The sequence below is a fragment of the Miscanthus floridulus genome, chromosome 12, assembly GCF_019320115.1.
Source record: "Miscanthus floridulus cultivar M001 chromosome 12, ASM1932011v1, whole genome shotgun sequence".
Taxonomy (NCBI): domain Eukaryota; kingdom Viridiplantae; phylum Streptophyta; class Magnoliopsida; order Poales; family Poaceae; genus Miscanthus; species Miscanthus floridulus.
The window spans coordinates 16650349-16722437 of NC_089591.1; the positions used below are offsets into that span (position 1 = coordinate 16650349).

At 44.0% G+C, this 72089-nt stretch overlaps 1 protein-coding gene across 1 annotated transcript; it reads right to left on the reverse strand.

Moving 5' to 3' along the window:
* Positions 1-17353: 17353 nt before the first annotated feature.
* LOC136496759 (glucose-6-phosphate 1-dehydrogenase 2, chloroplastic-like) lies at positions 17354-23307 on the reverse strand. Its single transcript, XM_066492522.1, has 10 exons — positions 22887-23307; positions 22029-22264; positions 21852-21946; positions 21628-21742; positions 20092-20297; positions 19768-19917; positions 19569-19689; positions 19060-19289; positions 18577-18777; positions 17354-17884 (listed from the first exon to the last, which is right to left on the reverse strand). Exons 1-10 carry the CDS (start codon positions 23062-23064, stop codon positions 17626-17628), a joined length of 1791 nt encoding a protein of 596 aa, XP_066348619.1. The 5' UTR covers positions 23065-23307; the 3' UTR covers positions 17354-17625.
* Between the last annotated feature and the right edge of the window lie 48782 nt (positions 23308-72089).

The following is a 72089-nucleotide window of genomic DNA, read 5'->3' on the forward strand; positions in this document are numbered from 1 at the left end:
TTGGTCGTCGGTCGCTACCATGGTGGGAAGACGGCATTGAGGATGTGTCGGCCAAAGCCCTAAGGTCTCAGCAAGTTGGGGCTTGGGCTTCAGTCCTCACCACTGTTGTAGTGTTTCGCCACGATGAGGGTGGTAGCCGTGGCTTGCCCCCCCCCCATGCATCACCATGGGTATGTCTGTGGGCATCGAGGGTATCATGCGTGTCATGGTGAAGGCCAAGATGTTCATGCACTAGGACCATGATGCGTGGCCTATCACCTTGCTACTGCCTAGTGGACTGACACGTCCATGTTGGGTCACTCTAAGGGCATGTGCTAGCTGGCGTCGAGCTCGTGTCATTGGGACAACAAGCTCTCTGCCTGCTGTGCCACCACACACTCGAGTAGCGTGCGAATCTCATGATGGGTCCAATGATCCTCGGGCATCGTGGGCCCCAAGAGCCTTGGAGCAAGGCCATAGCGGCAGCGATGTTCTGGCTCGCCCAGGGTCAAGTGTGGCAAGGCTTCATCATCCTTGATGATCATCTGGTTCATGTCAGTGGGCCATGGTGCGCGCATGTCCACCGTCTCCATGGCGCTCGATCTCTCACTCGAACTCTATGCATTCCTGCTCGAGCTAGGAGTCATGTTTCCTCAAGCTCTTGGTGTCGGGACTTCAGCTGCTCCACCCACAGGTGAGGTGGGGCCCCTACATCCCTCTAGACCTCATTGTCGAGGTTGTTCATTGGGGTAGCCTCTTCTTCAGGGATGTTTTCGACATGTCCCTCGGGGGTACCTACCATGAAACATTCACGAGAGGGGTGATGGCTCCCCCTGCTGGAGTTAGAGCTAGAGGGCGACTTTGACTCTCCTACGAGGAGGTTGTGGAAAGACTCCATGACATATTTGGTCATCCCCATGAACTCATCATTCATAGGGGATGGGGGAGTGTGTTGTGCCACAAGGTGGCCAATGATCTCTGCGATGTTGCATAGACTAGACGGGAGCATCATTAGGGCACTCTAGATGAGGTATTCTGAGGAGAGCGGCTCTCCTCCGACAAGCTACATCATGGCATTGGCGAACGAGAAGGTGAGGTGGCCTAGGTCCTCCTAGGATGGTCAGGGTCCTAGGAAGGTGCTGAGCTGGCACTCTAGCCTCCCGTAATCGAAGCTGAGGAGCTGGTCACTTCAAGGGGTGCAGGCCTCTTATGTGTGTAGCTATAGCTCCTCAAGCGCCTTGATGATCGCATCAAGGCCAGTAGAGTGGAGGTTGGATGGCGGTGGGAGCCTTGTCGACATAGAATTTTCGTCCCATGCCGAGGACACACGTAGCAAGCCAGAAGGGTCTACTCGATGGAGTTGTAGATCCACCTAGCTTTAGCGCAGGGATGATCAATCCTGCGCACTCCTCCCGAGACGTGCCAGTCAATTTGACCCTATAATTGATAAGGAGAGAAAGCTTATCAGTAATTAAGGGAGGAACATGTCGGTGTTGCCAAATAGTCCCAAATGTGCAGCTTTGAGAGCCGATATGAAAGGAGATCGACTAAATAGTCGATTCCAGCATATTCATGAGAATAAATCGGTTAAAGCTCATTGGGTTGTATAAGAAGAATCAGTTATCATTCAAGATAAATGTCGTTATTTGAGCAGATATTAATCAATGGCAATAAGATGTCAACAAGGATTGATTTATGCTGAGCCAATGATTACAAGCAACCAAACCCCTTTTTATATAAAGAAACAATTCAACACCATTTAACAGTTTAATAAAGATAAATCTAATGAACATGTTACATCTCATCTATCGCTATGACCAGTGGGGCATGAGGTAGAATCATGCAGGCCAGAGAAATAACAATAGACTTGATGACCCTAACTCATTACTAATATTAGTGGGGCATGAGGCAGAATCATACAGGTTGTAATATAATAATAAGATCATAGGGCTAACACATCTTTCAACCTATCTTTACTTCAATAGTCTCATGATGCGAACTGCTCATGAAAGCACTCGATATCGGCTAAAATAGTCGATTTAGGCAAAGCTCACAGTTAAACTCATGCCTTATCTGGAATAGATCTATCGAATAATGATCCCCACTCCACGGTGCTAACAGTGGGGTGTGAGGCAGAATCACACAGGCCGTGATTACGGGCCATGGAATGGTTTTCCCTATCCAATAAATCTACTCAAGACGCAACATGCTTTAACCGCACTGCTATACACGATCAAGATTGATGTAAAACAGCCAATAAAATGTAACTCATCATTTAATGCACAGATTAGATTGGTTTTAGATTAACAAATGATGGGCTAAATAGGATATAAGGCTGATCTAGATCAATCCCAATCGGGAAGAGTGACATTGCTATAATTTAGATGAATAATGAAAGCAATAAGCAATATCGGTAACTTAATGAATCTACCAAAGACTGCTATTCTAAGGTAGAGCCGATAACTTGACCTTAATCTAGTTCATGTAGTGGGGGTCGATTGGATCGATGCAGCCATACTTGAACTAGGCAAGAATCGATAACTAACTTATACCAGAGTCGTAGTGGAGGTCGACCGGATCGATAGCAGCCGTATGAATAGAGGTATAAGCCATGACAGTACTTACAACAAGTAGTGGAGGTTGATCCGAATCGATGCAGTCGTACTTGCTGAAGAACTCGCCAAGATCTACTCTACTCCTACTCCTAAGGGGTGGTCGGAGCCAAAAAAGTAAATGACTTGTATATTGGATTGATTGTTGTCTTTACAATAGCCAGGGTTTGATATTCATACCCGGGCCCTATGCATGACTCCTGTCTAAGCACGACTCATTACAATTTTTGAACCTAGAGAAAACATTCCTAATTTAAGATAACTTGGACTCTAATCTTTCCATTTTTGTAGAGTCCAACATGTCTCGTCCTAGCGCTGATCATAACCTTTGTCATTATCCGCTAGCGCTATCTAAAGAAAGCCGATTTTCGGTTTCGCGTTCGAATTAGCTAGTTCCAATCATGCAATCGATTCCTTGATGACATGATCTTGGGAGCTTTCGAGTCCCTATGACCCTTCTTCTAAATTTTGGTATAAACACATGCCCCCCAATTTTGGGATAAAAGAAATTTTATTCCAAAATTATCACATCTGTGTCCCCGAATAGGTCCATAGTCATGGGTAAAGAATCTTGATCTAGGGTCTACTATTTGTCGCCTTCTATGCCAGTTCATGAGCCCATGCGTGAAAACTTTTATGAGAGCATTATTGCTTCACGGGCACTTGGATTCGTCCTTCTAGGCCGGCTATAAAATGTCTATCTGACCCTGGCGAGAGTGAGTCAACAATTCAGCCATGTTTCTCTTCCATCTAACTCTTCAAGTGCTCCCGACTCCGCTAGGCCCTCCAAGGTTTATCTTATGAAGATCTCAAGTGGTTAGAAGAATTCTTGTGTATAGGGCGATTGTGTCACTTATTCTAGCACCTCGTTGAGCAAGAAGACCACCCATTGCGGTTAGAAGAATTCTTGTGATATCACCTGAGTCTTCTCTCCATGCTCACAAAGTTATTCTCATGTTTTGTGAGGGCTAGAATGTGTGGACACCTTCCCCTTGTTGCTCCTCCAAATGCCCACCAGGAAAGCCTCAGGCTTCTTTCCCATAGTTTCTCAATTTACCAAGAAATCTGTTGAGCATATGTTAGGCGGGTGACCTTTCCTCTTCTCTGGTATAATTTGATCGATGGGCCGATGTGACTCGGTTCACAATGAGTTTTGGCCATGTGGAGATCCATACTCCCTTCAATCCAAAGAAGTCTTGGTGGGTTAATCTCTAGTCAATGTATCCTTCCCATGATATTTTGTAATCTAGGGAAGCAATAAATTCGAGTCTGTTATCTCTTCATTATCCGTCCCCTGAATTTTCAGAGTGTTGATCTATTTCTGTTTCTGATTTCAATTTCACACCTCCATTGAAATCTATCTTCTCGCTTTCTTGGGCTATATATATGGGCTACAGCTGCGGATCAAAAAACCACCCGCGTCATCTCAATCCTTTTTTGTCTTTAGTATATTTCCTGCCTTTCCATAGGTTCGAGGTCATGGAGAACAACAAGAGGTCTGCTGAAGAAGCCCTCAATGGATCTGCATCATCACGCCAATGCCTTCATTGCCAAGAGGATGCATCTTGGGGTACTCTCATTGCTTTGAATCAGAGGGCTGGCTCCACCCAGCCTTCGGGGTCATCTTTGGCACCAATTCACCGCTAGCTTCCTTGTTACTTGAGGTGACAGATCGATAATGATGATCTACTGGCCTCCATCGATCGAACCGACTAGCATCTAGCCAACTAGCCTCTCCGTAGTGGAATTGGCTTTGGCCATGATTGAAGATCGATCCCCCCTCGAGGTTGGTCTGGTGAGAGAAAGGTTGGCCAAGGGCTGAAGCTAGAATCATGTGTGAATGTCTGCCATTATCTCTCAATTTTTCTTAATTTTGCCCTCAAGATTTCTGATCACTCTTTCCTTGAATATTTTAGATCTAACTGCTCAGTTGGAGAGTCTTTGATCAGCGGCAGGATCATGCTGGCGGGATTTGTCAATGCCAGGGGTGCCGTTCCGATGGTTCGCTTGCATGACATCTTGAATCATGTTAGGGAGGTCGCCCTTCATGGCGTTTGTCATGGCGCTGCCATGGCGTTGGCTATTGCACAAGCCTGTTTAGGCCTTAATCTTCGGCTTCTTCCCCATGGTTTTCTAGACGCAGCATACCCTAGGGAGCATGAGCGCTTGGTTGAGAATTTTATGAGCGCCGCCAACTCTGTAGCTTTTAATACTCTGGCCGATGATATAGTAGGCAAAGTATTTTCTGGCCCGTAGCTTCTAAATAGGTGACGTTTAGCAAACAACCTCCTCTCCTTGAGTGATTTCCCTTTGTTTCAATGCTTCATACCTATCACCTCATTCGTGTTTGCTTTACTTCTATAGGCGATACACATTGTATCGGCTTTTACTCTTTTGAGTTCATTTTTGCACTAGAGACGATACCTTTCCGATATCGGCTATTAAGGCTATTGACTGAATAGATTGCTTATTAAGTATTGATCCAAACGCTAGGATAATATTTCTTTAAATATTTCCCATTGATTGTTTGGCCAAATTCTTCCTCTCCTTGTAGTGTTTCCAAAATATAAGCATTACCAGGCGCACACCGTTTGATCTGATAAGGTCCTTCCCAGTTAGGTGACCATTTGCCGAATTTACTGTCCTTTGATCTAATAGGCAATTTCACTTTCCTAGACCAAGTCACCTTCAGAGAATCGCTTAATGTTGACCTTTTTATTATAAAATTTCAGAACCCTCAGTTTATTGGCTTCGATATTTCAAGAGCACGCAGCCGAAGGCAACTCAAGTCTTCCAAATTGTCTATCATAAGATTCTTGTAGACTTTAGCTAACAAATCATTCTGCAGTGTAATACGCCTCGATCTAGTCTAAACTTCCCAAGGAAGAACTACATTATGGCCATACACAAGTTCGTAAGGTGACGTTTTAATTGATCCATGGCAGGCCATCCTATATGCCCATAGTGCCTCATTTAGCATCGAATGCCACTTCATTGGCTGTTCCTCGATCTTTTTCTTGATTAGCTTAATCATAATCTGGTTGGACGCCTCTGCCTAGCCATTAGCCTAGGCATAGTAAGGGGACGAATTCAATAGCTTGATTTCCATACTGGTAGCAAAATCCCCAAACTCTTTTGATCTGAACATTGTCCCTTGATCGGTAGTTATGGTTTGAGGAATCCCAAAACGATACACAATGTGTTACCTGACAAAATCAATCATGTTCTTTCAGGTTACTATCTTCAAAGGAATTGCCTCAACCCATTTAGTGATGTAATCTGTTACTACCAATACAAACTTATGTCCTTTGATTAAAGGTGGAAAAATCTGGCCAATTAAATCAATTTCCCAACCTCGAAACAACCACTGGTTTGATTATTGGATTCATGGCCGATGCAGGCGATCTCTGGACATTACCAAAACATTGATAGTCCTGGGACCCCTTGTAATATTCAAAGCAATCTTTCAGTATCGTTGGCCAGAAATATCTAGTTCTGTGAATAATCCATTTTATCTTATAAGCCAATTGATGAGCTCCACATATCCCTTCATGCACCTCACCCATCAACACCTTAGCCTCTTCTTGGTTCAAGCATTTGAGCAACACCCCATCGTCTGTTTTATAATATAACTAATCATCTAACAAAACATACTTAGCCGATTTATACCTTAGCTTTCTAGTAACTTTCTAAGATGGATTTCTAAGGTAATCAGCTATTTCAACTCTCCAATCATTACTTGAGGTTTCACTACTCAAGACTTCTTGAAACATTCGATATCCTGATGCACTTTGAGCTAGACTGATTAGCCTCTTGGTTTTGTGCTCTTGGAATATGTTGGAAAAAGATACGAAGAAACTCCTTGAGCAACTTTTGGCACTCATCATAATATCATTTCAAAGTCCTCTTCTATGCACTCATATAGGTCGACCAACTAATTAATAATTAACTATGAATCTCCAAATACTTCAATTGCTTTGGCCTTTACTTCATAAAGAAGTTGAAGTCCCTTGAGAATAGCTTCATACTCTGCTTGATTGTTAGTGATCATTGGTTCAGTCGAAAAAGCAAACTCAAAACTTGCCCCCTAAGGCGAAATAATAACAATACCAATGCCACCACCCTGCTTGCATGATGACCCATCAAAGAACATCATCCAAGGCATTGGCTCTACATAACTAATGCTTGGCTTGTGATGCTGGGTGATAAAATCGGCCATTACTTGTCCTTTGACTGCTTTAGCTGATTCATACTTCAAGTTGAATTTTGATAACGCAAGAATCCACTTTCCCACTCTTCCATTCAGTATTGGCATTGATAACATGTGCTTAACCACATCAGCCTTGGAAACAACTGTACACTCGGTCGATAATAAGTAGTGTCGTAATTTAGTGCAAGAGAAATATAAACACAAGCATAATTTTTTGGTGGGAGAATATCTCGTTTCTAGATCCAGTAGTCTTCTACTCAGATAGAAAACAACTCTCACTTATCCTTCAAATTCTTGCATCAGTGCCAATCCAATTGTCTTGTCATCAGTCGATATGTACAACTTAAATGGCTTACCTTGCTGAGGAGGGACCAGCACAGGTGGACACTTCATATATTATTTTATCTCTTCAAATGCCTTTTGTTGTATGTCACCCCACTTGAATTCTTGATCATTTTTCAACTTCAACAAGGGAGAAAATAGCATGATCCTTTCTGAACAAATTTGAAATGAATCTTCTGATGAAATTAATCTTACCAAGCAGAGATTGCAATTCTGTTTTGGTAGTCGAGGGAACTACTTCATCAATTGCCTTCACGCTTTTTTGACCAACTTCGATTCCTCTCTCGTGCACCATGAATCCTAAAAATTATCCGGCTGATACTCCAAAAGCACACTTATTAGGATTCATCTTCAAACCATGCTTCCTCATGCATTCTAGAGTCTCACGCAAGTCAGCCAAGTGTTCTTTGTACCCTTTGGATTTTATCATCACATCATCGATGTAGATCTCAACAATTCTGCTGATCAACTTATGGAAAATGTAATTCATCGCCCTTTGATAAGTTGCACCGGTATTCTTCAGACCAAAGGTCATCACAACACACTCGAATAGACCGATTGCGTCGGGGCACCAGAAACCGGTCTTTGCTATGTCTTCCTCAGCCACTGAAAATTTGGTTGTATCCTGCATTATCGTCCATGAAGCTAATAACCTTGTGCCCTGCTGCTGCATCTACTAACATATCAGCTATTGGCATCGGATAACCATCCATAGGTGTGGCTTTTTTAGATCCCTGAAATCAATGCAAACCCTCAATTTTCCATTCTTCTTATATACAGGGACAACATTCAATATCCACTCTACATATCGGCACGGTCGGATAAATTTTGCTTCCAGTAACCTTTTAGTCTCATTTTTTATATCATCAAGCACGTTCGGGTTGAATCTCCTCGGAGCTTATTTAAACTGGTCGATATCTAGGTTTGATTGGCAACCGATAGTTCAACAATTGATCGGTCTAAACCAGGCATCTCATAGTATTCCCAGGCAAAGCAGTCTTTAAATTCCTTTAATAAATCAATTAATTCCCACTTATACTCCTGGATCCAACTTAGCACTTATGTACGTCGGCCTAGGTCTATCTCTAGGACTAATATCTACTTCTTCTAATTCATCGGCCGACGTGAAGCCATGTCCTAGTTTGCCATCTGTACCATCTATTAGATTATCCATTAATACAAATTTTCAAAGCCGACTACTTGGATCGGCTGTTGGCTTTCACCATTGACTATGAATTCTGATGGCAACAAAAAAGCCATTTAGATATTAGCCAATGGTTGCTTTCTATCGGCTATTGGCTTGGTACGCCATACTTGAGGTTTACCTAGATGCCCGAGCCTATTCCATCTCTTTATTCCTTGGGCGTTGCACCCTTCTCTTCTGGCTTCTTGTCAAACCTCCTGGACACCATTGGCCTTCCTGCCAAACATACTTTCTTTCGTTGCCTTCCTCTTTATGATCAGCCCAGTCCTGGTCAACAACTCTTTTTCCAAGCCAATCATGAACACTTTTATTTTTTAAGCATCGATCCATATTATTATGATGATATGCATCTTGAGCATGGATAGACCGGCGGCTAGTTTGAGACTGCCTATACTTCCGATATTGATTGCTACATTCTAGATAGTCATGTCTGGTAGGCAACTTCAAACCTCCATTCCAGCAATGTCTGAAGAAAGGACAATTCCAATGTAATTTGGCTTGTTTCCTTTCATACCTCTCTTCTTTAGTTGATGCTGGTATGCTTGATCCCTTAACCAACGCTGATAATCCTTTTCTTTCTACCACTGCCACTTATTCAATAGAATCCAAGATGTAACCTGCGGCTTTGTCAGTCTCTGCTTTTGATGTCTCTCCCTGCTCGTATTGGCTCTTTTGCTTGGCATGACGTCTCCTAATCTCTCTGTACTCGTCAACCAATATTTGCATCCTAGGATCGACTGTTCCAGCTTCTTTTGATTTGGTTGATGTTAGGACCTTAGTTTTTCCTTTGAATAGCCTAGCATCAACCATGTTTAGATCTCTTGGGAAAGGATTATCGTCAACTTTCATTTTCCAAGGCGTATCAAATTTGAGCCTCCCCTGCTGAATAGCCCTCTGTATATGCTGCCGAAAAATTCTACATTTGTTGGTGGAATGAGAAGTAGCATTATGGAACTTGTAGAATTTCTTATTCTTTAATTGATCAGGGGGCAACATGACATGACCATCGGGCAACTTGATCTGCCCTTTCTCAAGTAAGAAATTGAAGAGCTTATCTGATTTGGTGACATCAAAGTCATAGCTCTCCTCAACTCTAGCTTCCCCAAGGATTTGGCACCACCACTGTCTTCTTGCCCCTAATTCCACTCAGCCAGCAGCAACCTCTTCTTCTTCATCTTCATAGCCGTCATCAACTAGTATGGATCATAAGCTTCGGCTACTGTGGTACTCTTCTAGAACTGGGTATCTCTACACATACTCTAGAATTGGCTATTGAGCAGCTGCTACTTGTTGAGCCAATTGATCCAAGTTGTCAAATTCTTGTCCCAGCAGCTTTTCTTTCCACATCAGCAGCATTCCTTGAATAGCTAAAGCAGCTAGTTGATCATCGGCCAAGTTTAAGGAGAAGCACAAGTTCCTGGTTTCTCAGAACCTCTAAAGAAATTCAATGCCTGATTCATTAGTCTTATGTCTTATAGTTGTCAGATCGATAATCTTCTTTTCTCCAGTCTCAGTGTAAAAATATGTATGAAACTTCTTCTCTTGGTCAGCCCAATTGGCAATGGAATTGACTGGCAATGATGAAAACCAAGTGAAGGCTGGCCCTGATAAGGACAGAGAGAAGAAACTGAACTCAATGGGCATCCTCAACTGATGCTTTGCCCAATTGTGAAAGATACCGACTGATATATTCTATCGTGCTTGTACTATCTTGGCCAGTGAACTTAGCGAATTCTGAGAGCCTATAATTTGTTGGAAGAGTGACCAAATCATACCATTCTAGATATGGGCGTTTGTATGAAAAGATCACCCCTTTTGGCTTCAGACCGAACTGATTCTTCATCATTTTGGTCACCCTCAGCATTAATTCATCAGCTTGTGGATTTGGATTTCTTTGCACCTACTGACCCATCTGTGGATTGAAATCTTGTGTACCTTGGTATCCTAGGTTTGGCATCATGTGAAGGGTGTTATAATCCATGCCATAGTGATACCCTTGTGGAATCTCAATCTGATGGGCCCTTTGCTAGCTTGCTACTTGAAGTCTCTAATTGTAGACATAAGGATCTATATCCCTATAGATCCTTTGAATTGATGATGCCAAGCGATGGTATGTGGCCTAATGTGCTAAAATTGGTCACCTAGTTCTGACTTTGCCCCATCGGTTGTTGCACATGTTGTACTTATGGTCTAGGATTGTACTAGTATCTGATTCATAGTAGCTCCTTGAGCCTGTTTAGATGAACCCTAAACTATCTGGACATCACCATTACCAGCTAGTGTTGCTTCTTGATGGCTAGTACCGACTTGATTAGTCCCTTGGGTCAACAGATCTGGAATGTTGTAATAAGTCGGTCCTGCCTTGACCAACTGGAAATCCATGAATTGCCTCTCTCATGGCGTTGTGGAATATGTCCACGAAAGCTTCGTTATGGCTTGATATGGCATCACGAATAGATTTGTCTACAACTTCCTTAAAGAAACACCTGTCTTCATCTTCAATTGTATCTGTTTGCCTGTGTAATAGAACTCTTGGTAGCGGAAATTTCTAAACAATTGTGTTGTCACGTGTTTTGGTGTAGGACAACAAACACTTATTCTGAAACTCTTCTATAGCTTTGATGATGATATGCTTATCCCCATTAGGTAGATCTTCATAATGTAGCATAAGGATGTCGGTGTTGTTGTGAACCACCATGACGATTGTGGTGTCCCACCGGGCGTGCTAGAAACGTGTGTCGACATAGAATTTTCGTCCCGTGCCGAGGACACACGCAGCAAGCCGGAAGGGTCTGCTCGAATGGAGCTGTAGATCCGCCTAGCTTCAGCATAGGGATGGTCGATCTTACACACTCCTCCTGAGACGTGCCAGTTAATTTGACCGTGTAATTGACAAGGAGAGAAAGCTTATTAGTAATTAAGGGCGAAACTTGTCCGATGTTGCCACACTGTCCCGAATGTGCGGCTCTGAGAGCCGATATGAAAGGAGATCGACTAAATAGTCGATTCTAGCATATTCATGAGAATAAATCGGATTAAAGCTCATTGGGTTATATAAGAAGACTCGGTTATCATTCAAGATAAATGTCGTTATTTGAGCAGATATTAATCAATAGCAATAAGATGTCAACAATGATTAGTTTATGCTGAGCCAATGATTACAAGCAACTGAACTCCTTTTTATATAAAGAAACAATTCAACACCATTTAACCATTTAATAAAGATAAATCTAATGAACATATTAGATCTCATCTATCGGTATGACCTAGTGGGGCATGAGGCAAAATCATGTAGGCCGTAGAAATAACAATAGACTCGACTGACCCTAACTTCATTACTAATATCAGTGGGGCATGAGGCGGAATCATACAAGGTCGTAATACAATAATAAGATCATGGGGCTAACACATCTTTCAACCTATCTTTACTTCAATGGTCTCGTGATGCGAACTACTCATGAAAGCACTCGATATCAGCTAGAATAGCCGATTCAGGCATATCGCATAGTTAAAGTCATGCCTTATTCAGAATAGATCTACCGAATAACGATCCCCACTCCATGGTGCTAATAGTAGGGTGTGAGGCAGAATCACATAGGTCATGATAACGGGCCATGGAATGATTTTCGCTAGCCAATAAATCTACTCAAGATGCAATATGCTTTAACCGCACGCTATACACTGATCAAGATTGATGTAAAACATCCGATAAAACATAACTCATCGTTTAATGTATAGATTAGATCAGTTTTAGATTAACAAATGATGGGCTAAATAGGATATAAGGCTGATCTAGATCAATCCCAATCGAGCAGAGTAATATTGTTGTAATTTAGATGAATAATGAAAGCAATAAGCAATATCAGTAACTTAATGAATCTACCAAAGACTATCATTCTAAGGTAGAGCTGATAACTTGACCTTGATCTAGTTCATGCAGTGGGGGTCGATCGGATCGATGCAGCCATACTTGAACTAGGCAAGAATCGATAACTAACTTATACTAGAGTCGTAGTGGAGGTCGACCGGATCGATGCAGCTGTACGAACAGAGGATATAAGCCATGATGGTACTTACAACAAGTAGTGGAGGTCGACCGGATCGATGCAGTTGTACTTGATGAAGAACTCACCGAGATCTACTCTACCCCTACTCCTAAGGGGTGGCCGGAGCCGATAAAGTAAATGACTTGTATATTGGATTGATTGTTATCTTTACAATAGCCGAGGTTTGATATTTATACCCGAGCCCTGTGCATGACTCCTGTCTAAGTATGACTCATTACAATTTTTGAACCTAGAGAAACATTCCTAATTTAAGATAACTTGGACTCTAATCTTTCCCTTTTTGTAGAGTCCAACATGTCTCGTCCTGGTGCCAATCAAAACCTTTGTCAATATCTGCTAGCGCTATCTGAAGAAAGCCGATTCTAGTTTCATGTTCGAATCAGCTGGTTTCGATCATGCAATTGATTCCTTGATGACATGATCTTGGGAGCTTTCGAGTCCCTGTGACCCTTCTTCTAAATTTTGGTGTAAATAAGCCTGCGCCAACTCTCCCTCCACCATGACTGATGAAGTCTAGGTTCCCAAAATGCACGTGCGCACCCAGGACCCAGCTGACGCTGTGACTTACCATCCAAGACCTTGTGTGGACGTCGAGACACACAAAAGGCCCCTACCTAGCGTGCAACTATCGGTGTTTAGAGTTACCACCGATGAGTAAATTTCTAGTATTGCGTGTCTGGCTCGGATGGTGTGCTTAGAGGACACTAGGTTTATACTAGGTTCAGGTAGAAAGTCCCTACGTCTAGTTTGTCGCTGCTACTCGTATTACTAGCACTGAAAGTTTGTAGTAGGGGTTACAAACGGGCGAGAGAGGGAAAGGATCCTGAGTCTCTAGTGAAAGGAAGTGAGTGGGTGTTGAGAGCTCGATCACTGCTCAACTGTGTGTTTGTGTCGTGCTCTCGATGAGTCGATCAGTTTAGATCCCCTTCATGGGACGCCCTGCTTTCCCTTTTATAGGCCAAGGGAAGGCACGGGTTACAGCGGAGGAAAAGAGAAGAATGAGAGAGAAAGAAGAAAGCCTTTAGGATCGCCGAGTCCTTCTTCTCCATCATGTGGGTCTCGCTGATCCTGTAGATGTCAACAGGGATAGCTCCACATCATAGCCCTGTCCATCACTGGTGCCATGCGTAGGTGTCATCTGCCGATCATGGCATTCCATCCCGTCCCAGTGGATGTCACGATGAACTAACGCGCCTATCATCGTTCGTACGAGAGTTAGGTAGAACAGCACCGGCACGCCCGATGTTGTTCTTGATGTGAACCCTCAGGTATGGCCCATCATGGTCATGTGTTACATCGAGGCATGCTAGTCTCTTCCCTAGTGTTAGAGCTTTAACCCAGGCCCATATGCTTGGACCTAGAGTGGTTGGTGGCGGTATGGGTCCCTGTCGAGTGAGGTGGAGCCTGCACCCAAGGGGTCGGGCGAGGTGGAGCGCAAACCCAAGGGTTGGGCGAGGCAGAGCCCACTGCCTTAAGGTTAGGCGAAGCGAAGCCCGCGGCCTTGAGGTCGGGAGAGGCGGAGCCCGTGGCCTCGGGGTCGGGCAAGGCGGAGCTCAAACCCAAGGGTCGAGTGAGGTGGAGCCCGTAGCCTCGGGGTCGGGCGAGGCAGGAGCCCACGTCCTTGGGGTTGGGTGAGATGGAGCCCGCGGCCTTGGGGTCAGGCGAGGCGGAGCCCACAACCTTGGGGTCAGGCGAGGTAGAGCCTGCGGCTTTGAGGTCGGGCGAGACAGAGCCCATGACCTTGGGGTCGGGGCAAGGCAGAGCCCGTGACCTCGGTGTCAGGCAAGGCAGAGCCCGCAACCTTGAGGTCAGGTGAGATGGAGCCCATGACCTTACGGTCGGGCAAGGCGGAGCCCGCTGGCCTCGAGGTCGGGCAAGGCGGAGCCCTCACCCAGAGGTCAGCCATGGCGGAGCCCACACACCTAGGGTCGGTTCGAGCTGTAGTCATGCTCTTGACTGCTCAGATGAATTAATGTTAATGACCATTAGCTCCTCCTCTTCGGGTACCCTAGTATTGGTCCCTGACACGCATGCACGCAACAGCAGTAGCACCACCACTAGCAGGCGGCGCGGTGACCCATGACGGTGCTCTAGTAGCAGCAGGTGGCTGCGGCTGGCCACCAGCCACCAGCACGATTGCAACATGTGGTCCCCCAAGATCTACTTTTGAAACATTCAAATCAACACTTGCAACATACATCTAAAATAGATGAAGTACTTGAAACATGTGTGTATAGTTGTTGGTATATTTAACGTAGATAGATAAATCTGCAAGCACACAGATATCACTGTAGCTTTCACCCAAAGGTATTCCAAGTATTGTATCCACAGGGAAACATGTGAGACTAACTACAGTCTAACTTAACTAAGGGTAGCAACAAGGTTAGGATAAATAGGAGCATAGAGAGGATAACTAAAGTTCTCTAGTTCTGACTTAGGTAAGCTTATGTCTTCTACTATTCAACTAGGGATATTACTAGGGAAAGACACCAGCATAGGATGCTTTCCTTTGTAACCGCGTCCTACGTGCGCCTATAGACGGGAGGTGGACTACAAAGGATCAATGACACTATATAGTACAAGCTATATAGAACTTATGTCACTCACACAATCTACCACCTTTCGTAATGCAGGTGCATCCACGATTAACCTAAGTCTAAGCACCACGCTTACACTTACGATTAATACTCTACGCCCCTAGGAAGAGAATAAAGCACTCAAAAGAGAGTCGTGAACCTGAAAAATAATATAAACAAGATGCTTACTAGAATCAGAAGTTGATTACCAGAGAAATCTCAGACGCAAGCTCAGATAGAACTTGAATCCGCCAAGGTACAAGTCGTAGAGAGATCACCGACTGGCTGGCACCTCCTCCAAACTCTTACCTTACTCTCTATCTCACTATTATTTATAAGACTAGATCCTATGGAGGACTAATCTTCTCTTAATAGCTGGCTCTGATCCTCATGATATGAATTAGGGTTTCAGGATGGCTCTAGGGAGAGTGGTAGGGGCTAGTATATATAGGCCAGAGCGTCCAACGTGAGCCCTTGGATCAAACCGACTTAAAGGACGGCATAGATGCATCCTAGGAGGTGGTGGAGAAACCGACATAACAACAGGAGGCTAACATGGGGGGGGGGCACAGGTCGAGCGGCCTCTAGGTGGGGTCGACCGGCCCCACATGTCAGAGACATAGGCTTCGCTTCGGTGATTCGCCTTTTGGAGTCTCTAGAGTCTTCCCACGTAGATTACGCGGCGGAATTCCATAATTTTCTTTGACGAATAGGTTCTGCTTGACGGTTTTCTGGATAAACCCTGCTGAAAACACAGATTCACCAAAACTCGTGGAATTTATTAGTTTAAACCCCTATACCTATGTTTGGTGATGGAATTAAATATAAATATAGGTTATGTTGACGGTTTATAATTGATCTTAGTGATCGACAACAATAGTCATGGCAACACATACAACATCCAGATCTATTTTGCAATATTCAGATGAAACACTTGCAACATAATTTTAAAGCATCTGAAACACTTAAAACATACGTGTATAGCGATAGCAACATATACAACATCCAGATAAAATATTTGAAACATACATCTGAAACATCCTGAAACACTTGAAACATAGGCTTGCAATATGCGTATATGTCATTGCAACACATACAACATCACATATCTACTTTTGTAACATCCAAACAAAATAATTGAAACATAAATCTAAAACGCCTGAAACACTTTGAAATACGGCGGCCACGGCCTACCTAGTGAGAAACTGTGGCAGCCAGCAAGCTCAGTTCAGGGGGGGCCGTTGCTCCGCGCGCTCACGCCCGTCGGCGTTGCACGTCGCTCCTCTTGCGATTCACCCGCGTCTACTCCCGGCCTAGGCTAGCGCCTGTTGGCACGGCCCCACTGCTGCTACTCTAGTGCCGCTGCTCGCTTGGCCATAGTCATCCAACGTCGTCCGCTCATGGGGGATAGGGGCGTGGCGGGGCGAAATCAACCCGGCTAGCGCGAGATGCAGGTGCGGCGGCGGCGGCGGGAGTCGTTACTTCCTGCTATTGGTGGAGGAGGGATGTTGGCCGCCGGATCTAAACGAAGAAGAGAGAGGTAGCAGCAGTCGACGGAGATCATCCTGCCAGCGTGAGTTGCAGGTCATGCAGCGGCAGCGACAGAGTTATTGCTTGGGACATGTAAATGCCTTTTTGGCTGGGCACGTGTGTTGTGAGGTGTAGTGGGGATTTTTTTCCTTTTTGAGAGAGAGGTGGGGGGTCGGTCCCCTACGCAGGCTTGGGAGCCGCATCCGGACGGACGGACACCCGTGGTCGAGCATTATCATAACACAAAACATCAAACTGTAGTGGGAAATTTTAAAATTCACTTAGATGAGGACATTTAGAGGAAGCAGAGGCATCATAAATTCATAATGATATCGAAATTTTAGCTAAATAATGGTGTCCATACCCTTTTGCGAGAACCATGTACTGGGCTGCAGCCTAGGTTCACTTCCTTTATGCGTTAAATTTATTAGTAAAACGTAGGCTAAAAGGCTTGGACTTCGGACCTTACTTGGCGTGGGCCGCCTTAGCCAGTTATCGCCAAAAGCCCTGGCTGCAAGATGTGCCAGTTCCAACGTAACCAACTTATTTTTCCTGTCTTGGGCTTGGGCCTTTGATCCAAAACCTAGCTATTTGTGTTTTTGAAAGTGGGTAAAAGTTCATTGGTTTTCTAACATTAATGCAAATTCTTGTCAAAACGGTTTAGTTTAGTACAAATATCTACTAGTTCAAGCCAAATCTCACCGACTTGCCAACGTAAAACGTCTACACATGTGAAGTAGCCAACAAATGGCAATGGCACCAGCCATGCAGAAATATGTCAACCGTTTCTTGCACTCATTCAGGTAGAGAAAAATGGCGCCGGAATGACAGGCTTGACGGCCCAACTCCATCAATGATCACTTCATAAAATGAGATCAACTTGGCAGATCTTCAGTTCGTCCTTCTGAGGAACAGATATTTTTGACAGCTGTAATTTTGCCAACAGAGTTATTCAGTCTAATAACGGATACATGCCTTCCAACCTAGTTAATTGCCCGCCTTATTCTCTACTTTTTTTTTCTCTTGCATCTATCCCACTACCAGGGCGTGCAAACTTACAGAAATGGAAAAGCAAGAACATCACAAAGATATAGTCATCTTCGTTTCATGCCTTGTAGTGCTCCGCACTCAAGTCACCCCATCTTACGTTGTGCTTCGCAGCAAGATAGTGGGCGCCGACAGGTCCACGGCTTCCATAAGGGTAGAGCTCAGGAGCTATCCGCTTCTCTTCCAACTCCTTCAGGAGGGGTGTGAAGAGTGACCATGCAGCATCCAACTCATCCGAGCGGATGAAAAGTCTGCGCTCTCCTTCGATGGCATCAAGCAAGAGTCTCTCATAAGCATCCGGTATCTCCTTTGAGTACCTAAGACATGGCATACAACGTTTAATAAGCAACATTAGGGTACTATAACAAGAAAGTAAGCACTTCTCACAAGGAGTGACGAATACAATACAAGCATGGATTGATGTCTCAAGCAAATATATCATGTCTGCAGCAAGGTTTGTGAAACCACAAGAAAGCCTGCAAACCAGAGGGAAGCCCTACTAGTTTTCTTTTCAGAAAGGGGTCCAATTTCAACCCCTAATATGCTGAAACTTGTACATGTTACACAAATAGGTACTAGATCGTTTCTAATAGAATTGCCAAGCATAATTGAAAATTTTTAAAAAGACACAAAAATTAAAACCACCAAATAGAGGGAGAGGGAGACAACCAACATAGCATGCACATAACTCATAGCTATTATTCATAAACCACAAAAGCATACTAAAAATGGAAAGCATCACCCAAATACATTCCAAAAAAACAGCAAGGAGCAACCATGGAATAGACTGAAAAAAAGGAGAGAACTGGACTGAAAAAGGCAGTGAGAGAACTAGACTGGAAACTGGAGTGAATGAGGTACTGAAATAAATCAGAGGAAAATAACTGACACTAGAGTAACAATTGTGTCATATTCGTTATTGTGCAGATGTGAATAGAGAATTACTTTGGGTATACTATAAAATAGTAATCCAGGTTTACAAATGTAATTACTGCTAAATTAAGCTTACCTTGCTGCATAATGGAGATTCAAGTTACTCCTATCCAGTCGCATACCGAGACCAGGAATCTTGTTGTTAATCTTTAGGTAAATAGCTTCATCCGGTTGCACACGTATGACAAGCTCATTAGTGGCCCTATCAAGATCTGTGCCAAAACTCCCCTTGTAGAGATTTCCAGGAACATGTCGGAACTGTACCCTAATCTCAGCTCTGCAATTTGTTCATTTTCCATGTAAGAATATTTGGCATGCACAGTATCACAACATAAGAGCCCCCCCCCCCCCCCCTTCATTTGACATGAAAAAAGAAGAGATTTATGAAGCAATTTTGTGTTGGAGCTAGAAATATTATATTAGGAAATATGATCCATCTTGCTTAATGTTTTCATCTCAGAATTAAGGCAGACGTGTTTATATGCATGTATACACCTGCTTTACCAAGTAAAAAAGAAGATTCTGGCATCATATGTTAAGGTAAATACATGAAACATACCGTTTTGTGTGCAAAGCTTTACCAGCTTTCATAAGAAAGGGAACTCCATCCCATCTGGCATTATTTATGAAAACTGCCGCAGCAGCAAACGTTGGAGTCACACTATCCTTGGGCACTGTCTTATCATCAGTATACCCAGGGTATGTAGTACCACCTTTTGTGTGGCTTTTATACTGTCCTATGACCACATCTTCCAGCTGCAATGGCTTCATGGAACGAAGAACTTTAACCTGGCAGAAAATAAGAACACAGCCCTTGAATGATGACATAAGCATATAAATGCATGGTTAACACATGAGAATAACATAGACAATAAGATCAGTATATTCTGCTTGAATTATAGTCAAAAGTCATTTTGAATGAAAGAAATAAAGAGTCCCTGCCTGCCTAGCTAGTTCTCTCTATTTGCATGCCCATAACAGCTATTTTAAGTTCAGAACTGCATTTCTTAAGTACAATAACTATGTGATGTTCCATGCCTACGGTTGTTGTGGGAGCATGGCGCAAACCTTCTCATTTCTTATATCCTCTGCTTCCAAACTAATAGGAGTTTCCATTGCAAATAAGGCTAGTATCTGAAGGAGATGATTCTGCATTATGTCTCGAATAATGCCGTAGCCATCAAAGTATCTGCAAATTAAAACAATAAAATAAGATACAATCATATGCAACTACCACAGTTCAATTAAATAACCATCAACATCATACCCTCCACGTCCTTCAGTACCAAAGTCTTCTGAGAATATAAGTTGCACATTTCTTATATATTGTCTTGACCAGAGTGGCTCAAAAACGAGATTCGAGAAGCGAAGGACAGACAAATTCTCCACCAGTTCTTTTCCCAAGTAATGGTCAATCCTGTATAAAAAGGAACATAAAATTCATAAGCTTTTCACAAGCAATTAACAGTTTTCAAATTCCCTGTTTTCTTTTCCTTTGGCATGTTTCTTTGATATTTGCAGAGAATTGGGATGGTAACAAAATGCCATGTCTATACCAGAAAATATGTTACAAATCCATGAGATGCTTCACCTGAAAATTTGGTCCTCTACAAGGTACTGCTTCAGACCTCTTGTTAACGCAGCAGAGGATTCTGAGTCTCGGCCGAAGGGCTTCTCAACAATTACTCTTGTCCAACCATTCACCGAAGATGCTGATTTGCTTGCACATTTTACAACATCCAAGAATATATTAGGAGGTATTGACAAGTAGAAAAGGCGGTTAGAAACTCTGGAACCCTGCAGCAACAGAACAAGGATTTAGTCAGAATGTCAGATCACAATTATATATATATCCTTTTTAATGGGAACAGATTTTGAAACATAAAAAAAATTATGCGCAGAATAAAGGAACAACAGAAACCGTCTCTTTCACAAGATAGGGCGGCTCTCAGGTGGCTGCAGTTTCAGGTGGGGGAGGTGAGTTGGCATCCCGATGGTCAGCTTGGTAGATAGGTCACTAGAATAGGGCTATAGCCACTAGGTCTTATGATTTCTGCTGGAATCATGACGATGGTGATGGTTTCATGCAGGCATTGTTGCTCCTGGTTTACTCTGGTGACAGCGCCTTCTTCAGCAGATGTACGCTTATCTAACCCTATTGCCATGGGGTTGGATGTTCATCATCCCCTTATGTGGGTACGTGTTGATCCATCTTCTGGGCCTCTTGCTGTGTTGGATCCATAGTTGGAGGCATCAGATTTGCTCTCCTCCTACTCCAGCAAAATTGGTGACCGATGTTCCTTCAGAGATCTATATGCACTCCTGAGGTGGTTCAAGGCATTGGCTCTTGTAGTCACCCAAGTATTGGAGCTTCTTTGCTGTATTGGGCAGGAGATTTCATTTCTGGCTTTCTGTAATCTTCTCTGACGAGCATCACCAAGCCAGTCTATCATGTGGCCAAATTGTCCAGAGAAGACGATGTGGTAATGGAGGTCCTGGTGTATTATTCAATGTAATTTTTGTCTCTATTAGGGACCTTCTTGTATTTATAGGATGTAAGCTTCCTTACAATTAATATAATCCAAACATTTTTCCAAATAAAGAATTTTTTTTTTGCAGTTACCTTTTTAAGAGACAGGGTTTTTTCAATTATGCTCTGTAAATTCTATGTGCCATAAGTTTACCGGTACAGGCGTCCCCTCAAGGAATGCACACTTTTTTATGGATAAGGATGGATTTTGAAACATAAAAATTTGTATATTGTATTAGCTTCTTTAACAGAAAGGATTTTTCTATCATTCTCTGTAAATTCGATGTGCCATAAGTTTACTGGTACAGACATTCCCTCAAAGAATGTACATGCACATTAAAGAGGCTACAAATTAAGTAAGATGGAAACAAACAAGAAACCACATTTTTTGGCAACACCATTTTGAGAGAATGAGACGCCATCAGAAAATGAAATGTAAATGAACAAGGAGTCAAGGATGATCAACAAATAAGGATTAAAGGATACTTAATTCAATGCAAAATGCATGCAAACGATTAGAAGCAGGGCAATCTTAAGCTTAACAAATAAAACCAATGGTGGATTTGCAATTTGACTTGAAGAGAAAAATGCACAAACCTCATGTTGCTTTAGCTTCTTGTCTAGATCTAGGAAATGCTCTTCTGAATCATATTGGCCTGAATGATAGAAGCATCTTTTGAGGAACTCTTCCATTTTCTCACTGCAGTTTTCCCTGGAAAGAGACAACAAGGTACGAGGACCACTGAGCAAAGTGCATTCACATTTAAAGAAAACTTCATTTTCTAAAGAATAGTCATAAGGTTGCAAATCTTCTCCAGTACCTTTTATCAATTCTGCAAGTCAGCGTTTTGCTAACCATGTTCCTCAGTTCAGCATCTGTCATCTTGCTCCGTGCATAGCCAAAGATGGTGAAATGCTAGAGGACAAAATACTGTAATTTAGATTTAACAAAAATAGGTGCAAATGTTATCATAAGATGGAGATATATATACACATGCCTTGGGAAGGCAATCTTCATAGTAGAGAGCAAAAAGGGCAGGAAATATCTTCTTCTTGGCAAGGTCACCAGATGCTCCAACTACTGTGATGCTAACAGTAGAATCATCATTCTTGCATAGAGCGCTCAAGTCTTCAAAATCATCCAGAGTGATTTCTGAAGGAGAGCCATTTTCCACCTTTGGTGAGGTAGGAGGTGTGACAACATGCTTCACATCAGCGTCCATGGGAGCTTTCGCTGATGATTAGAGACAATGGTCAGATGAAAAAGCATGTATGATAATGCATGATCATATGAAACATTCACTATGCAACAGACATTTTAGATGGCAATCAAAGTGCCCTGAACCATGAAACAGGGTACAATTTGTTACTATTACTATGAGCTTTAGAATTGTTTATCGTCTTTGTTTGTGGCTCTTGTTGGGTTTCATCTGTAGCCCAACCCAAATATATGGCCTCGTCGTTGCTGTTAAAATAAACTAAATTTCTACTCTGGGTTGTGGTAACTGTAAACAGAGAAAGCATGCATGCTATCAGAGTGATGCAGTGGAGCTTGACAGTGCATAGATTGAAAAGGAATTAGCACCAATTCAATCATAAAAGGGCATTCCCATACTTGTGAATCTAAAATTTGAAAAGACAAATGTAAACACGAGACAACTTCCGTACACGAAAACAGAACATTGGCATATCATCCGTGTCAGTTGGCTTTATCAGCTGGTTACTCTCTACAAGCAAGCAGTTCGTACAGAACTTATTTGGTCTGAGCTATAATATGACATCCATTCCTGAGTCCTGACCCAACAGAATTCGAGGGGCAGAACGAACTAAGCGAGCGTACAAAAGAGGAGACCCACCTCCCTGCGGGGCGACGGCATGGATGCGCCAACACGCGGCGGCGGCAGCGGCGGACCTCCCGAAGCCGCCGCATCTGGCGAAGGAGACCGCGGCCGCCGTGGCCAACGGCTGCGCCGCGGCGCGTCGGGCGGAGGCGGCGCCGGCAGCCGCGGGGCACCTCATGCAGGAGAGCGCCATGGGATCGGACTGCCTCAGTGGGTCTCGCGCGCGGCTTCCGCCTTGGAGGAGACGAGTAGGGAGGGGATGGACAGCTGGATACGGCGCGGGTCGGGGTTTTATCGGGGGTATCGAAGAGGGGACGAGCGGGCTGAGGAAGAGAGGCGGCCGGGGCTCTTGAGATCACCGAGGGGCAGCCAGCCGCGGGCAGGGACGGGCTGCGCGAAATAAAAATGCGAGGATGCCTTCTGCCGCTCCGTTGGCTGCTGCTCGGCCGCTCGGGTCAAAAACGCAAGAGCTGTGCCTGTGCGCCCTTTTCGCCTCTTGGCGGCTACCGTGGGAGCACCAGGGTGGCGTGGTGGGCCCCCGGCCGGGAGTGCTGTTTGGTTTTTTTTTTTCCGTCTCTCATCTAGGGCCCCGCTTAGTTTCACCCAAAAGCCAAAAATTTTTGCATAGTAACTATCACATCGAATCTTGCGGCACATGCATGAAGTACTAAATGTAGACGAAAAAAAAACTAATTACACAGTTAGTCGAGAAATCGTGAGACGAATCTTTTAAGCCTAAATAGTTCATAATTGGACAATTTTTGCCAAATACAAACGAAAGTGCTACAGTAGCCAAAAGCCAAAAATTTTCGGAACTAAACACACCCTAGGTACAACTGCACTATCTGTTCATGAACATATATACACACTAACACCACACCACACCACACACACTCACACACACGTACACAAACAGATCCTACAACTACCCCTAGATTCCAAGTTCACGTCCTTGAGGAGATCACCGAAACCGTCCAAGACTCTATAGGCGACGGATGCGCCGCAATCCCACTATAGTTCCACGTGAGAGAGGCACTGTTGAAAATAGGAAAAAACCCTGGTGAAAAATCGTGGCTCGAGCTCCACGACCGGCCGCTGCACCACCGGCAGCGTTGCCACTCGAGCTACGGCTCGTTCCGCTGTTTGGGTTTCTGGTAGCGTACTCGTGAGCTTTGTTCAACAAGGAAAGCCACGGCTCATTGACGTAGCTGCTACCTCCGTTTCAAGATATTCAACACTTCAAACTTTCGTTTTCAAAAAAAAATACACTTCAATCTTTATAAAAGTTTATGTTCTCATCACAAAATTTTGACACAAATAATGTTTCCAGAGTACATTTTGATGAAAAATCTATCGATTCTACTATTTAACCTTTTGTAGTATAATTTAATGTCTTAGAATCAAGTCGAATTGTGGATCCAACGCCACCTGGCACCAACCATGCCTTGCTCAACATGTCAAATGGAAAAAAAAATATATAAGAGCAGAATAAGAGCTTAGTGATAGCAATTAGATCAAATATACCGTGGCAACATATCCAACTCTATGCAACTTAAAGAATTTGTCTCCTTGATTTGAATTCAAGACAAACACCTATAGCGGGGACCATGGAGCCCATCAAATGGCTCCTTCAATTGGATAGTCATTACACTTGGTGGAATATTAGGAAAGAGAGTGAAAGAGCATAGAGTTCAAACAAGGTGCATGTTGCTTTTGTAGTTATCCTTATTCAAGTAGGGATGGAAATAGATAGTTGAACATCCAAATCCAAATCCAAATCCGCTAAAACTTATAATATGGATATCTCTATTCAAATTCATTTCTAGTATGTATACTAAATGGATGCATCCAAATCTATTTTTCATTATTTTTCTATATCCAATTATAGAACCATATTCGAGAAACTAGATGGATATCCAATGCCATCCATATGTGTGAAGAATATAATACTAGGTGAAACTCCGTAAAAGTTATTTCTATGACTAATGACTAATCATATCGATTGTGGAATATTCCTTCACATGGAGGATGCTTTGGAGCCTAGCAAGTCAACCCATTGTAGCTCACAAAGCCAAACTCCTCTGAACCGTGGATTCCAATTGGAATCAATGGTGGAGATTGCTCCTCAGAAGATAGGAGAGAATAGAAAACCCTACCCTCCTTTTGTGTCAGTAGTTGCTACACTTGGAGAGAGTGAGAGAGTGCCAAACATAACACAACATGAGAGAAGAGAAGAAGAAAAAGGAGAAGGAAATCTATGCAAATTTAGTGGCTCTGGACTAGTCATCTTCGTGCTTGTGATCAGAGGATCAAATAAATATGATTGCATTGGCTCCAAACTTGGTGAGCTCATTCTACACTTAGATTTCTTCGATTTTGTTTATTAGTTGGTTTGAAGATTGGTTGAGTAGAGCACATGATTTGAGAGGTATTTTTTCAGTTCGAGTTACTGCAGTTTTAGGACAATGCAATTTTGGTAGATGATTGATTTGGGTGGTGCAATGGTGCCCGATTGAGCTAAAACTTTGCAAGTGTTAGGACTCGTGGATCTATATGCCTACCAAACTTTGTTTATATTGGAGTTGTAGTTTATTGATGAGGACATAAGTGGCTCAAATATGACCATGTTAACCACTTCAAAACTAAAGGTGAAACCATTCTATATGAGGTTTATATTTATTAGATTCTATGAATTGATGCAGCACCTCGAAGTTTGTACATTTTTCTTTTTTAGAATTACTTACATGGATCAAGAGAAGGTTAGATTGCATATGGAAAGCATGGAAGGTTAATGAAGTTGATTGGCGACCAATTCCAAGTATTCCTAATGTCCTCCGCCAAACCACCACATCACTTTTGGCTCAAGGAAAGAAAGAGTCAAGTCCAACACGTTCTGGAAGTTCAGTTTGGACAATCGAATTGTCCCAACTTGCAACAGTCGCCACGGCTTCATACGAATGCATTTGGGACGCAATTGTTGTTTTACTCAGAAGACTTTTTCTAGCCACAAGTGTTGCGACACCTATTTTTTGGAAAACGGGCCAGCACCAACTTGTGACAGCCACCACGACTTCATACAGAGTCCGATTGGGATGTTCAAGTACTTGGTGGAAAGATAATGAATTCTACTTTCCAATGGATTCAACCTCACCCTTATATCATCTCAGAGTTAGGCTGAAATGGTCGTTTTACACTAAAGACCTTTTCTGTCTATAGATGTTGCGACACCTATCTTTGGCCAATGGGCTGTGTACCATGTTGGCTCCATTAGGGGCGCGTCCTATGGTTGGAGAATGACCCCAGCACCCCTTTGGTCATCCTCCCATCTACTTATGTGATTCTAGAGCCACCACGAACAGATTGGGTTTTGTTTTGATGTAAGTTTAGCTCCTACTACTTGTAGACATATGTGTTGGCAAGACCATCCGTTCTACTAGATTCGGATATCCCACCTTATTGTGATTCAGATATGAACCTTCGTAATATCTTATTTGGCAATTGAGTGCTTGTCTACTTGTTCTTTGATTGCTTGCAGGAACAACCCTAGTGGTTTGGTTGGTCGTGTATCTACAAGATCATGACAACCGTAGGAGTTGGTGTATCGATTGCTAAGGTGCAGGGTCCTTGGACAGTTATAATTGGGTCATGAACATCTCTCTAGTCAAATCAAAGTTATCCATCTCCACCAAAAGATCGGGACACCCTTACCCTTATGAAGTGGTATTCAGAGCAAGGTTTGATCGATGAGAGATTTCAGTTTGATATTATTTTCCTATAGTCCAGAAAAAGCCAAAAAAATAGTAGATCAATTTTCCATAATCCCAAATACCATTTGAGCCTTTTACTAGTACCGCTTAGATCAGGCTTGTTGAGTTCGGTTTACATTGGTTGAGTAGAGTTGCTGGCCTTAGTGTTACTCTTTTAGAGTTTTGAGTTCTTGTCACGTTTTGGTCACTATCAATCATATACATCTCCGCTGCCATCTCCACCACCATATACATATCCACATCTCCATTGCAATCATTACTATCATATACATCTTCGTTGCACCATATCCATCCACGCTATTTTTTTACACCAACAAATTCTGATTTGGGCACATAAAGAAAATCTGAGTTGCTAGTTGTATTCTTGTTACCCCTAAAAAAGATAAATACATTGCAAGTTGCTTTTCTAAAATCTAATTTGTCAAGATTTAGATTTGTTCTAGTTGTGCAAAGTGAAAGAAAAGAAGAGGAAGAAAAATCAGAAAGAAAAGAAAAGAAAAACAAAGAGAAAGAGAAAAGAAAGAAAAGAAGAGAGGAGGAAAAGGAAGGGGAGTGTTTTCTTGCTGTTCATGTGCCTTGTTTCCTGCTGTACCATGACTTAGTTTATGTCTAGACCTGTGTCTCTAGTACGGTCTAGCCTAGGACCAGCATGGTACCACCATAGAACAATTTCTTAACTTGTTTTTGTGACTAATGTGGTGCTAGTACTTTCTTATACATTATTTTCAGTCCTCCTAGCTACAGCTCCACATGTCTAACTATAGCTTGACAGGTGTTGTTGCTGCGGCACCGATACACTTTTTTCTAGGGTTTTTGACTTGTTGGTTGCTGTCGCTTCCTGTTTGGCTTGGTGAGAACTTGTAAGAGCTTGTTTGAACAAGTTCAGAATGAGATAATTACAACAACCACATCCTAGTCATTGATAGGAGCATAAATATTATTGCGTATGTTTCTTGTTTTCTTCTAATCATGGCAGGAATCCACATGGAAACAGGAGATGATCAGGTTGCACATTCTCATCACTTTGCTAAAGGTATGGCAAGAGATAATAAACATGCTACTCATGTGGTATGTGATGTTTTGCTTGATAGAATAAAATCTGCACTACCTAATTTTGAAGGAAAGTATGATCCTCATGCATATATTGAATGGGAGCTAAACGTAGACAATCAATTTAAAAAGTATGATCTATCCAAAAAACAAAAGATTAGAGTTGCTTCAAATGTTCTTATCAAGTATGCTTTAACTGAATGGAAACACCTATGTAGATTTGGTAAAGCTCCTCAATCATGAAAGATGTGAAAAGACATTTTAGATATGTGTTTGTTCCTGAGTATTATTCTAAAATTTTGTTTCAAGAATTGCAATCCATAATACAAGAAAACAAAACCGTAGTAAAATACTTGGATTCACTAAAATTAGGTTTGCTACATTCTGGATTAGAAGAAAAAGATAAACTTTTGGAACATAGACTTCTACAAGGTCTTAATGTGGAAATTTAGAATATTCTTGTTGATAAACATTATAACTCTTTTGATGAGTTGTTTGATCTTTCTTGTGATTCTGAAATAAAGGTGAACAAGGATCTAACAAATACTATAAAAGCACGTGTCCTTCCTATTACTAACAATTTGCAGCAAGTAGAAGACAATATACAAATGGCGAGCGGACAATTTGAGATACTAGTTGAAACATTTAAAGAGAAAGTATATCTTGCTGCACCTACACCATTTGAGAAGAGCATCAAAGGTAAGTCAGATAGTTGTAACATACATCAAGGTGAGCATGCTTTAGTTGAACTGCATTTGTCCACTAATCTTGCTATCATAGAGCAATCAATTGTGGAACTAGTTACTGATTTTCCTTTATCATGCTTTGATAAGCTTAATATTTCTTGTGACAAAGAAGAGTTGTGGGATAATGCATCACTTATATCCATACCACAACTCGTGAACAAAGCAAAAAAATCTGAATCAATGAGTGCTGAATTCAAGCATGATGTTCATATTGTAAATGAAAATGAAAAAGCACAATTGTTGTCATCATTACATACAATGGGATACATTGAATTGGATGATGTTTGTGAACTTAGTTGTTTAGAGAATAATATGTTTGCTGAATTTGAATTGCCATGTTCTTGTAATGTTAGTTTTCATGCTATTGGCAAATATAATTGTAAAGAGGAGTATATGGTACGCCGAATTTAGATTTGTTCAAATGTGAAATCTCCTTTCATTATGCAAAAATATGATCATCTAGAGTTATCCAATAGCTATAATCATGCCATTTTGAGTTCCCCTAGTTTTATTATAAAGAAATAGGATAAGTCACAAGAAGGGGAGCAAGGTAGGCTATTACCTACAACATGTCCACCAAGAATGGTCAAACCGAGGACGGTTTGCTATCAAGAAGGGGAGAATGGTGAGGACATAAGCGGCTCAAATATGACCATGTTAACCACTTCAAAACTAAAGGTGAAACCATTCTATATGAGGTTTATATTTATTAGATTTTGTGAATTGATGCCGCACCTCGAAGTTTGTACATTTTCTTTTTCAGAATTACTTACATGGATCAAGGGAAGGTTAGATTGCATATGGAAAGTGTCGGTGCAGAAAGTGACCAACTAGTGAATATTTGTAGTTTTGCCGTACGTTGTGATCGGAGGTGGCCTAGCACTCAATGACACAGGATTTATACTAGTTCAGGCAACGTGCCCTACATCCAGTTTGGGTCGGTCAGTGACTTTATTCCTGAGCCCAGGTGCTCAAAGTTTGCAGTGGGGTTACAAACGAGAAGGAGGAAGAAGGAGTGTACAGGAGGTCCGGTCGGCTCCGGTCGGAAGGGCCAAGAGCGACAGGAGCTACGCTATGAGCTAAGTGTTCAAGCGTGTACTTGGAGTCCAAACCCGGTGGTTCTGTGGTCGTGAGCTAGTGAACTTGATCGGTGTGGTTGTCTTCAAGAAGGGCTCTCTCTTTTGTTTGAGGGGTGCGTCCCCCTTTTATAGATAAAGGGGATGACTTTACAAGTGAGAGGGTGAGGGTACGTATGTTGCCGAACCTTGTTGCCCACACCTACTGAGCCTTAGTTGCCCACACCGACGGGTACAAGATAATGGTAGGCGCCTACAACACTATTGATATCACTGTAGAATGTCAAGAGAGGTCGTGTTGCCTTTTTCAGGGATGGTGGACGTCGGTACCTGCAAATACTATTTAATGCCTAGAGGCATGTGAGGAGTCTCGCTATGTTCACCCGGTACGGTAAATCCTGGCGCCCATACCGCTATCGATGCCTAGAGACACGTGGGGGCCTTACCGTATGGGAGTTTTGGCGTCCCCTACAATACTATAGAAGGAGATGTCGGTGCCTACAATACTGTTTATGTCAGGGTGGCTGCAGAGTACTATTCTGTGCAGGGTATGGTCCCTGGTATAGTGGTTTTGACTTGTGAGCCTTGCCTTGCTTTTCTCCGCATGTCTTCTGGTTCCTACCGAGCAGGCGTCCCTGGTCGGATGGCTCCAGTTGGCTCTGAGTGCGCCGGTCGGAGAAGAGCGGTGAGTAGGGTTCCTATAATCCCCAATCGAAGATGCGGGGTTGGAGTCGGAAGTAGTATTTTGGGCCAGGCCTTCCGATCGAAGAGGCCGTCCGATGGCGGCTGGAGTCAAAGCGAATGCTCCGGTCGAAGAGGTGGGCCAAAGCAGCCGACGAGAGGGCACTATTCCTCTTCAGGGCAGACCTTCCGGTTGGTGACTAGGCCGCCCTTCCGACCTGTCGCTTTAGACTCTTGGGTCGAGCCTTATCGTGGAAGCCAATCCCTAAGGGACCCTAGGTTCTTGAACCCAACAGGAGCCCCCGAGCCCCCGGGTGATTCGGGTAGAATCGTCTAGGGGATTTGTATCTTGGCGGTGGGTGTGCGCGAGTGCACCCGTGGGTGTAGCCCCCGAGCCCCCGGGCGGTTCGGGTAGAACCATCTGGGGGGTTTCCTGTGTTGTTAGTGGGGGAGTTTTTTGTTTTGAGATGAAGTTTTGTTGACCAAGGCATCGTTGTGCAGCCAAGGTGGTTTTTTAGTTGTTTTGAGAGATTGGGTGAGATGGAGCTTGTGGATCCTGGTGTTGGTGCGCACCATGGATCGAGCGAGGGAGTCAGTCAAGGGTGTTGGATGAGACAGAGCTTCACTGATCCTGGCGTCGATGCGCGCCGTGGGAATAGGTGAGGCAGTTAGTTTTGGATAAGACAGAGCTTCACTAATCTTACCATCGATGCGCATCGTGGGATCAAGCGAGGGTGTCAGTCTTGGATGAGACAGAGCTCACTGATGCTAGCGTCGATGTGCGCCATGGGATCAAGCAAGTTGGAGTCATGTTTTGGATGAGATAGAGCTCACTGATCTTGGCGTCGATGTGCGCCATGGGATCGAGCGAGGGAGTTTAGTCTTGGACGAGATAGAGCTCACTGATCCTGGCATCGATGCGCGCCGTGGGATCGAGTGGGGGAGTCAGTCTTGGATGAGATAGAGCTCACTGATGCTGGCGTCGATGCGCATCATGGGATTGAGCGAGTCGGAGTCGCGTTTTGGATGAGATAGAGCTCACTGATCCTAGCATCGATGCGTGCCGTGGGATCGAGCGAGGGAGTCAGTCTTGGATGAGACAGAGCTCACTAATGCTAGCATTGATGCGCGTCAGTGGGATCGAGCGAGTCGGAGTCGTGTTTTGGACGAGACAGAGCTTACTGATGCTGGGGTCGATGCGCGTCATGGGATCAAGCGAGGGAGTTCAGTCTTGGACGAGACAGAGCTCACTGAATGCTGGTGTCGATGCACACCGTGGGATCAAGCTGAGTCGGAGTCATGTTTTGGATGAGACAGAGCTCACTGATGCTGGCGTCGATGCACGCCGTGGGATCGAGCGAGTTGGAGTCAGTGTTTTGGACTGAGACAGAGCTCACTGATCCTGGCATCGATGCGCACCAGTGGGATCGAGCAAAGGGAGTCAGTCTTGGATGAGATAGAGCTCACTGATGCTGGTGTCAATGCGCATCGTGGGATCAAGCGAGTCAGGAGTCATGGGGTAAGTGAAAGGATCAAGATGCCCAAGAGGGGGGGGTGAATTGGGCTAATTCTAAATTTTCTTGCAATAATCAAATCCTACGGATAGCCCAATTAACCCCTTGTGCCTAGCAAAGTGTTTCTATTAGATCAACGCACAAATGACTTGCACCCTATGTTCCAAACTTACTCTAGCATAGCAATTCTAAGAATGTAAAACAAGTATTGAATTGCTCAAAGTAAATACTCAAAGTAAGTGCTCAAAGTAAATAGGGAGAGAAAAAGAACGCGGTGATGTTTTGCCGAGGTATCGGAGAGTCGCCACTCCCCACTAGTCCTCGTTGGAGCACCCGCGCAAGGGTGTAGCTCCCCCTTGATCCGCGCAAGGATCAAGTGCTCTCTACGGGTTGATTCTTCGACACTCTGTCGCGGCGAATCACCCAAAGCCGCTCACAACTTGAGTTGGGTCACCCACAAGCTCCGCCGGGTGAACACCAAACTCCCAATCACCACCAAGCCGTCTAGGTGATGGCGATCACCAAGAGTAACAAGCACAAACTCTCACTTGACCACGCGAAGCCTAATGAGAAGATGGATGCACACTTGTCTACTCTTGATTCACTAATGAGGTTTCACTCTTGGATTCTCAAATCACAAACACCTCACTGGGACCTTGCTCTTCTTGGCACTCACAAACATGTTTCTCAGCTGTTGGAATGAGCAAAAGTAGCTCCCCTCATGAGTGGAGCTTCTATTTATAGGGCAGCCTAAAAAACGAACCGTTATGAGCTTCTGCGGGGTGACCGGACTGCTCCGATCGTTTTGACCAGGACGCTCCGGTCAGTTCAACCCGCGAACAGTTTTCAAGTGATGACCGGACGCTGTCAGGGTCCGGTCAGTACCGACCGGATGCGTCCGGTCGCTCTTGGATGCTTACTGTAAACGACCGGACGCTGGATACTCAGGGTCCGGTAACCACTGACCGGACGCGTCCGGTCGCACTTTCTCAAGTCTGGACCCTTACTGGAGTCGACCGGACGCTGGCCCTTAGCGTCCGGTCACACGATCTTCCAGCGTCCGGTCACACCAGACTTGTTCTTCATAGTCAAATGAACTGACCGGACCCTGTGGCCAGCGTCCGGTCGCACCGGAGCTCGCGTCCGGTCAGTATTTGACCCTCCATTCACTTCCAACTTTCGATCATATGTGAATGAAGTTTGCTCCAAAGGTTTTTAGGCATTCATAGGAGCTACCTAGAGCTAGTTTTAACAAGTGTGCACCACACCTAACTCACTAGACTCAACTAGGTCAAGCTACCCGTTCATACCCCCCTTCATAGTACGGCCAAAGGAAAAACAAAGTCCTAAACTACTCTAAGTGTCTCTCCAACTTCAATCGACACTTAGAACTAGTCATCCTTAACCTTATCGTCCATCCTTTGAAAACCGAAATGATTTCCATCATAGGGGCATGACAACCTCGATTGCCCAATCGATCTCCATTACCATGACCTAACTTAATTGCCTCTGCAAAACACACGTTAGTCATAGTAATCTTGTATTGACATTAATCACCGAAATCCAACTAGGGGCCTAGATGCTTTCAATCTCCCCCTTTTTGGTGATTGATGACAATACTACCTCGAGTATGTTATGGAGTGTGGTTTTTGAAGGGCTTGGTTCATATAAGCTTTTGTCGTTAAGAACAAAAGAGTTAGTCAAGCTTATATGACCCAAACCAACACAATGTACTCAAAGAATATGAATTAAGCATGAGTACGAGTAACAAAGCTCATTTGCTTCGAAGTAAAAGCGCGGAAGCAAAAACAAATGAGCATCACAAGTGATATGACATATAGATAATACAAAGTAGAAATCACACATGTCAACTATCACAATCACGCAGATAGCACTATCACATATATATAATAGTATGCATGAAAGTAAACACACGAATGCATAAGTAATAGTGTATCACACAAATAAAACTCCAAATGTATATAATAAACTAATACTAGATAACTAGCTCCCCCTAAAACTCGCTCCCCCTGAGTCTACATACTCAAGCCCTCTCCCCCTTTGGCGTCAAACACCAAAACCTAAGGGTTGGTCGGCGGGGCTGCAGCGGACGAGTCGGGCGCTGAAGTACGTGGAGCAAGATGGAACTAGGCGCCATCATCACCTGACCCTGAGCTCTGAACTGACTGACCCTCTAAAGCAGGAAGTGTCGCTGAAGCGGTCTGGGTCTGAGCCAGGGCTGGTGCTGCCTGTGAAGCTGCTAGAATGTCTATCGTAGGATCTGACGAGGCGACAGACTGAGGGGAGCCTCTGAGTAGTCACTGTGACTAGAGCTGCTGTAGATGGACTAGCGGTATGCATATGAGGTGGAGTAGGCATGCCGGTCAACTCGTTGAAGGATGCTCCAAGACTCCTAGAGACTGACGTCTCAGGCACGAATAGCGAGGAAGACTGCTCTGGTGTGAAGTCCATCTAAAATGGAGTGAACTACGGGGCTACCACGGGTGAGGCTAACCACTGGGACACCTATATAGGAGGTGAAGCAAACTGAGCTGGAGGCTGTCCCTGACTTTGGAGCCCACTGGGCTGTACTGCTAGAGTCGTCGAAGTGGTAGGAGGCTATGCAAGCTGGGGCGAAGGCTGTGGCAGTGGGATCCCAATGGCTGTCACTACATGCTATATGAATCCCATGAGCTGCTGCTGCATAAGTAACTACTAGGTGCTGAAGGAGCTGCTGCTACCGCTGGAACTCGTCCTGACTGAGCCTGAAACTGTGCGAAGTTGGTAGCTGTCTCCTGTGCCTGTCGTGTCTGATCCTGCTGCATCCGCTCAAGAATAGCAATGAGAGCGGGGTCTGTCTGCGGAGCAGGTGGAGCAGAACTAGAGCTACCGGCCTCTGTATCGTGTCTGCATGGAGGCATCTGAGGTATAGGCTGGTAGTCGTCGTCAGAGCTATCACTATACTCGCTCACCTCCTGCTGTGCCTCTAGCTCCTCCTCCTCAGTGGCTGCAATCCCTCTGATGATCTCATCCTGCTGAGCTGCGGACTCTAGCACGTTAGGACGACGGCTAGGCTGTCTGGGTGCCTAAGGAGTGGTGTGCCTGATCCTCTATGATAGGTTGTAAGCTGGGAACTCTATGGTGGCACCTGTATACTCATCCATCATGCCAGGGGCTTATCAAGCACTACTCTGCGGATGAGGAACGTGATCCAGTGAGCATAGGGAAGCTGCCTGCGACCCTTGAATCCCTTAGCTATTGTGTCCTCCATCTCTGAAAGCAGGAGATCCTAGATATCAAATACTATCTGCTGCATGATGGCATTGAGAAGCCATAGCTAGTAAGCGAGTCAGGCCCTCCCTGTATCCTAACCTGGGAAGCAGTGTCCTCCTGATGATGGCCTCTAGTACCCTCGCTGTAGGAGTCAAGTCACTGGGGTTCCTGCTCGACCCCTCTCCAAATAGGGCTCCTTGAAGCAATGTCGCACTAAATCTGTAGGGGGCACCAACCCTCCATGAGGATGCCTGGGAGGCTCCTGCTGACCATAACAGACCTCATGCATCTTGACAGGCTGCTCCTGTAGCCTCAGTATCTCTCTGGCTCTGCCACTCGTCACTCTGTAGTCTTTGCCTTTGAAGGCAAAGTGAATGAATCTGTGATGTGGATCGATGTAGAGCGAAGCATAAAACTGACGGACCCAAGATGGTACATATATCCCCGTCCGTCCAATCAGATCTGACAGTCCTGGCAAATATGACAAGTATGGCCGAATGCTCTCTCTAGCTACTACCACAATAGACTCTATCTGATAGACTCTCCGAGATCTGAACACTACCCCACTGTTGAGATAAGCATTGTAGAAATCCTCCTGGAGTGACATGTAGAACCCCTCAGTTGCTCTCTCATCCCTCCTCGGAGGAAACCAAACCTCAAACTCTACAAATCACAGCTGCTGAACCTGTCTGGCGGTGGCGACCCTCAAGTCGAGGTGAACCACTAGAGGCGGACCCTGAGGTCTAGGCGGAGGACGTGAACCTCTGCGCTATGTAACGGGCTCGGTGGAACTATAGCACTTGGTATGACTCGAGCGGCGTAGCTGAGGTGCCGGCTCGGTCTCCTGACCCTCCTGAGTCTCCTGGGCTAGGCTAAGGCTCTGCTGGTGGGGGCTGCTGCTGAGCTGACGGACCCTCCTCAATGGCAACCCATTGTCCTACAAACATGGTAGTCCCAGCTGGACTCCCATGACTAACGCTCAACATCCTCAATCGCAAGCTCTCAGTGCTGGTGAAACCGGCTGATCTACAATGACAACTCCGCTGCGGGTACCACCTCTCTCAGGCACGCTATGCAGGCCTCTGCAACAGCTATAGCTCTCGTTGTCTCTACATCGGGGTACTTCCGCTTCTTGGATGTCACCTGCTTGGTTGACTTGCCCTTAGATCCGGCTGGCTGGCGAGGCAGGGGCCTCCGATCATCATCACCTGGGCCACCACCAACGTTCTTGGTGCGAGCCATCTGAGCTGACAAGATGGTGAACTGCCGCTGATGAAGATCAACTATCAACTGAGCTTTCGACGCTTGGCCTCAATCCTTACTCGCGAGCTTGGCTCCGAGTTGACTGCCAACTGCCACAAGAACCACAACGGAACCGACTCGCTGCACGATAGAATAGATGGATATACAAATAAATACCATATGTCTAATAGATGCGAAAACCTAATAGAGAAAGCAATGTAGATGCGAAGTTGAATCGAATGGCTTTCTACCTGACGATCCACGAACTGAGAAAAGATAAGTTGTCGCGCGGGGAACTCGGAACCGGCTAGGGTTAGGTCAAACTAGCATGAATGCAATGGGGAATCAATGACTACAATTTGATCTAGGTCACAACAGATCAAGATTGAAAAATTTGGATCTTACCAACGATGAAGGAGGTAGGACTAGGGCACGACTGATTCTTGATGACCCTGGAAGACTAGAGGCACGGTGGTGCGCGGGGAGTCACGGCGGCGCGGTGAGCTCTGGTGGTGCGCGGCTAGGCGAGGGGGCCGGGCAAGCACGGGGCAAGGGAGGTGCAGGGCCGTGCTGGCGTGGGGGCACACGGGGAGGCTCAGGCGTAGTGGGACGGCGCTGCGAAGGTAGGAGCACGGCGGTGCGCTTGGCTGCGGCGGCGAGATGGCGGCGGCGCAGGCTAGGGCTCGAAGGCAAGGTCACGATGGGATCCGAAAAAAAAAATATGCGATGGTACGGTTAAGTAGTCCCCCAAACGCTGATAGAAAAGGAAACGGAAAAGAGTCCTGAAAACGCGCGAGATCCACTGACCGGACGCTCCGGTGATAGCGACCGGACGCTACCACCCAGCGTCCGGTCGATTCTAGAGAGGTCCAAATCCTCTGGAATCGGGACCGGACGCGTCCGGTGGTCCATGACCGGACGCAGGCAGGGTCCGGTCAGTACAACTTGTGTACCCTTTGATCGACCGGATGCTGAACCCTTCCTGACCAGACACACAGACGCAGCGTCCGGTCACTCCTTCATCAGCAGTTCACCTCCTGTGAACTGACCGGACGCTGGACGGCAGCGTCTAGTGCACCTTTTCCTAGCAAATCTTCAAACATCCTTCGTGCTGCCTGTTCCCAATCAAGTCCCAACTTGAATAAGATCCAAATAAACACCCATTGGGACTGATGTGAGTGACCTCTCTCAAACCCTCATATTTTTCAAAATATTTTGCCTTAGGCTATAATTCTTTTTAAGAAAATAGGCAACAAGAGGGCAAATGGAACAAAACGACAAAACAACATTCATGCATATGCAATACTTGTAAGTAAGTCTAGTTGCTTGTCAAGTTTGATCCAAGGTTAAGCTTCTTCACACGCTTTTCGGCGGTTATCTTAACCATGTTAGACAAGCCCTATGTGCATTGCCACAAATTAAACATGTTGTATATTACAATGAATGCAAGGGACAACACAAGCTCAAATTTTAGTGAAGTTACTAAAATCAAGTACATTGAGCTCATTCCGCAATCTACAAAATGTAGCCTCATCTAGTGGTTTTGTGAAGATATCCGCTAATTGATCTTCGGATCTTACACCTTCTAGTGAAATATCATTTTTAGCCACATGATCTCTTAGAAAGTGATGGCGGATATCTATATGCTTGGTGCGAGAGTGTTGAACTGGATTATTTGCAAGTTTTACCTGCACTTTCATTGTCGCACAAAAGAGGTACTTTCTCTAGAACTACTCCATAGTCTAGCAAAGTTTGTTTCATGTATAGTATTTGTGCACAACAAGCACCCGCGGCAATGTATTCCGCTTCGGCGGTGGACAAAGCCACACTATTTTGTTTCTTGGAGGACCAAGACACAAGTGATCTACCAAGCAAATGGCACCCTCCGGATGTGCTTTTTCTATCAACTTTGCATCCGGCGTAATCCGAATCGGAATAGCCAATTAATTCAAATAAAGCTCCTTTGGGATACCAAAGACCAATGCTTGGTGTGTGCTTAAGATACCTAAGGATTCTTTTTACGGCAATTAAATGTGTTTCCTTAGGACTAGCTTGAAATCTAGCACACATACACACACTAAACATGATGTCGGGCCTAGATGCGGTTAAATATAACAAGCTACCAATCATAGAACGGTAGAGAGTTTGATCAACTGGGTTACCTCCCTCATCTAGGTCGAGATGTCCATTTGTAGGCATTGGTGTCTTGATTGGCTTACATTCATCCATCTTGAATCTCTTGAGAAGATCTTTTGTGTATTTCTCTTGAGAGATGAAGATGCCTTCTTTCATTTGCTTGACTTGAAAACCAAGAAAGAATGTAAGCTCACCAATCATTGACATCTCAAACTCCTTCGACATCAATTCACCAAATTCTTTGCATGAGTCTTCATTTGATGATCCAAAGATGATATCATCAACATATACTTGACAAATGAAGATATGCCCATCAAGCTTCTTGGTGAATAGTGTGGTGTCGACCTTCCCAATGGTGAAGCCCTTCTCAATGAGGAAGTCCCGAAGGCGCTCATACCAAGCTCTTGGGGCTTGCTTAAGCCCATATAGTGCCTTGGACAACCTATAAACATGATTAGGATATCTAGGGTCTTCAAACCCGGGAGGTTGATCAACATAGACTAGTTCATTTATAAAGCCATTTAAAAATGCACTTTTCACATCCATTTGATATAGTTTCATTTCATGATGTGATGCATATGCAAGAAGGATACGGGTGGCTTCTAATCTTGCAACCGGTGCAAAGGTCTCTCCAAAATCCAAACCTTCAACTTGAGAGAACCCCTTTGCAACTAGTCTTGCCTTGTTCCTCACAACAACACCTTGATCATCTTGCTTGTTGCGGAACACCCACTTCAGTTCCTATGACTCTTGCACCTTTTGGTCGCTCTTCAAGAGTCCAAACTTCATTGCGAGTGAAGTTGTTCAACTCTTCATGCATGGCATTGATCCAATCCGGATCTTTAAGAGCTTCTTCTACCTTGGTAGGCTCATAGCAAGAGACAAAAGAGTGATGAGCAATAAATGAAGTAAGTTTTTGAGATCGAGTCATCACACCCTTTGTTGGACTCCCTATGATGAGATCTTGTGGATGATCTTGTAGGAGAGGTGTATTTCTTCTATTGACCACTTGAGGAGGAGGTTGTGGAGCATCAACATCTTGTGCTTGTACCACCATTTGCTCATGGGAGATATGAGTATCTTCATTTTCTACTCTCACATCTTTTTCACCATCTTGTGGTACATTTGATGAAGAAGATTGGTCAATGACTTGTACATCATCTTCATCATCTTTTGGCTTGATGTCTCCCACCGGAATATTCTTCATAGCCTCCCTCAATGGTTCATCACCTACATCATCAAGATTCTCATGTGCTCCTTGGGAGCCGTTAGATTCATCAAATTCCACATCATATGTTTCTTCAACCAAGCCGGTGGCATGATTAAATACTCTATATGCTTTGGACTTCAATGAGTAACCAACAAGAAAACCTATATCACAACGTCTTTGAAACTTCCCTAGGTGTTGCCGCTTCTTGTAGATATAGCACTTGCAACCAAACACCCTAAAGAAGGAGATGTCTGGCTTCTTCCCATTGAGCAACTCATATGGTGTCTTGACAAGGAACTTTTGAAGAAATAGGCGGTTGGATGCATAACATGCGGTGTTGATTGCTTCCGCCCATAGAGCTTCAGGGGTGTTGTACTCATCAAGCATTGTCCTAGCAAGAGTGATCAAAGTCCGGTTCTTCCTCTCAACTACACCATTTTGTTGAGGAGTATAGGTTGCGGAGACTTCATGTTTGATTCCAACTTCATCACAATAAGCTTCTATGTTTGTGTTGTCAAACTCTTTGCCATTGTCACTTCTTATCTTCTTGAGCTTCACTTCAAATTCATTTTGAGCTCTCTTGGCAAACTTCTTGAAACAAGATGCAACTTCGGATTTGTCATGAAGGAAGAACACCCATGTATACCTTGAATAGTCATCCACAATCACAAGACAATAGAGATTTCCTCCTAAACTCTTGTATGTTGTTGGTCCAAATAGATCCATGTGTAGGAGTTCTAGCACTCTTGTGGTTGACATGAAAGCTTTGGTTGGATGAGTGTTTGCAACTTGCTTGCCGGCTTGACATGCACTACAAAGCTTGTCCTTCTCAAACTTCACATCCTTCAACCCTCTCACCAAATCATTCTTCATAAGCTTCTTGAGTGAGCTCATCCCAACATGAGCAAGTCTTCTATGCCATAGCCACCCAAGTGTTGTTTTGGTGAATAGGCAAGTCTTCAAGTTTGCATCTTCGGAGGTGAAGTCAACTAGATATAAGTTGTTGTATCTAAATCCATTGAATATCACTTGTTTGTCATCTACTTTGGATACAACAACTTCCTTCTCGGTGAATAAGCATTGGAAGCCAAGATCACACAATTGCCCAATGGATAGCAAGTTGAAACTCAATGAGGCAACATAGAGCACATTGGAGATGGAATGATCATTTGATATTGCCACTTTGCCCAATCCTTTAACCTTGCCCTTTGAATTATCTCCAAAAGTTATTTTCTCTTGTCCATCTACCTCTTCATCTAGTGAGGTGAACATACGAGGATCACCGGTCATATGTTGAGTGCAACCACTATCAATAACCCAATGACTTCCACCGGTCTTGTAGTTCACCTACACACAAGAGATTCAAGCTTTAGGGATCCAAACTTGTTGAGGGCCCTTCACCTTCTCAACAAGTGACTTAGCCACCCAAATCTTCTTAGGCCTACTCTTGTTGGGGGGTCCTAAGAACATGACTTTCATCTTTCCACTAGAATCTTTTCTAAGCATGTAGTGAGCATTGAAAGCAAAGGGTCTAGCATGCTTGGGCAAGGGTTGTGGTGGTGGAGTTTGACACTCATGAGCAAAGTGGCCTTCTTGTCCACACTCAAAACACCTCTTTGGCTTTAGCTTTGGCTTTGATTGTTGGTGTTGAGCTTGAGCCTTCTTCTTCTCTACACTTGCCATATATCCAATGCCACTTCTATCCATCTTCATGACGGTATTCATGAGTAGCTCACTTTGGAGATGCTTGCCTCTAGCAAACTTGCTCAATCCCACCTTGAGATGCTCTTTCTCCATCTTGAGCTTCTTGTTCTCTTCCTTGAGAATATCATTGTTCTTCTCTTCCTTGAGTTTCTTGTTTTCTTCTTTGAGCTTCTCATTCTCAAGGATCAACTCTTTGTCATGATCAAGAGTTTCTAGCACAATGGTGTTGTGACTTTTCATCTCTTCAAGATCTTTCATGAGCTTCTCATGGTCACTCTTGAGCTTGACATACTCATCATAGTCATTGCACTCAACCACTTGCTTGCCTTTGCTACTAGATCCATGCTCAATGCTCTCATCAATTAAATCATCACATGAGGTAGCTATATCAATCTTAACAACATGGTTAGTAGCATCATGTGGCTCATTTGGTAAGAATTCTTGTGCAATAACAAGGGTATCATAATTGATCTTTAGAGTTGTATATTCATCTTTTAGCTTGTTGTGACTAGTGATAAGCTCATTGTGCACCCACTCAAGTTTATCATGTTTATCTTTAAGCTCTTTCTTAGAAGATTTGAGCTCCTTGAGTTTGGATGATATAGAATCATTTGTTTCTTTGAGCTCATCATTAGCCTTTTCTAATGTATCACACTTAGCTAAGAGTGAATCATTTTTAGCATCAAGTTTTTCATTTGTAGCTCTACTCTTTCTAATGATCTTTGTGTATTTTCTTAATATTTTGACAAGATCATCATATGTGGGTGAATCATCATCGCTATCACTATCATCATCACTAGCTTGCTCATCATCACTACTATCATCACTCTTAGTTACCTTGCGTTCACCCTTGGCCATAAGGCATAGGTGTGTAGAGGATGATGGCGATGGTGGCGATGAGGATGCAAGATTAATAGCAATGGCGGCCACCTTCTCATTGTCACTCTCATCATCGGATGATCCACTTGATGAATCAATGTCCGTGAGCCAATCACCAACAATATAGGCCTTGCCACTCTTCTTCTTCTTGTAGAAGTCTCTCTTTTTACCATCTCTCTTCTTGTATGGCTTGTTCTTTTTCTTTTCATCTTCATCACTTGAATCATCTTTCTTGCCCTTGTTCTTGAACTTGTCTTTCTTGGGCTTTGTGCATTGATGAGCTAGGTGACCAAGTTCGCCGCAATTGTAGCAATCCATCTCGGAGATTGGCTTTCTTCTTGAGCTAGTGAAGAACTTCTTCTTCTTGCCGTCAAACTTGATGCCACTCTTGTTTAGCTTCTTTAGCATCTTGGCGGTCTTCTTCACCATGAGAGCAAGACTTTCTTCATCATCTTCATCACTTGAGCTCTCATACTCAAGTCTTGCCTTGCCCTTATCTTGGCTAGCTTTGAATGCTAAGTCCTTCTCTTTCTTCTTTGTAGAGGATGAGCCATCTTATGGCGTGATGTGCATGTACATCTCATGAGCATTGATCTTTCCCAAGATTTGTGTCGGTGTAGCGGCGGAAAAGATCACCTTGATGTAGCACGGTCACAATGTGCCCATATTTGTCAATGGGGAGGACACTCAAGATCTTTCTCACAACGTCGGATGGTGACATTTGAGTAAGTCCAAGCCCATTGACCTCCTCTACAAGAACATTTAAATGAGAATACATTTCATTAGCACTTTCTTTAGGAAGCATCTCAAAATAATTTAGCTTTTTAATCACAAGATGATAGCGTTCCTCACGCTCACTCTTGGTTCCCTCATGGAGCGCATAAACGTCCGACCATAGTGCATGGGCGTCTTTATGGTTCCTTACATGATTAAACACATCTTTGCAAAGGCCTCTAAAGATGGTGTTGTGAGCCTTTGCATTCCATTTTTCATAGTTTACTTCATCGCCTTGAAGTTGTGTGGCATTCTTAGGTGTAGGGAACCCTTGAGAGGCGGCTCTAAGAATTCCAACATCTAGAGCTTCTAGGTAAGCCTCCATGCGAATTTTCCAATATGGAAAATCATCCCCCTCGAAGATAGGAGGAGGTCCATCCCCGTGAGACATCTTGCTCTAAGCGGTTAGGCTTAAAACGTGAGCACGAGGCTCTGATACCAATTGAAAGGATCAAGATGCCCAAGAGGGGGGGGTGAATTGGGCTAATTCTAAATTTTCTTGCAATAATCAAATCCTACGGATAGCCCAATTAACCCCTTGTGCCTAGAAAAGTGTTTCTATCAGATCAACGCACAAATGACTTGCACCCTATGTTCCAAACTTACTCTAGCATAGCAATTCTAAGAATGTAAAACAAGTATTGAATTGCTCAAAGTAAATACTCAAAGTAAGTGCTCAAAGTAAATAGGGAGAGAAAAAGAACGCGGCGATGTTTTGCCTGAGGTATCGGAGAGTCGCCACTCCCCACTAGTCCTCGTTGGAGCACCCACGCAAGGGTGTAGCTCCCCCTTGATCCGCACAAGGATCAAGTGCACTCTACGGGTTGATTCTTCGACACTCCATCGTGGCGAATCACCCAAAGCCACTCACAACTTGAGTTGGGTCACCCACAAGCTCCGCCGGGTGAACACCAAACTCCCAATCACCACCAAGCCGTCTAGGTGATGGCGATCACCAAGAGTAACAAGCACGAACTCTCACTTGACCATGCGAAGCCTAATGAGAAGATGGATGCACACTTGTCTACTCTTGATTCACTAATGAGGTTTCACTCTTGGATTCTCAAATCACAAACACCTCACTAGGACCTTGCTCTTCTTGGCACTCACAAACGTGTTTCTCAGCTAGTTGGAATGAGCAAAAGTAGCTCCCCTCACGAGTGGAGCTTCTATTTATAGGGCAGCCTAAAAAATGAACCGTTATGAGCTCCTGCGGGGTGACCGGACGCTCCGATCGTTTTGACCAGACGCTCTGGTTAGTTCAACCCGCGAACAGTTTTCAAGTGATGACCAGACACTGTCAGGGTCCGGTCAGTACCGACCGGACGCGTCCGGTCGCTCTTGGATGCTTACTGTAAACGACCGGACGCTGGATACTCAGGGTCCGATAACCACTGACCAGACATGTCCGGTTGCACTTTCTCAAGTCTGGACCCTTACTGGAGTCGACCGGACGCTGGCCCTCAGCGTCCGGTCACATGACCTTCCAGCGTCCGGTCACACTAGACTTGTTCTTCATAGTCAAATGAACTGACCGGACCCTGCGGCCAGCGTCCGGTCGCACCGGAGCTAGCATCTGGTCAGTATTTGACCCTCCATTCACTTCCAACTTTCGATCATATGTGAATGAAGTTTGCTCTAAAGGTTTTTAGGCATTCATAGGAGCTACCTAGAGCTAGTTTTAACAAGTGTGCACCACACCTAACTCACTAGACTCAACTAGGTCAAGCTACCCTGTTCATACCCCCCTTCATAGTACGGCCAAAGGAAAAACAAAGTCCTAAACTACTCTAAGTGTCTCTCCAACTTCAATCGACACTTAGAACTAGTCATCCTTAACCTTGTCATCCATCCTTTGAAAACCGAAATGATTTCCATCATAGGGGCATGACAACCTCGATTGCCCAATTGATCTCCATTACCATGACCTAACTTAATTGCCTCTGCAAAACACACGTTAGTCATAGTAATCTTGTATTGACATTAATCACTGATATCCAACTAGGGGCCTAGATGCTTTCAGCGAGATCAGGGTCATAGACCTAGATATTTGGAGCATAGTCGGAAGCATAGCTAGATGATGTGAGTTCAGAGTCGCGGTCCCTGGTTTTTTGTAGCACTGGTCGGAAGCATAGCCAAATGATGTGAGTTTAGAGTCGACGCAAGTTTGGAGTCACGATCCCTGGTTTTTTGGAGCATAGCCGGAAGCATAGTTAGTTGGTTAGTTTACAGATCGGACGAGGCGGTGCTCGTGGATCCTGGCATCGGTGCATGCCAGTGGGACTAGGGCGAGTCAGAGTTGTGGATCCTAGCGAGTTTAGGGTCGTAGTCCTTGGTGTTTGTCTTGAGCCCTCGAGCCCTGTTGGGCCTTAGTAGGGGTCGATGTGAGTTGTGTGCGTTACCCCATCCTCGGTTCCTCACAACCAGAGGGGCTGAGTTTTGTCACTTGTCCCGATCGCTCGGGCTCGAGTGACAGTGCTTGGTGAGTTTGCTAACGGGTGTGATCGAGTGGAATCCAGGTCCGTCATTCGTGATGGGGTCGGCATAGCCCTCTTGTGACATTCACTACTCCTTTACCTGCAACCTGGTAGATGCCTGGGTCATTCCGGAGACCGACCTGGGTGGCCTAATGGCCTCCCCTTGATGGAGATTCTATGGGTTTGGCGAGAGGTTCAGGATCGAATAAGAAGGTTGAGATGACCCGGTCTGCCTGACTGGGCGAGGGCCACACAGGGCTCATCTATGTTTTTCTCCCCTGGCTCTATTGGTTGCTCATATCGAATGAGGCAACCGCCGCTTCATGATGCAACATAGAACATTGTGATGCATTTCGCTGCACGTGCAATGCTTAGTTCTTGAGCCCCCAGGCGGTTCAGGGCCCGAATCATCCAGGAGGTTTGAGCATATGGAATGAATGTGCATATGGATGTATGAAATGATTATAAGGAAATAGAGGGGGTTGGTAGTGCTCACCTTGATGGCTTTGAGTGATGGGGTTCGGAGAGCTTCAGTCAAAAATGTCCGACCGGGACCTGTGCTCATCAATCGTGGGTGAGTCCTTGCGTGAACAGTTTTTGTATTAATGAACACATGCTCACCTTGATGACCTGAGTGACGAGGTTCGGAGAGCTTCAGTCAGAAATGTCCGACTAGGACCCACGCTCGTCATTCATGGGTGAGCCCCTTGATGGCTTTGAGTGACTGGGGTTCAGGGAGCTTCAGTCAGAAATGTCCTACCGGGACCTATGCGCTTGTTAATCGTGGGTGAGTCCTTGCTTGAACAGTTTTTGTATTAATGAACACATGCTTACCTTGATGACCTAAGTGATGGGGTTTAGAGAGCTTCAGTCAGAAATGTCCGACCAGGACCCACGCTCGTCGTTCGTGGGTGAGCCCCTATGTGAACAGTTTTTGTATTAATGAACACATCAGTCCTGTTCTCTATGACAGGATCACTATCCGTTCCTTGTTTTTATCCTGGCATAGCTATTGTTTTTGTCCTTTCTTTTTCAGACCTACCCGTTAGTTCTGTAGGCTACAGCTTTTTTAAGAGCCTAGGCATGGCCCGCGGGGCTCGGCTACTTGTAGCCATAGGTCATGGCGGGGTGCGTTCGGTTAGGAGTGAGAACAAAGTTATGTAGGTCAGCTAAAGGAAAGGAAAAGTGCTTCCATTCGGGGAAAATTTTGTTTACCACGTGACAATAAAAATAGAGGTAATATTCGGTATTATGCCCTTATGTAGCCCCCAAGCGACCTGGGCTAAAACTGTTTGGGCCGGGGCGCTTTTTAGGAGTAAGTGTTAAAAAAGCGGTAATACCAAATTTTAGTTGAAAAACGACATAGCTGTTCAATGTTCCAAGTGTTGGTGATGGCGTTGCCGTTGTCGTCCTCTAGTCAGGTAGGTGCCCGATTGGATTACTTTTGTCACCATATAGGTTCCTTCCCATGGTGGAGAGAGTTTGTGTTTTTCCTTTGTTGATTGGGTCCTTTAGAGTACGAGGTCACCGACTTCGAGGATTCTCCCCCTGATCTTTCTTTCGTGGTACCTATGGAGAGTTTGCTGATAGCGAGCGGAGCGGATGATGGTCATCTCATGGGCTTTCTCGAGCAGGTCGACTATGTCTTGCTGAGCCTCCATGGCTTGGTCGTGGTCGAAAGCCTTCACTCTTGGGGCAGCCGTGGTCAAGGTCGAAGGGCAGCACTGCCTCAACTCCATAAGCCAGGAAGAAAGGCATGAACCCTATGGTTCGGTTCGGGGTCATTCTTAGGCTCCAGAGGATTGCTGGGACCTCTACCACCCATCGTTCGGCATATTTGTTGAGTCTGTCGAAGATGCATGACTTCAGTCCTTGGAGGACCATGCCATTAGTGCTCTCGACCTGACCGGTCATTCAGTGGATGTCCGACCAAGGCCCAGTCGATCCTGATGCTGTATCCATTACTAAAGTCTAGGGAACTTCTTTCTAGTGAAGTTGGTTCCGTGGTCAGTGATGATACAGTTAGGAACGCCGAACCAGGTAGATAATGTCGAGGAAGAATTTGACCGCCTCTTCTGAGCGGAAGTTTGTGATGGGCTTGGCCTCTATCCACTTGGTGAATTTGTCGACTGCTACAAGTAGGTGAGTGAAACCGCCTAGGCCCTTTTTGAGGGGTCCCACCATGTCGAGGCCCCAGACCATGAATGGCCAAGTGATGGGGATGGTTTGGAGTTCCTGTGCCGGCAGATGTGTTTGTCAAGCGTAGAACTAGCATCCTTCACACTTGCGGACGACATCCTCTGCATCTCGTAGCGTGGTGGGCCAGTAAAAACCTTAGCGAAAGGCTTTTTCGACCAGCAACCATGGGGCCACATGATGTCCGCAAATCCTAGCATGGACCTCGAGGAGGAGCTACCTCCCTTGGTTGGTGGGGATACACTTCATGAGTACCCCTGATGGACTCCATTTGTAGAGCTCATCACCGAGCGCGATGAAGGTCTTCGGCACGCTGAGCGATCCATCAGGCTTTGGTTCTTTCAGGGCGGGAGAACCTCCTCGAGGAGGTAGGCGAGTAGCGGTACTCGCTAGTCGGTTTGATCGAGTGCCAACACTGGCAACGTTTGCAGGGTGATGTCATCATAGAGGTACTGAGATCAGAGCCCCCAGGCGCTGGCTAGGCATCGGGGTGTTTCTGGATCAGACTTTCTAGGATGCGGGTGGATAGGCTCATGGATGTCGTTGATGAAGACCCCACTCAGGGATGGATCCCGTCTGGCGGCCAATTTTGTAATGAAATCAGCGGCGTTGTTGTCCCTTTGATGGACATGATGCAGTTCGATCCCCTAGAATTTGTCCTTGAGCTTGTGGACCTCTTGGCAGTATGCTATCATTAGGGGGGCTTTTGTAGGAGGACTCCTTCATTACCTAATCCATGACCAGTTCTGAGTCACCATGAACATTGAGTCACGTAGCACCGAGCTCGATGGTGATGCGCAGTCCTTTAATAAGGGCCTCATATTCCACGGTGTTGTTTAAGGCTGAAAAATATAGGCGGATGGCGTAGAGGAGCCTACTCCCATCTGAGGAGATCAGAACCACTCCTGCCCTTGAGCTGGGTGCCATTATAGACCCGTCGAAGTACATTGTCCAGTACTCATGGGTGACGTCCGGGGTCGGTAGCTGGACCTCCGTCCATTCGGCGACAAATCTGCGAGGGCCTAAGACTTAATAGCAGTGTGAGGGGTATATCTGATGTCATGGCCCATGAGTTCGAGCGCCCACTTGGAGATTCATCCCACGGCATCGTGGTTGCGGATGATGTCTCTGAGTGGGTATGAAGTGACGACCGCAACTTTGTGGTCGGTGAAGTAGTGTAGGAGTTTCCTGGTCACCATTAGCATAGTGTATAGGAGTTTCTGCACCTGGGGGTACCAGACATTTGGGTCAGGTGAGTACCTCCCTGATGAAGTATATGGGTCACTGAACTTGATCTGGTGTCCTAGTTCCTCCCTTTCGATGACCAGGGCAGCACTCATGACATGGTTGCTTGCCACGACATACAGGAGTAGGGGTTCTCCCCATTCAGGAGCGACGAGGATTGGGGCCGATGTTAGGGATGCTTTGAGGCTTTCCTAGAGCCTGCTGGGCTTCCTCAGTCCAAACGAAGGCATCCATCTTTTTGAGGAGCTTGTAGAGCGGCATCCCCCATTCATCCGAGCCGGGAGATGAAGCGGCTCAGGGCAGCCATATAGCCGGTGAGCCTTTGTACACCCTTGAACGTTGCGTATGGGGCCCATGTTGGAAATGGCCATGATCTTTTCAGGGTTGGCCTCGATGCCGTGTTCGGACACGATGTATCCGAGCAGCTTCCCCTTCGAAACCCCGAAAACACATTTCTCGGGGTTCAGCTTGATGTTGAACCTTTGGAGGTTCATGAATGTTCGCGGCTAGGTCTGCGATCAGGTCACAAGCTTTGGCTATTTTGACCACTATATCATCAATATAGACGGCGATTGTTGGTTTTGGTCACTTGACTTGATCAGGCTGATTGAGCGGGTCAATTTGGTCGGCGAAGCATTGCTGCATGCACCTTTGGTAGGTGGCACTAGTGTTCTTTAGGCCGAAAGGCATGGTTATGTAGCAGTATGAACCATACAGGGTGATGAACGAGGTCGCGAGTCGATCGAATTCTTTCATCATGATCTGGTGATAGCCTGAGTATGCATCTAGAAAGGAGAGGATCTCGCAACCTGAGGTGGAGTCAACTATCTGGTCTATGCGCGGCAAAGGAAAGTGATCCTTTGGGCATGCCTTGTTGAGCCCAGTATAATCAACACACATCCTCTACTTCCTGGTCTTCTTTTTGACAAGAACGGGATTGGCGAGCCAGTCAAAGTGGAATACCTCTTTGATGAATCCTGCTGCCAGAAGTTTGGATGATCTCTTCACCTATGGCCCTACGCCTCTCGTCGTTGAAGCGATGTAGACACTGCTTGGTGGGCTTTGAGCCTAGGATAAGGCGCAACGCATGCTCGGTGACCTCCCGTGGTATCCTCGGACATGTTCAGAGGGCTACCATGCGAAGACATCAGCGATTGTCGCGTAGGAAGTCGATGAGCTCGCATTCCTATTTGGTCGGGAGCTAGGTCTCGATCCAAACCATCTTGGTTGGGTTGGCGGGGTCGATTCCCACTGCCTTGGCTTCTTCGAGCAGACTGAAGGCCATCGAGGAAGTTGGTTTATTACAGTCTAGGACTACCAGAGCTGATGACTCCCCAAGCTATGGGAGCTTGGACGAGTTGACGACCGCGGTGGCGAAGCTCGTAGTGCTCGCGGTCGCACGCAAGGGCATGCAAAAAGGCGCTACTCATGGTGATGACGCTGTTTGGTCCCAACATCTTCAGCTTGAGGTAGGTGTAGTTGGGGATCGCCATGAATCTTGCGTAGCATGGCTACCCCAAGATGGCGTGGTAGGACCCTAGAAAGTCCACCACCTCGAAGGTAAGGATCTCTGAGCGGAAGTTGGCCCAGCTGCCGAATGTGACGGGCAGATCGATCTATCCGAGCGGGTATGGCTTGTGCTCTCTAGATTACCCCATGAAAGGGGGAGCCCTGCCAGGTGGAGCTCTGATCGAGGGATGCACATGGCATTGAGGGTATCGATGTATAGGATGTTGAGGCTGCTGCCTCCATCCATCAACACCTTGGTAAGGTGCTTCTTGCGAACGATGGGGTCGACGACGAGTGGGTAGCGTCCTGGTCTCATGATGTGGGGGGGATGATCCCTCTAATCGAAGGTGATCGGAGATTCCGACCAGCTGAGGTAAGGAGGGGATGGCCGTCTCGGCGGCGCATGCCTCTCTATAGCGAACCTTGTGCTATCGCTTGGACCAGATGGCGTTGGACCCACCGAAGATCATGATGCATTTGTCTGGGTTAGGGAAAATGTCCCCATCCTTGCCTGTCGTGCCTCCTTTCTTGGTCGCCGCCTCCTTGCTGTCTCCCTCCTTTGGCCCACTGGTCTATTGGAGGAAACTGTTTGAGGAGCTTGTAGTCCTTGTAGAGGTGTTTGACGGGGTAGATGTGGTTGGTGCATAGGCTGTCCATGAGTTTGTTGAAGTGGTTAGGCAGCCCTTGTTGGGGCTGCTTGCCCGTGCGATCAGCCATGGCTATCATCGTGCTGTTGTCCAATCAGCGCCGATCCTTTTTGTTCTTCTTGCCCTTCTGAAAGCTCTAGTTTGGTTTTGGTGAATTGATGAAACCCTAAGTGCTAACCTAGTTTATCAAGTGATCATGACATAGGTAGCACATTCCAAGTGGTGAAGCAAATGAAGATCATGACATCATGATGGTGATGCCATGGTGATGATCAAGTGCTTGGACTTAAAAAGAAGAAAGAGAAAAAACAAAAGGCTCAAGGCAAAGGTATAAATGGTAGGAGCTATTTTGTTTTAGTGATCAAGACACTTAGAGAGTGTGATCACATCTAGGTTTGATAGCTGTACTATTAAGAGGGGTGAAACTCATATCAAAATGTGGTTATCAAAGTGCCACTAGATGCTCTAACTCATTGCATATGAATTTAGGATCTAGTGGAGTGCTAACACCCTTGGAGATGTTTGTGAAAATATGCTAACACATGTGCACAAGGTGATACACTTGGTGGTTGGCACATTTGAGCAAGGGATAGGAACTTCACTGGTGGAGTGTCCGCACTCTATGGGCGGACACTCCGCCGGTTCCATCGGTGCCCTAGACAGAAAAGACGGAGGTCACTATAAGTGACCAGACGCTGGTCTCTAAAGGACCGGCGCATGTCCGGTCAGTAGTAGTAGAAGAAGCACAGCGTCGGTCGTCGACCGGACACTGATGCTTGAAATGATCGGATGCTGGCTGGCTACGTCTGGTCACACTAACATAGTCATGCACAGGGGAAACACCAAGTGACCAGATGCTAGGTGAGTCTGGTCAAGCATGATCCGGACGCATCCGATCAAAGAAATTTGTTTCTAGAACCTTACTGGAAATGATCGGACGCTGGAGGTTCAGTGTCCGGCCACTTATGCCACAGCGTCCGGTCGACTATTGACCAGTTGAGATCGGGCGAACAATATTCAAAGAGAGGGGACACGTGGCGTGTATCACATGACCGGACACTGAGGGCTAGCTTTTGGTCGATCCGACCGAAGCGTCCGGCCACCCTGTGTTGTGCCCAGTGAATGGGTACAACGACTCTATTTCATGGGGGCTTCTATTTAAGCCCCATGGCTGGCTCAAGCTCATCCCTCTTGGCCATTTGCATTGACATAACACCCTTGTGAGCTTAGCCAAAGCCCTCTCACTCATCTCCATCATTGATTCATCATCTTTGTGAGATTGGGAGAGAATCCAAGTGCATTGCTTGAGTGTTTGCATCTAGAGGCACTTGGTGTTCATGTTTCACTGCGGGATTTGCTTGTTACTCTTGGTGGTTGGTGCCACCTAGATAGCTTGGAGCAGTGAGGATCATCGAGCAGAGGGTGGTGATTGTCTCTGGCTCCGATCATGGTGATTGTGAGGGGTTCTTGACCTTTCCCCGGTAGAGAGCCAAAAGATACTCTAGTGGATTGCTCGTGGCTTGTGTGATCCTCATCTTGTGTTGGTTGTGTAGCACCCTATTGAGGGTTTGGCGTGTGATGCCAATTAGCATGTGAACCTCTAAGTGAGTGAATGACCACAACGTGGAGTAGCTTGCCGGCTAGCAAGTGAACCTCGGTAAAAAATTATTGTGTTCATCATTTAATTCTGAGGTGAATGGTCTTCATTGATATTCATTCTTGTGATTGATTGGCTCCTTCCTCGACAAGGCGGTATAAACAAATTGCTCACTCACTTTACATTACCGCAAACTAGTTGTCAAGCTCTTTAGTGTAGCTAGTTGTGAGAGCTTGTTAGTTTGGTTAGTGTGACTCTTTAGTTAGCCTTTAAGAGCACACTAACTTAGTGTAGTGACATAGTTTTTGTGTGGATAGAAACTACATAAACTAGAATTGTGGTAGGTGGCTTGCATTTTTAGTAGGCTACCGCAACACTCGCTTCGCCTCATAATTGTCTAACTGGTTTGTTAAGTGTTGTTGTAGAAATTTTTAATAGGCTATTCACCCCCCTCTAGCCATTAGGACCTTTCAAGTGGTATCGGAGCTGAGGTCACCTGTGATTTGAGGCGTAACAACCTTCAGTGTAAAAATGGCTCAAATCAACAACACCAAGAAGCCACCCCAATTTGATGGCTCAAATTATCCCTATTGGAAAGCTAAGATGACAACTTATATCAAGTCAATCAATAGGAAGGTTTGGAAGGTGGTAGAGACAAAGATTGAGATTGAAGATGAAGAGGCTCCCACCACCACCGAAGAAATACTACTTCAAAATAATGACATTGATCTTAATGCCATCCATGATGCTTTGGATGAGAGAACATTTGAGCAAATCAAGAACATTGAGAAAGATCATGAGGCATGGAAGAAGTTGGAGGAATCATTTGAGGGCACCCAAGCCATGAAGGGTGCAAAGGCATACATTCTTTAAGAGAAGTTTGCAAGCTTCAAGATGAAGGAGGATGAGAGTGTGCCGGACATGTTCCATCGGATGGAAGTGCTTGTCAATGATCTCAAAAGCACTTGGTGAGTGTGACAGAACCTGCCCAATTTATACAAGATCAAGTATGGCTGTCCCCACTTAACACGTTGACACGCACATACTTTCACTTATATAAACCCGGTAGTTCGCCGAGTGTCACACAGGACCTCAGTAAATCAACATCACAACCAAGATCGCGTGATTAAGCAAATACACATCACATACGCAGAGTTGCAGCAGAAATAATATTACAAATAGATTCATAAATAATAATACAAGTTTGGATTTCAAAACCGATTAGTGAAAACAACATTGCTTTCGAAGGATTTCATTAATATGAGTTCCAAATACATTGCTAGCATAAGTGACATCCTCAGACAAAAGCATGTAGATGAGAAGTGAATATAGAGTCACCGAGCCCACCGGTGGTTAGCCACCATCCTCAGCAGATCAAACCTAACCTGCAACATGGTGGGATAAACCCTGAGTACTCGAATGTACTCAGCTAGACTTTCCCATCATAACCAGAAATAAAATTGACTCCAAGGAGTATGCAAGGCTTTATAAGTGGAGGTAGCTTGACAACATTTTGCATAAAAAGCGATTAACTCAATTATACAATTATAATTCTGTCATCAAGTTAATTAGAACTATCCATCTCTAGATTAGCAACTATCCTGTGCCAAACATGTGGTATATCTTTTTAGAGCATACAATAGTAACCATAGCAGGTATAGTAATTCCATGTTTATCCGAACCATCACATTCCATAATCCAATTACTATGATGTTGGGACTAGCCAAGTTTCTCATTATCCGGGAGAGACGGCGATTCGAATCGATTTCAACCAGCTAGGAATTTATTCCTAACACAAACCCAGGTAGACCAGATCAACGGTCACCTTAGGTCACCTTTGGTACAACTCAGGTACATATTTTGTGGGTCCGTACCGCACCACACAATCTGGGACACCAGATGCCAGGACATTCAGGCCTAGCCTGCCCTTGGGCTCAGTTTGATCGTCCCCTAGAAGGAGCACACAACAGAATGGGTCCTGGCCTGAGTTGAGCTACTCGGCTTCGTGGTCGGAACGAGTTATCTGGCCAGCTAAGTGATAGGCATGCGTTCAATCTTGTTAGAAGCGCCAACAATGGTATGGTCCTTAATCGACATAGACGGAATCACATGAGTCAACCTAGACATAGACTCCGCCCGGCCTCGATTTACTTTTACCCCATGGTTCTTTTCCACGATAGCAAATATAGCCAACCATGCTCCGGTATCCACCTATATCTCGCAGGTGACAGGATATCACCCGACTTCTACCGGTCTAAGCATGGCTAAGCATATATTCGATCCTGGACCTATATCGGTTAAAGGTGTAATATCTGGACAAGGAATTTATATGCATCAAGTGGTTCCATTCAACTCTTATAACCTAATGCATCAATCATAAGTACTTAAGTAATCATTTGTAAAATACTAGGAGACTTAAAATGCTCCGGGGCTTGCCTAGGATCTAACACAAGTCAGTTCAATTAGCTTGCACCGACTTGGTGACATTTCTGGTCCTAGCACTTGCTTAGTCCTTCCATCTTCGGGATAGATCCACCAAACACCATCTTCGGGTTTGACTCCACATCACATCCTTCACGTGGTTCATCTAGCATACCTAAATGAGTTGCAAGATGCATGTGTATGAATACATGGAAGTGCAATAGACAATGCATCGTATGCAGTAAGTAAGACAAGCACAAGGTTACGTTAACATGCACAAGCACTTCGCATTGCTTACTATAAATATCGCACAATTTATCATGCCTCGATAGCAAAGAAGATGACAACACCAAGCATGATATAAGTTTCCCAACATCTCAGGTACTCTAACTCAACCATCATCAAAGGTATGAGCCACACTTAGCAATATACAAGCAAACAACTATAATTGGAATCTGTCAATGTCTGGACATGCAAACAACAGCTAAAAGATTTAGCTATAACTGGAGTTACACAAATCCAAATGACTTGCAAGAAGACATTCTGGAAATCTTATGAAATTATCTACAATTCATATTTAATCATCTTAGCATGATTCTCAAGTTAACTAAGTCAAATATACCCATTTATAGAAACTGGTCTAAACAAGACAGAGAGTAATCCATTCTGTAACCCAACTTTAAATAGGCATAACTCACAAACTACTTGGCCAAATGACACCAAATTTTAACAGCAGATAGATACATGAATTATATACAACTTTATTATTATCACCTAGGTGTGATTCAAATCCTAACTAGATCAAACACTAGCATCTTTCAGATCTGCTCAGAATACAATTAAAACCTGACCAAAGACTTAAAAGTCATGTAACTCCTAAACTATCAGGCCTATGGTCTTACAATTTGAACACAAGCAAGATTATGAAAGTTGCTATAAATTTTGTGTTCACTACAACCATAGCAAACATTATTTACACCACGAAAATGATTGCACAAGCAAAACTGCAAATGCAGCCCAACAGCAGTGGTACAGAAAACTGATAGAAACTTCAGAGAAACATAACTGGAGTTCTAGACCTCCAACAAACATGAACCATAACTTTTTGAAAATCTTAGGAAGTTACCTACAACTTTCTTATTCTCATATTAAGATGATTCTACAGTTAGAAGGGTCAACTAATCCAATAATTGCATCTCTGTCCAAAACATAGATAGAAACTAACATGCCACTTTAAACAGCTATAAATGGAGTTATACATGTCCAATTAATGTGGTTCTGGACTTTTTAGAAATCTTAGCAAATTCTAAACAACTTTGTTGTAAACACCTAATGCTAATTCTACTAGTAAAAAGGCCCCACAGTGAGAACAAGGAAACCCTGTCTGGGTTTGGGCAGAAACAGCCACAGAGATTTAAGCAAGTATAACTCAAGATCTACTTAGCCAAAAATCATGATATTTAGCTTTTTGAAAAGCTTAATAAAAGTACTACAACTCATGTATTTTCATAAAGTCATGATTTATAACTTAACTAAGCCAATTAATTCAAACATGCAGTCCTATTCAGAATAGGAGCAAATCAAAACAGGGCATTTGTTATTTTTATAACTCTTAAACTATCAAGCCTAAAATATTGAAATTTTTACCAGACATCAAGAATAACCTTAGTAGCACTCCACACAAATTTCATAATTATTTGAGCACAACAACTGCAGTTATAAAAAAACAAATAAGACTAGCATTCAAACCCTAACTGCACAAATCCATTTTTATAGCTAAAACTTTAAACTAAAACCTGACATATTATAGATCTAGTGCATAGAGAATTTCACAAGGATTCCAAAAAGTCCTCATTTACTATTTTACTAATTTTCTACGATTTACTATGAATTTCTAAAGTTTCACCCGATTTACAACAAATAGGTCCCTCGAGGCACTATTCACTTGAGTCAATGACATTGCATTTAGGCCCTTCCCTTTAGTCGAATTTGAGGACGAAGTCCCCCACGCAAACTGGAACAGAGGAGGTGGTCGGCTCGTGATTCCCGGCCGGCAGGGTAGCGTCGGCGGCGAGCGACAGGGCCGCGGCAAGGCCCTGACCTACGCGCACCCGCTCAGGGCTTCGGCTCAGCCCTGGGCGTCCCATGGTGGCCCAGCCAGGCGAGGGTGCCGGCGTCGTGGTGGCCATGCCGATGGCGGTAGCTCCCTGGCGGAAATAGCCGCGACGAGCACATGCGAGGGAGGGAGGGAGGCAATGCGAAGACAGTGGAAGCGCTAGCTCGGCGTGAGGAGGCAGGAGGAGGCGGAAACGGAAGCAGCGGCCAGAGCTCCATGGGTGGCCATGGCGGGCATGCGCCCTGGAGCTTAGTAGAGGCAAGGGTGGGTGAGCGAGTGGCGAGAGCGAGTGCGGGAGAGGCACCAAGTGAGCCTGGGGTGGCTCCCCTTCGACGCCAGCATGCTAGGACACGCGACCGCGTGGTGGGGCGCTCAATTCGCGCATGGCCGCCACGCCCTGGGCAGGTGTTACCCATTCGGGCATTTCCACGAGCACGTGGCGGGTGACGAACGGGGCATGGTGGGTGGCGCTTTGGGCTGGATCTGGGCCGAATCAGGACATGGGCCGAATATGAAGATCGAAGCCCGCACAAAGCTCTACGTTTTCTATTAAGGGTGCCAAGTCATTTGAGTTGTAGATCAGCAGGTTAATCAAGTCCAAAGTTGACAATGTCAACATGTTGACAGCGGTTAAGTAAACGCAAAAATTGAATCATCCCAACCAAAGTCAAACTGGTGCTATCTTTTTGCACTGCTCTTCTCCACAACGTATACTCCAACTTTTATCTTTGGACCAAATCGAGTTGCTTAACGAATTTCAGAGAACACGAGACGTCAATGCCGATGTCGATGAATTTCTAGACTTATATTTCTAAGTGCTGAAATTAGCAGCAGGTTCCAACTTCGAGCCACTGTTTGACTTATTTCCATGTTGATCTAGCTCTTGGTCCAAAAACAAAGTTTGTTCTAAATGATATGGACTACAACTTTCATTTAAGGTCCAACCTCAAAACTGGTATAGAACCTACTATTCTACTTTGACCAAAGTAGGATCACGATGGAGCTTAAATTATCCTTTTTGATCCATTGGAGCGTTTTCTTGGCATTTGCCCAACATGAACCTTTCATGACTTTTGTTGTAGAATTCATCTAGAGTCATTTTGGCAAGGTTGCAAGGTTTGGTTGACATCTCATGCTCTCATTCACTTAATAGTGCAATTCAAGCACTTAGTAAAATCATTCCAACAAGGATATAACTTATCATTTCATGTGACTTTTTGATTCCAAACTTCATGAAACTTTTCTATGGATCAATATAGATGGGTATTGATGTGAGACACATGAAGATATTCCCATAACACCAGCCAATCATATATCTTGAAAAGGGCCTATATGTAAAGCAAGGGTGCAATATATATCCAAGTTTAGGTTGTGGCTCATTTCTATAGGTTGGACCTTGGCATCTTCACCATCACTTAATATGCCATGTTTGAGCTCAAACCCATTGCTTAACTGGTGGCCAACACCTAGGGTGTTCACAGCCCTCCCCCCTTAAAAGAATCACGTCCCGAGATTCAGGACGAAAGACTTTTATGGAAGAGAGACATGCTACCAGTTTCCTAATATCAGCGATAGCCCTAGACTACTTAGCTTCAAGCATCTGAGGGACCAAATTGGTCAAGACAACTTACTATACTTGTTCTTTGTAGTAATTTTTTTTGTCAAAAGAATTTCGTATATTGGCTTCCATAAAGCATTGTTACATTGGGAGGAATCCAAGATAGCACTGTCCTGCATACTTCGTCCTTGATGTACGAAGAGTGATACAAGCGTAGACTAAATACTTGTAACATCTACTTCCCTAGTGGATATAGCACAGACCATATGGACTTTGCACTAGATCATAATCTCCTGAAAGATACTCGTTGCAATGGTTCCATGTGTGCAGTTCTCTTTCTCTAATAACAATATTGTATGGTCTGAGTCTATCGAGTGAGTGGTAAACGTAATAGCTGACTCTGTTGGCCCAATGTTCTCGATGATCATTCTTTAGGGAGCCTTTGGATCCAAGTTGTAACAGTCATCTGGGTTGAATCTGATGCAACCTCTTGGGTAAAAACACCTGGAAGGTACCAAAGAACAAGTCCGTCTTGTAAATCCTTGCTGAAGAAGGATGACAGCGAGGTCTAGAAGGCAACAAAGGTTGTAGTTATTCACCATCTGGAGAAATAGCACACTATTAAGCAGGTTGAGCACAATTTGACTTTATGGTGTAGTAGCGCAGTAAGTTGATTTGACTAACATTATAGCAAAACTAGCTTTGTTGAACTACATTGGACATTGAAGCCTCCTTTGTAATCCAATGAGAATGACATAAGTTGCTCACTAGATGATCGACGTCATTATGGGGACCGTCAAGTAGAGTCACTTGTCTACCATCTCTTGTAGTCTGTTATGGTTTATGTCAGTGACCTATTCTTCAAAGGTGATCCTTTGGACGACTCCAGAAGGAAGTCCTATGGTTTCTAGTTCGACGTACAGATCTCTTGACATGATAAGGAGAGATAACCAAGGAAGTGCTCATGTAAAAATAACACATCGGTGTAGTTCTACAATGGATCATGACTAGAAACTTCGATACCAGCGCGTGCCGAGCAGCACAACCTTGTGGCTGTAGTCCACATGATGCCCTCAGTTTCATCGTGGCACCATAGATCGCTAATCGTGGCACCATTACTGAACATACAACCCACAAGCATTCTCACGTAGCACAAATTTGGTTGCATAGGTGCAAGCATTATGTGAAGGAGGGATAGCAAACAAAGGTAGTCACAAGGTTAGGAGTCAATAAGCAGGGGATCCAAAGATTTAAAACACAGCGCGAGAGAGCATAGCCTAATTGCCGAAGGCAACTAAGTAGGAGACTCTTGCTGAATTTCCATATACGCCTTGTGTCCACCAAGTGATTACCAGGTCAAGATTAACATGAGATTTGGTCTTGTCGAGTAGCAACATGAGATCAAGATTGATAAATATTCAGAGACTTGAAAGAGTTGGGGACAAAACAAATGAGATTCAAGGGACAGAGCCATTGCACTGACTAGGGATTCAGTTGATAAAGCAATGACAGGATCTGCGAGGAAAAGGTTCCAAAGCCAGAGTAGATAGCGATTAGCGTTGCACCAAATCATCTGTAGAAGAAGGAGCAATGAAGTCTAATAAGGATTTTTGAGCAGGGTCCTCCCACACAGGAGCGGGACAACCATGACACAAGCAAGCGTTCAAGGGAACTTCGCTGGGGCCTATGGTCAAGCCAAGGCATGGATAAAGGCCTTCGTAGCACAACTTCACTGGCTAGCAACCATGTATACATGCTTACGCTCCTAAGAGAGAACTTAATTGGAGACGACAACCACGAGACTATCAAAAGTTGGACGCTGTTCTAGGATAGCGCTCTTCAACACTCATATGCTTTCTGAGGACAAAAGGAGTGACAGCTACGGCACTACCTAGATTACGAGCATCCACACCTACATCATGGTCTTAAGCAAGCACTTCAAAACACTCAATCTAATTAGCTTAAGCGACTATTACTAAGCACAAAGCTCGCACCTAACAAGTAGTCACCTACGACAACATTGCTACACATAAACATGCGAACTTGGTGGTAAGGTACTGTTATCTTTCATTTCCTTTTTACTGAGTAGTTGGATATCTCTACAAAACAAGTTTTGCTAACATTTAGCAATTTAGTTTTCAAAGGGGTGAACCTTTTGCTAACTACTAACTTGTCATCTATTTCCTTTGGAAGCAAACATACAAGGTAAAGCTAATCACACACTATCTTAAAGCACAGCTATTCAAACGGCATGGAACAAGGCACTTTGTCTAGCTTCACACAAGGAAGATAGTAGCATCACATTAGTCACAAGTTACTTAGTACTAGAACAAGGTGAGGGAAGTATATTTATACACAAGCACAATCATGATGCATGCTCGTCCTATTCGTCCTCACGAAATTGCTAGCTTAAGGTGGCAATCATGTTCTATGTCGGTGGCATAACACGTACTCTCTCGATATATAGCCAGTCGTCAGCTACATTCAATCTACACATTCATAGTTAGCATACCTGTAGGAAAATTCATTGCAGCCCATCCCCATAAGAGATAAATAAGCACACAATGAAAGTAGTAAACTAAGATACTTTCCATATATACATCCCAAGATATATACTTCGATATCCATAGCTACCTGATAAATATACCCGCAATTAAGTACCTTCATATATACATGTGTGTAACATGTAAATATTCTAGTAACCATAGCTAACTCTCCCCTAGACCGATAGTTGGACGGTCATGCTCTCACAACTCACACTTACCTGGGCGTAGAGGCAATTGATCCATACATTACCATTCAAGTGAACGACATCCATACAATAGCACGCCGTATGGACAATGAAAGTAAAATTTGCGAGAAGTAAACCCCCACAGTTAGTACTTAGATAGCCACCTAATAGTCCTTAACTGGGCATAAAGGGGGATGTCGCTAGCATAGTTTTGCAAATAAGTTTTGACGAATTTGCCTATAGCTAAAGTTTTAGTTAAAATAGACTTTTTAAAACCAAAACTTGGATTTTACAACTATGTACATGACAGTATTATGCTTAATCTCGCTCTGATACCAGCTGTGACAGAACCGCCCAATTTATACAAGATCAAGTATGGCTGTCCCCACTTAACACGTTGGACACGCGCATACTTTCACTTATATAAACCCGGTAGTTCCGCCGAGTGTCACACAGGACCTTGGTAAATCAACATCACAACCAAGATCACGTGATTAAGCAAATACACATCACATACTGCAGAGTTGCAGCTGGAAATAATATTACAAATAGATTCATAAATAATAATACAAGTTTGGATTTCAAACCCGATTAGTGAAAACAACATTGCTTTCAAAGGATTTCATTAATATGAGTTCCAAATACATTGCTAGCATAAGTGACATCCTCAGACAAAAGCATGTAGATGAGAAGTGAATATAGAGTCACCGAGCCCACCGGTGGTTAGCCACCATCCTTAGCAGATCAAACCTTACCTACAACATGGTGGGATAAACCCTGAGTACTCGAATGTACTCAGCTAGACTTACCCGTCATAACCAGAAATAAAATTGACTCCAAGGAGTATGCAAGGCTTTATAAGTGGAGGTAGCTTGACAACATTTTGCATAAAAAGCGATTAACTCAATTATACAATTATAATTCTGTCATCAAGTTAATTAGAACTATCCATCTCTAGATTAGCAACTATCCTGTGCCAAACATGTGGTATATCTTTTTAGAGCATACAATAGTAACCATAAGCAGGTATAGTAATTCCATGTTTATCCGAACCATCACATTCCATAATCCAATTACTACGATGTTGGGACTAGCCAAGTTTCTCACTATCCGGAGAGAGACGGCGATTCGAATCGATTTCAACCAGCTGGGAATTTATTCCTAACACAAACCCAGGCAGACCAGATCAACTGGTCACCTTAGGTCACCTTTGGTACAACTCAGGTACACATTTCACGGGTCCTGTACCACGCCGCACAATCTGGGACACTAGATGCCAGGACGTTCAGGCCTAGCCTGCCCTTGGGCTCAGTCTGATCATCCCCCGAAAGGAGTGCACAACAGAACGGGTCCCGGCCTGAGTTGAGCTACTCGGCTTCATGGTCGGAACGAGTTATTCGACCAGCTAAGTGATAGGCATGCGTTCAATCTTGTCAGAAGCGCCAACAACGGTACGGTCCTTAATCGACACAGACGGAATCACATGAGTCAACCTAGACATAGACTCCGCCCGGCCTCGATTTACTTTTACCCATGGTTCTTTTCCACGATAGCAAATATAGCCAACCATGCTCCGGTATCCACCTATATCTCGCAGGTGATAGGATATCACCCGACTTCTACCTGGTCTAAGCATGGCTAAGCATATATTCGATCCTAGACCTATACCGGTTAAAGGTGTAATATCTGGATAAGGAATTTATATGCATCAAGTGGTTCCATTCAACTCTTATAACCTAATGCATCAATCATAAGTACTTAAGTAATCATTTGTAAAATACTGGGAGACTTAAAATGCTCCGGGGCTTGCCTGGGATCCGACACAAGTCAGTTCAGTTAGCTTGCACCGACTTGGTGACATTTCCGGTATTAGCACTTGCTTAGTCCTTCCATCTTCGGGATAGATCCACCAAACACCGTCTTCGGGTTTGACTCCACATCACATCCTTCACGTGGTTCATCTAGTGTACCTAAATGAGTTGCAAGATGCATGTGTATGAATACATGGAAGTGCAATAGACAATGCATCGTATGCAGTAAGTAAGACAAGCACAAGGTTACGTTAACATGCACAAGCACTTCGCATTGCTTACTATAAATATCGCACAATTTATCATGCCTCGATAGCAAAGAAGATGACAACACCAAGCATGACACAAGTTTCCCAAGATCTTCAGGTACTCTAACTCAACCATCATCAAAGGTATGAGCCACACTTAGCAATATACAAGCAAACAACTATAATTGGAATCTGTCAATGTCTGGACATGCAAACAACAGCTACAAGATTTAGCTATAACTGGAGTTACACAAATCCAAATGACTTGCAAGAAGACATTCTGGAAATCTTATGAAATTATCTACAATTCATATTTAATCATCTTAGCATGATTCTCAAGTTAACTAAGTCAAATATACCCATTTACAGAAACTGATCTAAACAAGACAGAGAGTAATCCATTCTGTAACCCAACTTTAAATAGGCATAACTCACAAACTACTTGGCCAAATGATACCAAATTTTAACAGCAGATAGATACATGAATTATATACAACTTTCTTATTATCATCTAGGTGTGATTCAAATCCTAACTAGATCAAACACTAGCATCTTTCAGATCTGCTCAGAATACAATTAAAACCTGACCAAAGACTTAAAAGTCATGTAACTCCTAAACTATCAGGCCTATGGTCTTACAATTTGAACACAAGCAAGATTATGAAAGTTTCTACAACTTTTGTATTCACTACAACCATAGCAAACATCATTTACACCACGAAAATGATTGCACAAGCAAAACTGCAAATGCAGCCCAACAGCAGTGGTACAGAAAATTGATAGAAACTTCAGAGAAACATAACTGGAGTTCTAGACCTCCAACAAACATGAACCATAACTTTTTGAAAACCTTAGGAAGTTACCTACAACTTTCTTATTCTCATATTAAGATGATTCTACAGTTAGAAGGGTCAACTAATCCAATAATTGCATCTCTGTCCAAAACATAGACAGAAACTAACATGCCACTTTAAACAGCTATAAATGGAGTTATACATGTCCAATAAATGTGGTTCTAGACTTTTTAGAAATCTTAGCAAATTCTAAACAACTTTGTTGTAAACACCTAAAGCTAATTCTACTAGTAAGAAGGCCCCACAGTGAGAACAAGGAAACCCTGTCTGGGTTTGGGCAGAAACAGCCACAGAGATTTAAGCAAGTATAACTCAAGATCTACTTAGCCAAAAATCATGATATTTAGCTTTTTGAAAAGCTTAATAAAAGTACTACAACTCATGTATTTTCATAAAGTCATGATTCATAACTTAACTAAGCCAATTAATTCAAACAAGCAGTCCTATTCAGAATAGGAGCAAATCAAAACAGGGCATTTGTTATTTTTATAACTCTTAAACTATCAAGCCTAAAATATTGAAATTTTTACCAGACATCAAGAATAACCTTAGTAGCACTCCACACAAATTTCATAATTATTTGAGCACAACAACTGCAGTTATAAAAGAAACAAATAAGACTAGCATTCAAACCCTAACTGCACAAATCCATTTTTACAGCTAAAACTTTGAACTAAAACCTGACATATTATAGATCTAGTGCATAGAGAATTTCACAAGGATTCCAAAAAGTCCTCATTTACTATTTTACGAATTTTCTACGATTTACTATGAATTCCCAAAGTTTCACCCGATTTACAACAAATAGGTCCCTCGAGGCACTATTCACTTGAGTCAATGACATTGCATTTAGGCCCTTCCCTTTTGTCGAATTTGAGGACAAAGTCCCCCACGCAAACTGGAACAGAGGAGGTGGTCGGCTCGTGATTCCCGGCCGGCAGGGTAGCGTCGGCGGCGAGCGACAGGGCCGCGGCAAGGCCCTGACCTGCGCGTACCCGCTCAGGGCTTCGGCTCAGCCCCGGGCGTCCCATGGTGGCCCAGCCACACGAGGGTGCCGGCGCCGTGGTGGCCATGCCGACAGTGGCAGCTCCCTGGCGGAAATAGCCGCGACAAGCACATGCGAGGGAGGGAGGGAGGCAATGCGAAGACAGTGGAAGTGCTGGCTCGGCGCAAGGAGGCAGGAGGAGGTGGAAATGGAAGCGGCGGCTAGAGCTCCATGGGTGGCCATGGCGGGCGCACGCCCTAGAGCTCGGGAGCTCGGCAGAGGCAAGGGTGGGCGAGCGAGAGGCGAGAGCGAGTGCGGGAGAGGCACCAAGCGAGCCTGGAGCGGCTCCCCTTCGACGCCAGCATGCTGGGACACGTGGCCGGGCGGTGGGGCGCTCAATTCGCGCATGGCCGCCACGCCCTGGGCAGGTGTTACCCATTCGGGCATTTCCACGAGCACGTGGCGGGTGATGAACGGGGCATGGTGGGCGGCGCTTTGGGCTGGATCTGGGCCAAATCAGGACATGGGCCTGAATACAAAGATCGAAGCCCGCACGAAGCTCTACATTTTCTATTAAGGGTGCCAAGTCATTTGAGTTGTAGATCAGCGGTTAATCAAGTCCAAAGTTGACACTGTCAACGTGTTGACAGCGGTTAAGTAAACGCAAAAATTGATCATCCAACCAAAGTCAAACTGGTGCTATCTTTTTGCACGCTCTTCTCCACAACATATACTCCAAGTTTTATCTTTGGACCAAATCGAGTTGCTTAACGAATTTTGGAGAACGCGAGACGTCAATGCCGATGTCGATGAATTTCTAGACTTAGAATATTTCTAAGTGCTGAAATCAGCAGCAGGTTCCAACTTCGAGCCTCTGTTTGACTTATTTCCAAGTTGATCTAGCTCTTGGTCCAAAAACAAAGTTTGTTCTACATGATATGGACTACAACTTTCATTTAAGGTCCAACCTCAAAACTGGTATAGAACCTACTATTCTACTTTGATCAAAGTAGGATCACGATGGAGCTAAAATTATCCTTTTTGATCCATTGGAGCGTTTTCTTGGCATTTGCCCAACATGAACCTTTCATGACTTTTGTTGTAGAATTCATCTAGAGTCATTTTGGCAAGGTTGCAAGGTTTGGTTGACATCTCATGCTCTCATTCACTTAATAGTGCAATTCAAGCACTTAGTAAAATCATTCCAACAAGGATATAACTTATCATTTCATGTGACTTTTTGATTCCAAACTTCATGAAACTTTTCTATGGATCAATATAGATGGGTATTGATGTGAGACACATGAAGATATTCCCATAACACCTAGCCAATCATATATCTTGAAAAGGGCCTATATGTAAAGCAAGGGTGCAATATATATCCAAGTTTAGGTTGTGGCTCATTTCTATAGGTTGGACCTTGGCATCTTCACCATCACTTAATATGCCATGTTTGAGCTCAAACCCATTGCTTAATTGGTGGCCAACACCTGGGGTATTACAGTGAGAAGATAGAGGACAATGACTTCTCTAATAAGTTCTTAAGATGTTTACCCGCAAGATTTGGAATGCTGGTCACCTTGCTAGTGAGGACCGGTTTGGACACAATGACACCAAACCAAATCTTGGGAGATATTATGACCAATGATGCTTATAGAGATGATGATGATGAGAAGGAAGAAAAGAGGGAGAAGAAGGATGACAAGAGGGATGACAAGAAGAAAAGCGTGGCATTCAAGGCCACATCATCCAAGGGCAAAGCTAAGCAAGAAACAACAAGTGAAGATGAATGATTCATGGGATGATGATGATGATGAGAAGATGGCTCTCTTTGTCAAGAGATTTGGCAAGTTTATGGTGAAGAAGGGCTACCATGCTAGAAGAAAGAAGTCTTCATCCAAGAACAAAGAAGAGTCAAGAAGGTGCTTCAAGTGTGGAAGCAAAGATCATCTTGTTGCTCAATGTCCATACAATAGCGACAATGATGATGATAACAAGAAGAAGGACAAGAAGGAAAAGAAAGAGAAGAAGGACAAGATGACCTTCAAGAAGAAGAAGGGTGGTTCATATGTGGTCACTTGGGATAGTGATGCTTCCTCAAGTGATGATGATGATGACAAGACCACCAAGAAGAAGGCACTTGCTAGCATTGCAATCAATGAAAAGCCTTCTCTCTTTGACACTCCATCATGCTTCATGGCTAAGGCCACTAAGGTACAAACTTATGATGATAGAAGTGAAAATGAACATGATAGTGAAAATGATAGTGATAGTGATGATGATGAACCTACTAAAGATGAATTATTTGACATGCTAGAAGATGCTAAAGAACATTTTGATATTAAGAGAAGGGAATGCAAGAGCTTGAATAAGGAGGTAAAAGCCCTTAAGCAAGCCCTTGATGAGCTTAAAGCAACTCATGAGAGGCTAGAGGAAGCCCATGAGAAGCTTGGCAAGGCTCACAAGAAGCTTGAAAAGGCTCATTCCTCTTTGCTTAATGAGCAAAATAAAAAGAAGCATGTTGAAACTTGCAATGTAGGCTTAACTTGTGATATAATTGATGAATCATTATCTATGCCTATCATTGTTGCTCCCACTAACCCTTCTTGTAGTACTTCTACTTCCACCTCATCTAGTAGTGATGGTCTCACTTGTGATGCCTCACTAATGGTTGAGAATGAGAACCTCAAGAAGGAGGTTAATAAGCTCACTTACACCTTAGCTAAAGCCTATGGTGGTGAGGACCACTTGCTTATATGCTTGGGTAGCCAAAGAGCTTCTCTCTACAAAGAGGGATTGGGCTATACCCCCAAGAAAGGCAAGGCGGCCTTTGCTCCTCACAAGACTAGTTTTGTGAAGAACAATGGTCGATTTTGCACTAGTTGCAAGCAAGTTGGTCATAAAGAGCATGAGTGCAAGAACAAGAATAAAAATGCTAATGTATCCTCCATTAAGATTAATTCTTTCTATGTGCTTACTAAGGGTGCAAATGGTGTAAAGGCTAAGTTCATTGGTAAACGATGGATGGGCTCAAAGAAGAAAGCCATTTGGGTACCAAAGAGCTTAGTAACTAACCTTCAAAGACCCAAGCAAGTTTGGGCACCTAAAAAGAATTGATCTTCTTTTGTAGGTCAATTACAAAGCTAGAGGAAGGCATTGGGTTCTTGATAATGGGTGCACTCAACACATGGCCGGTGATGCAAGAATGTTCAACTCAATCAACACCAATGGCAATGATGGTTATGATAGTATTACATTTGGTGATAATGGTAAAGGCAAGGTCAAAGGGCTTGGTAAGATTGCAATATCCAATGACATGAGCATATCCAATGTGTTGCTAGTAGAGAGCTTGAACTTCAATTTGCTATCCGTGGCTCAATTGTGTGATCTTGGATTCAAATGCATATTTGGGATAGATGATGTAGAGATCATAAGTGTAGATGGCTCTAACTTGATCTTCAAAGGCTTTAGATATGAGAATCTATACTTGGTTGATTTCAATGCTAGTGAAGCTAGATTATCTACATGCTTGTTCACTAAGTCTAGCATGGGTTGGTTATGGCATAGAAGGCTTGGTCATGTTGGAATGAAACAATTGAATAGATTGGTTAAGCATGACATGGTTAGAGGCTTGAAAGATGTGTGTTTGAAAAGGATAAGCTTTGTAGCTCTTGTCAAGCCAGGAAAACAAGTTGGAAACACCCATCCCAAGAAAATCATGATGAGCACTAGTAAAGCATTTGAGTTATTGCACATGGATTTGTTTGGGCCAACACAATACACTAGCATCATTGGTAACAAATATGGCTTTGTGATAGTGGATGATTATACTAGATACACATGGGTATTCTTTCTAGTGGACAAAAGTGATGTGTTTGCAATATTTAAATCATTTGTCAAGGGCATTCATAATGAGTTTGAAACAACCATCAAGAGAGTTAGAAGTGACAATGGTACTGAGTTCAAGAACACTAGAATTGATGAGTTGTGTGATGAATTTGGAATTAGACATCAATTCTCGGCCAAGTACACTCCACAATCAAATGAACTTGTTGAGAGGAAAAATAGGACACTCATTGATATGGCAAGGTCTATGCTTAGTGAGTACAATATGAGTCAATCCTTTTGGGCCAAAGCTATCAACACGGCTTGCTATTGTAGCAACCGCCTCTATTGTCACTCATTGAAAGAGAATACACCATATGAGCTCTTGAATGGTAGAAAGCCCAACATTGCATATTTTTGGGTCTTTTGTTGCAAATGCTATATCTTGAAGAAAGGCACTAGATTGGGCAAGTTTGATAAGAAATGTGATAAAGGATTCCTACTTCATTATTCCACTACAAGCAAAGCATATAGAGTTTGGAATTTGGATAGTGGTACTCTTGAGGAAGTTCATGATGTTGAATTTGATGAAACCAAGAGTTCACAAGTAGAGAATGAGAACTTGGAAGATGTTAGAGGCATTCAACTTTCAAATGCCATGAAGAACATGGATATTGGTGAATTGAGGCCTAGGCAAGTGAATGATGATGAAGATGATCAAGTGCAAGTACTCTCTAACTCAAATGTGCAATATGATACAAATCAAGTTAGTACAAGTGGCTCTCATGATAATGAATAAGATCAAGTGGCTAGTACATCATCTCAACCCGATGATCAAGCAAGTGCAAGCAATCAAGTTCCAATCCTCCAACCAACTAATATTGCAAGGGATCATCCATTGGACACTATCATTGGTGATATTTCTAGAGGTGTGCAAACTAGATCAAGATTGGCTTCATTTTGTGAGCATTTCTCATTTGTGTCATCCATTGAACCAAATAAGATAGATGAAGCATTGAAGGATGTTGATTGGGTGAATGCTATGCATGAAGAGTTAAATAACTTCACAAGAAATCAAGTATGGGAATTAGTAGAGAGACCAAAGGGACACAATGTGATTGGAACCAAATGGGTCTTTAGAAACAAGCAAGATCAAGATGGGATAGTAGTAAGAAACAAAGCAAGATTGGTAGCACAATGCTATACACAAGTTGAAGGTCTTGACTTTGGAGAAACATATGCCCCGGTTGCTAGATTGGAAGCTATTAGAATCTTGCTAGCCTATGCTTGTGCCCATAACATCAAGCTCTATCAAATGGATGTTAAGAGTGTATTTCTCAATGGTTACATCAATAAAGAAGTATATGTTGAGCAACCTTCCAGTTTTGAAGATGGCAAGAAGCCCGACCATGTGTACAAGTTGAAGAAGACATTGTAAGGCTTGAAGCAAGCACCTAGAGCATGGTATGAGAGATTGAGGGACTTCCTACTCTCTAAAGGGTTTATGATGGGCAAGGTTGACACCACCCTTTTCATCAAGAAGATTAGTAAAGACTTATTTGTGTTGCAAATCTATGTTGATGACATCATATTTGGATCAACCAATCAAGACTTTTGTGATGAGTTTGGAAGATGATGGCTAATGAGTTTGAGATGTCCATGATTGGAGAGTTGAGTTACTTCCTTGGTCTTCAAATCAAGCAATTGAAGAATGGTACATTTGTGAGTCAAGGCAAGTATATCAAGGACATGATCAAGAAGTTTGGCATGAGTGATAGTAAAGCCATTAGCACACCAATGGGAACAAATGGCAACTTGGATAGTGATGCAAGTGGAAATATGGTGGATCAAAAATTGTATCGGTCTATGATTGGAAGCCTACTCTATGTGACCGCATCAAGGCCAGGATGTCATATTTAGTGTATGCATGTGTGCAAGATTTCAAGCCTCACCAAGAGATAGTCATTTAAAGGCTACTAAGAGAATTTTGAGGTACTTGAAGCATACATAAAATGTTGGTTTGTGGTATCCCAAAGGAGCAAAGTTTGAGCTAATTGGTTACTCCGACTCGGATTATGCAGGATGCAAGGTTGAAAGGAAGAGCACCTCAGGCACATGTCAATTGTTGGGAAGATCACTTGTTTCATGGTCATCAAAGAAGCAAAATAGTGTTGCATTATCAACCACCAAAGCCTGAATACATATCCGCTGGTAGTTGTTGTGCACAAATACTTTGGATGAAGGCCACTTTGAGTGATTTTGGAATCAAGTTTAAGAAAGTGCCATTGCTATGTGACAATGAGAGTGCAATCAAGTTGACCAACAATCCGGTTCAACATGCAAGAACAAAGCACATTGATGTCTGCCACCATTTCATAAGAGATCACCAACAAAAAGGGAACATTTGTATTGAGAGTGTAGGCACCAAAGATCAACTTGCCAATATATTCACCAAGCCATTGGATGAGAAAAGGTTTTGCAAGCTAAGGAATGAGTTGAACATATTGGATTTCTCAAATATGTGTTGATGCACCCCCACTCATATGATATGCCTCTCCTTCAAGCAATCCAAGGTAAAAGTTGATTGGCATGGCATACATCCTTACTAAGGACATGTTTAGTGCATCTAGACATCTTTCACATTTAATAGGCTCATTCATGAAAATCAAAACAATTTGATGATTATATGGTACCACTATTGCTTCTATGCTTATTTTGATCTAGTGGTAGCATATGACATGTTTGTGGGCTTGTAAACCTAGTGTTTGATCTAGTAAATGAGCTCTAAGTGTTTAACTCAACATGGTACAAGATAACCCTTATTTGGAGGTGTGAAGAAGCTTGTCCTTAGATCAAACCAAGTTAAATATCTTTGGTAAATGATCTAGATTGGACCAAATTTAGGAAAATGATCCTCACCCCATTGATTGACATTGATAATCTCAA

What these genes read in the sequence shown, in the direction of transcription:
- LOC136496759 (XM_066492522.1), bottom strand. Translation starts at nt 23,064, where the DNA reads ATGGCGCTCTCCTGCATGAGGTGCCCCGCGGCTGCCGGCGCCGCCTCC. An exon ending in AGAAGCTAAAGCAACATGAG is followed by an intron (nt 20,298 to 21,627) that starts GTTTGTGCATTT and finishes CTGTTGCTGCAG; the next exon opens with GGTTCCAGAGTTTCTAACCG. An exon ending in GGTACTGAAGGACGTGGAGG is followed by an intron (nt 19,690 to 19,767) that starts GTATGATGTTGA and finishes TTTAATTTGCAG; the next exon opens with ATACTTTGATGGCTACGGCA.